Here is a 72,089-nt window from a genome sequence, read left to right on the forward strand (position 1 = left end):
CCACCATCGGATATTACTATGTTAGCTTTAGTGACCATTGCTACAAGTTGGTCTTCTACCATGTTAGCTTGAGCTTTCAGTTGTTTCTTCCTGTGTCAACATTCCTTTATGTAGTGTCCAGGCTTATAGCAGAAGTGACACTTGCCCTTTTTTCTTTCCCTTTTTCTTAAACTCTATATATTTTTTGGGGGGAATAGATTTAGAGTTTTGAGATTTTGGCTTGTCATCTTCTACTATATTTGCTTTGGAATAATTTTTCGAAGTACGTTCTTTCTTGTCTCGGTTTATGGACTCTTCCTCTACACGAAGATGTCGTTGAAGCCCTTCAAGAGTGTACTTCCTTTCATCATGTTTTAGTTTCTTTTTATAATCAAACCATGATGAGGGTAATTTTGTAATTACTGCATCGACCAGGAATTCTTCAGGAAGATCTATCCCACCAATCTTCAATTCATTAACCAAGTTCTGTAGTTCGGTAACTTGGGAGAGAATTGGCTGATCATTTTTAAACTTGAAGTGGACATAATTGTCGATCAGAAATTTTTGAGTACTAATCTCTTCAGTTTTATATTTTTAATCCAATTTTGCCCACAGATATTTAGTAGAGGATATTTTATGGTAGAAATTATAAATAGAATTAGAGAGGGCGTTTAGGATATAACCTTTGCATAGAAAATCATCCTCCTTCCTTTTCTTCCGTTCTTCCTTCACTTGACTGAGTCATCTTCTTTTGGCTTAGGTAGAGAAGATAGATCATCATCGAGAATATAGGATAACTTGAGAGTAGTCAGAAAGAAAAACATCTTCTTCTACCATCTTGAGAAGAATTGATCGTCGAAACGATCCAGTCATACAAAGTCTTAGTTCATAACTTGAATGGAATGAATTGCCTCCATTGTGAAAAGATGAAAATCTATCTTGAATATTAGAAATAAAAGAGTTTCTTATACACAATGAAGGATAGAAGAAAACGATAACAAAATGATCAGATCTATCGGGTTCAAGGCTTGACTTGAACAGTCAATTTCTCAAGAAAAATTTTCAGCCCTTTTTCTAGAATTTCCAGCAAGTGCAAATGAAGGAAATCTACAAATTGTCTTCAGGATACAATGAACTCTCAATCCGATTTTCAATACAAAAATTTGTACATTTTAAGTATTGAACAAATCTCTAGTTTTGACACCGATATGCCTTAAGATGTTCAGAAAAAATTTAGTAAGAGATTAGATCGAGAGTAATTGCACAGAAGATGATATAATGTTAAAGATTAAGAGTATATCTTCTGGATTATAGTATCTAGGATTTATATCAACTGAAAGGTTATGGATTTCTTCCTGAAGAGGTGCTTAAGAGCCTCTTCAAGAAATCCATACCCATTCACAACAAATAATTGCCTTTCCATGAAAGGACATGACTCTATGTCCTATGGCAGTTATTTCTGTACCTATTCAGGCAGGAGCAGTTATCCAACAAGAAAAACTAAATCCACATAAGCGACACATGGCATAGGTGCCACATGTACAATCATGTCACAATTACTCTTAATCAACAAAGGTCATAAATCATTAGGATAACCCCTCGTTCAATTCCAGTTGTACCATGGCCAAAAAAATTTGAACCATGAGCCAAAAATACTAAGGCTCTTTTTACTCCTTGCGATGATGCGAATGTGTGAAGTGCTAAGTGCACCTAATAAAGCACCAAAAAGTACCCAAGCAGCCCACACCACGCACCCGTGTGCACGTGCGAGGAGATTTGAACCTTGGTTGTATAAGTAAAAGCCCATTTTCTTACTGACTGGCTATACACACTATTTATGGAAAGTTTAAATAATTAATATATTTATTTACTTTCTAAAAATAACTTTTATTTTTTGAAATTTATTTTTGTTCTAAAAAACACAACAATCCCCCACAATTTCAAAAATAAAATCAGATTCTAGAACGAATGACATATCAGTATAAATAGGTGCAGAAGTAAATGTATCTTTTGGATTTGAACCTTTACTTTAGTGTATACGTATCAAAGTTATGCCAGGTACTTAGTGACCCATTAGTCTTGAACTAAGGACCTTATATGACTCACCGGACACATAACACACATCTATTCATATATAACTAGAGATCTAAAAATTCACACATTTTTGGCCTTATGTATATCCTTATTTTATGAGTATTTTAGAGACGATCCCAATCTCTTTAAAAGCGGCCTCACTTCTCTACTCATATAGGTAGATCTATCAAAGATGATTCTACTTCATCTCAGCAAAGTCTACTTATAGATCTATTAAGAGTTAGTAATCAACCTCTTATGAAATGCAGAAACTAAATACTAGACTTTTTAGGAATGAGACTCAAATTTTCTTTTTCTAGTGTATATTTCCATCACATACTTGACTTGTTTGTCCCTTTAAACCTAGTCTATATTTCAAAACACAGGTAGGCTTGCCATCAAGAGTGAAAATTACATCTTTATGGATCTTAGTCCCATTCCTTTAGTGGTTCTTCTTATTTGATCTCTTGATAAATCTTTTGTCAAGGGATCTGTTAAGTTCAGGATAGATTTAATATATTCCACTGTGATTACTCTATCTTTAAATAATCCTTTAACAAAGTTATGCCTTAGGTCTACATTTCTAGACTTACCATTATAAGTCTTACTCACAGTATGACAAAGAGTAGCCTGACTATCACAAAAGATAGATATGGCAGGAGTAGGTTTTAACTAATATGGGATTTTCAACAGTATCTTAGCCATTCACCTTCTTTACAAGCAGCACAAAGTGCAATAAACTCACTTTCCATTGTATAGTGAGACATACACGTTTGTTTCTTAGATGCCCATGATATTGCTCATTCTCTAAGGGTGAATATCCAGCCACTTGTAGATTTAGATTTTATGCTATCTGCATTCCAGCTTGCATCATTGTACCCTTCAAGTACAGCGGGATATGATTTATAATGCAGTCGATAGTCTATGGTTCCTCTTAGATACTTTAAAACTCTTGAAATTGCATTCTAGTGTACTTGTCCTGGATTACTGGTATACCTACTTAGCATTCCTAATGTGAATGTTATATCGGGTCTAGTGAAATTCATTATATACATTAAACTCCCAATAACACTTGCTTATTCTTGTTGTGCTTTACATGTTTAGCCCTCCCTTCCTTCTAAAATCACTCCTTGCTTTCTTCCTTTCCTCTCTTCTCAACGATTGGACTCAAGGTAACTAGGACCGAGTCAAGTTTAGATTAAAATCTTTACGCTCCTAACCATACAATCACTTTGGTAAGACGTGTCCAAACCCAAGACAAATTATAGTACTTAATTAAATAAGATTATACAAGATTCTAATCATTTGATTTGTAAAACACTAGACTAAAACTTCAACCCACAACACCGACTCACACCCGAAGGAGGAACAAACAAAGAAGGTGAGGTTTTTCCTTTAAGCTTACAGTAATTTAAGTTAATGCAAATTATCTTGCCCTTTACATGCTTTCATGATATTATGATTCTTTTTATACAATTGTTTAATTTACCATTAACAATTATTTATCCATTGGAGTATGTTATGATGATAATTATGGGTGATCCTTATTATTTTTATGTGAGGCGACGGATACAAGCCTTGCCCTTGCCTTTACCAATTATGTTGAATTAGCCCTTGCTACTCTTCTCTTATTTGGGTTGGCCATTGCCACTCTCCTCTTTGTTCAACTACTCTTCTCTTATTTTGGTTGGCCATTGCCACTCTCCTCTTTATTGAGTTGGCCATTGCCACTCTCCTCTTTATTGAGTTAGTTATTGCCACTCTCCTCTTTGTTGAGTTTGCCATTGCTACTCTACTCTTTGTTGAGTTAGTCATTGCCACTCCCATCTTTGTTGAGTTAGCCATTACTACTCTCCTCCTTATTTTATTAGTCATGTCTTATTTAACTTTATGGCTTAAGCATGTGCCTTAGAATTCCAAAACCTTTGTAACTTGAATTATCTCTCTATCAATGCAAGTGATGTGTTAGAGGTACCACAACTAGTGACTCAGTATTTATCATGAACGTAATGCATTACAGGTAGCGGCCCTCTTAGTCAGTACGTAATTTAGTGGGTTGGTTGGCGTGGTGTACAGTTGATGTAAGTAAATCGTCATATCTGTTACATCACTTCTTGGGATTAGCTGTCGCAAATACTCACTCCATAAACACATTATGTTATGTAAATTTCTCAATCGCGTTGTTGTGTCGCCTTGAGATGATCGCATAAATTCATGTTTATGTTGGACATGCCGATGAATCTTCGTAGTTATTAGATGTGGGTCGAGTCAAGTTTTTTATGAATTATATTCCACATTTTGATGATCACTACGTATGATAAGCCGCACATACTTTGCTAGGCATGCATTAATGTAGATTGGTTGTGCATACTGATACATCTCGTAGTTGTGGAGAAGTGACACATCAGAACCCTTACATTACTTTTATGAATCTCTTAAATTATTATTAATCTTAAAGGATAACCATTACTATGCATAGGGCATAGACTCTTTCCAACCACACAAATAATATAGGTGATGTACAAATTGAAGACCTAGAGGACCATCTTCCATGAAAGATTATATTGAATGAATAAGAAGATAGTTTTATGATTTAGTTTTATACTTCTACCGCGAACTCATTAAATGTAATAAACTCCCATTGAGAGGGTATTTGAGTATTTATTAAATCCTTTTGCTATGATGAAATAATCAATATAATCGATTTTATTCTTATGAATGTTACCTTCATGAATGTATCAGGATGTGATCTAAATGAAAAATAATAATAATAATAATAAGGTGAGATTTTTAAAGCATCCAATTTATACATTATTAACACCCGGTTTTCTCGAGCACGAGTATAAACTCTAGACGTAAAAATTTGAGATGTTACAGCATACCTCGGTTAAAAAATTCTTATCTTGCATAGTCCAGTGACTAGGTGTGATACCTGTGGCAAGATAATTAGTAATGTCAGCATACCAAGGTGATTAGGAGACCTTAAAAAGTTGTTAATAAAGGAACATGCCATTGATAGGTTTCGTCTCCATGGAATATGATAAAATAAGCCTAAAGAGATGGTCAGCCACTACGTTCTCTACTAATTTCTTATCGCATATTTCTATATCAAATTCCTGGAGAAGAAGGATCCATCTTAACAAATGAGGCTTAACACCCTTCTTAGAAAGAAGGTACTTCAGTGTCGCATGGTTAGTGAACACAATGATTTTGGATCCTATTAAGTATGTAACATCTCAGAAAAATCCGTACAAAGACCCGAGTTCCACCTCAGGCAGAAATCACTTAGGACCAAATTCTTTAGAAATTAGATGAAATTAACTAAGTGCCAAACTAGATTAGCTGTGAAATTAGCTTGAACCACTTTAAATACGAACTGCAAGGCCCAAAACTTCTAGAATCATTAACGCTACATTACCCTGAAATCTAGGATCAATCTCTAAACTTGGTTGCTTTGGGAGCACAGCGAAACTCCGTATCGGACTGGACCACGCGTCGAAAGTTCAATTACTACAAAACCAGACGGTTAGGACCGCCTTACTAGACTTGACAACCATCTCAGAAATCAAATCTAGATAGTATCCAGAAGTGTACAACTTAAGCTCGAAGTGAAGTGTGTGAGAAACGCGAATACCTTTGGGAAATGAACTCAGATTTAAGTGAATTGGGCCGATCGCTTGCAGGCCAAATTTAAGCTTTCAGACCGTCAAAATCTAACCCAAATACACCCTCGGATCAGGAAAATTTCTCAGCACAGGTCCATGTACTTGTGGCCCTGATCGAGCGACGATGACCCTTGAACTGAAACTGGTCTGCCACGGCCGATCCACCAATCCGATCGGACTGAAAACTTAGCCTGACCTAGATCCAATGTCAGGGATCTTAAGTCCGATCGCATGTAAAAAAGGGGCCTCCAAAACAGCTCCATTGAACTGAAATGGCTACTATTCGGCTATAACCCAAGTATACCATGGCCCTGGGGCCATTCCCATTAGTTTAGGGCCTATATAAGCTCTCTCTCTCTCTCTCATTCCATATGAATTTGGAAAACCCTAAAAGAGAGAAGAGAGAAAAGAGAAGGAAAGAGAGAAAAAGTGAGAGAGAGAGTTGGCGTTTGTTCTTGGGATTCAACCCGCCACTCCACGTGCTTAACTACCACTTCTATATCGCTATTTTGGCGATTCTGATTCCGATCTTAGGTAAGAAAACCTAACCCTTATCTATTTTAGGCTTTCAAATAGTGTAAGTGAGGAAATAACTAACCTATTTCATGCTATAGGTGGCTGTCATGCCCAGACAAAGACTTGGCATACAAATTGAGTTCAATACTCGTTTATTGGCGAAAGGTGCGGACTACAGATGTTTAGGTTATGGTTTTCAAGGCCTTCAATGTCAGTTAATGATTTATGACTAACTTGATTGCTATGACATATGCTTAGGTTCGATGTTTCCCGTATATTACATTTGTATGTAAACTATGTTGATTTTAATGCATTCCAAGTGTTTGATATAATGTTTGAATCAATATGGAATTATGATTTGTGCTTGCCATAAATATTAGTCCCTAATGCATGATCATGGGACACGTGGCAACTCCTTTGTAAAAGGATTCGCTACTATATGTATTTTTTAAGTAGCTTATTATATGTATGTAATATGTGTAGTCTAAGTGTTTGATAAAAATGCTTCAGTGAGAAAATGCTTGATGTAATGTATTTGATGAGGGCGTCGAGATAGGATTCTAAATCCCCTTATCTATAGTTACAGTTTCCTTTATGTAATCTATCTTGCAACTACGTGATCTATGTATGGAATGCCTATGTATGTTAACATATGTACCACGTGTTTGTCGAAATGCTTAAATGAGATGGATACTAAAATTGGTTGTCACATGCTGTCTTTGACTATCACATGTGAATGTCATTGCTTGAAGTGTGATTGGGGCTACGATGTAGTCCAGGTAATCGGTAATGGTTCACAGTCGGTGGCTGAACTGTTTTAGCCACGATGGATATGTTCAATGAATCCAATTCGTACAGTGATTATCGACAGTGGTTAGGCCACGAGGAGTGCATATGCACTCCATGTCGACTAATTTAACATTTGCTCGTACTAGTCGAGCTTGTCAAGTAACCCGATTGGCCTAATGTATGTTCACCATGTATGTACGCTACTATTTAAATCTAAGGTACCAAACTCACCAGTGAAAAACCCATTTAACCTTAGTACCCCGATCCGCTAAGACTCATGAGCCGGGCATGGTGGTATGGGACACCGTGGTCGAGTTTTCGGCCTACACTGGGGCGACGAGCCTCCCCGTAGTGTCCAGTGAGCAACCTAAACTCGTGAGCCAAATACGGTGGTATGGGACACTGTATTCGAGCTGTCGGCCTATGATCAGGTGATGAGCCCGTAGTGACCTCAACTATACACTAGAACTACGTTAAGGCGATGAGCCTTTCCATAGTAATCTGGAGTATAAACTAGGCCTGCGCCGATGGTGACGAGCCTCTCCGTAGTGACCTAGAACTGCAATCGTATGCGATTAACTAGGATTGACGACCCTAGATGGATCATTGTTTGGGTGAATGATATAAAGGGAGGTGCCTTAGCTTCCTAATCCTGCTGTATGAATATGCCTAATTAAGAACTTGGCTAATAACACATATGCACCGCATTGCATGTGCCTTTGGCATTGGAGTTGAGCAAAGCGGGAGTGTTGCATGCCACAATTGTGAGATGTTATCACAAGAGGGAGTGCATGCGAGGGCATACATCATTATCACATTTTATACTTACATTAACAAGAGTACTTAGGACATGATTATTGTATTGTTTTATCATTACTGCTTGACTGAATTGATAACATGTTAACCTTTGCTTTATAGCTCCACTGAGTTGATCACTCACTCCCACATTCTGAGATGGTGTTTGAACACCAACCAGACTCTGTTGTAGTTGCAGATGATGACGATACTTACAAAGCAGAGCCGGACTTCTACGACGATAAGGAGGAGTTCTCCTATATGCAGCTATAAGTCAGGTCTATGTAGACCGTGTTCTGATCGACAGGGTTGCAGGGATGCTGTCTAGACGTCATTGCACTTGTCATTTTATATTTTGGAGCACAATGTATATTCATTTTGTCCATTTGGAGAGTATACATGTATATATTTAGCCTGGTAACATGTTCACACTTTAGAGACTTACAATAGTTTATACATTTTATATAACTATCACAGTCTTCTGCTTATGAAATTTAACTGTCTCTGAAGTATAATATGTTGTTTGGTATAATCCCACTCATTTTTAAGGCACTAATACGGACAACATTTAATCATCATTTTCTATGTTGCATAAGTGATGTGTTAGAACTCGGGAGTTGGGCTCCTGCTCGACCCCCGATTTTCAGGGCGTTATAAGTTAGTATTAAAGCATGATTTGGATTAAACTAGACCTGTGTTATGGTCTCACGACACACAGTGACGTACTTTGACTTAGGAGGGTGCAATGAACGTATGAACAGTCCTATAATTTCCAAGTTTCGTCTGTCGACGAAACTGATCATTCATAGATGAAACTGACCGTTGAAATTGGGGCCCGTACGCATCTATGATCATGCGTGGTGACCCCAGATCATTCCTAGACAGTCGATTGATGGGTTTAGATGAGACTCCAACCCATTCCACACACAACACACCCGAAAATCATGAATATACGCGAATCAGGACCTAAAATGACTCAAACGGAGTCGGGGGACCACATAGTGCAAATCGGGGGGGGGGGGGCGAAGTGGACCCCGCACATTTCCAGCACTCCGGGGGGATACCATCGCCCATGGGGTGAGCCCTCACTTGAAGGTCCAGGGACTGGTGATGGCATCGCCGGATCGGCGACGCCTCGCCGCAGGGATTGTCCGGGCCTGTCCGGCCGACACTTATGTAAGGTTGTGGGGCCCACAAAATCACATGGGACCCCTTTATTTCATCCTATTTGCTTCATTTCTTTCCCACACCATGTTCCAAGCTCTCGAAATCCCTTAAAACCTCACAGTTTCCTCTCAAATCCCCTTCCATTCTTCAATTTTCTTCACTTCCTTCACCACATACTTCTTTTCCATCATCCTCCTCCAAATCATATCTCCTACTACTCCCATTTTCTCTTGTCCCTACACATTTGAGCTTAAATTCCATAGCTTTATGTCTCATATTCAAAAAAATATCCCAATCCACCTTCCTTCTAAGTTTATTTGGCTCCCAAGGCTCTTTTCGAGCTTATAACGGCTATTTTCTCCATCGCCACGCTTCTTTCTCTCATGGAGAAGAAGAGAGCTTCCATAGATGAAGCTGGGCCTAGCCGCCCTACTCGTTCTAGGAGGCCGAAAGGCACCGCCGCAGGTACAAGCATCGATCGTGAGATAAGGACAAAGCGGGACCTCGATCCCCAGGCTCTCCTCGAGAGAGCTCTAATGGCGGATCTATCCCATGGGAGATTTGAGGGCCGTAGGGTCCTTTTTGAATCACACGTGGATGAGAAACTCTTTAGGGAATATTTGGTGATGGACCGCCTGGTGGATGCCGGGTGGGGTCCCGTATTTGAAGGCAAGTCTCATGCGAATGTGGGCACTGTCCGAGCCTTCTTTGCCCATATTCGAGAGCCAACACTGGAGCCTTTGCAATTCAAAATTCCCTTGGGAAGGCAGGAAGCCACAGTTGATGTTGGCTTAATAGCCCGACTCATGGGGATGCCGCTTAGCAAAGTCCATGCTAATGAGAAGAGTCTTAGGAGTGCACGTGAAAGGGATCACCACACGCGATTCCTTTATGGCCAATTGGCCTACTGGAATCCAAACAATAGCCTCCTGGCATCCAATATGACCGACGAATTTTGACTGCTCCACCACATCTTTACACACAATGTGTACCCCAGGTGGAGCAATCGCAGCGAGTGCACGAGCCTGATGGTAGACTTTCTATATCGAGCTGGACAGAGAGAGAGAAGCTGTGCGTGCCTACGTATGTACTGCTACAGATAGTGCAAACTGTGAGCTCTTCTAGGATGTCTATTTCACTCCCCTTCAGCTGACTTATATACAAGCTTGCACATGAATTCGCCTACAGACTTGGCACAAAACTTCCTGTGCTGATCTATTTCATCAACGATACCACTCTCAATAACATGGAGATTGGGCCACGACAGCGTCAGACCTGACTCGACGAGAGTGAGGATGAGATGGAAAGCGAAGAAGAGGAGAGTGATGAAGAAGGCGGAGATGAGATAAGGGAGGAAGGAGAGCAGGAAGAGGAAGAGGAGGCTCAGGACATTGATGAGGGCTCTCATCCTGCTACAGAGGAGCACTCTGGTGATCGGGCTGCTTTAGAAGCCCGTTTAGCTCAGATCGAGGAGGGCCAGGCCACCTGCGATAGGAGGTCAAACAAACCCGAGCCAAGGTTGAGGAGCATCAAGCCTTCGCAAAGAGAAAATTCAACAAAGTGTCTCGTACCTTGAGGGCTATCTTGTGTTGTCTGCAGGGCAAGGGTGCGCCACCACCGTCGCCTGATTCGGATGACTAGACATACATGTAGTTATCTTTTAGTTTGTTTTGTTGCTTATTTTTTTTGTTTCTATGTATAGCCTTGATAGGCTTAGTAATGTGGTAGGTTGGTTTGTAGTTTTAGTGTATGGAACCCTGCTTAGAATAGCTCACATACGTTTCTTGTCATGATTCATGTAAAACTGTATCTCATGTATTGTGGTAAATTTTGTTAAATGAAATACATGTGACTTCTTTCATTATGGACTGTGAAGAATGCTTGAAGAATTGAGTGTTATATGTTAAATCTCATGGGTTGCATCCTATGTTGTATTTAGGGAATGCCACCTAAGGCCACAAGGAGCATGGCACGTTTCACACTTGGCGATTCGATTGACGGGGCACCTTCCCTAAGCAATAACCAGACGGACCCCAGTTTGGGACCGACTCATGACACTATGCCTGATTCTTAGCTGGCCACTGACCCCATTAATGGGCCGACACCTGTCGCACCATCGGTTCTTAAGCAGAATCATGCATCCACCTCGACGCCTCACATACCACAGTCCACTCCACCTTTTGATAGGCTGGAGCAGATGATGTTGTTGATGTAACAGCAGCAGATACAGTAGCAACAGCAGTAGCAGTAGTTTTTGGCTACCATCGCAGGGGTCTTTGCCTAAAGTATGGGTGTGGCTCCACCTGCACCACCTGTGCACCCTGCTGGGAACGCGAGTGCCAGCGGCACATTTGAGCGATTCCAGCGCTTGCAGCCTCCTACTTTCCTGGGTACTCACAGACCTGAGGAGGCTGAGTATTGGCTTGAGCACGTCTCTAAGATGCTAAAGCCACTGCACTACACTAAAGCAGAGTAGGTAGAGTTGGTCACCTTTATGTTCTAGAAGGAGGCCAATTTGTGGTGGGACAGTGTCCTGTGAACTATTGCTATCGGCTATGTGTGGACGTGGGAGGCCTTTGAGACGCGCTTCCACGGGAAGTATTTCCCTCTCACGTACCATCATGAGAAGGAGGGAGAGTTCCTTCGCCTCCGTCAGGGAGGGATGACAGTGGCAGAGTATGAGAATAGATTTACGGAGTTGGCTAGGTATGCTCCGTTGATCCTAGCTGATGAGCCGATGAAGATGCAAAGATTTTCTTAGGGTCTGTGAGACTAAAAGTGTTCGAGGTGGGAGACGACATTATGGTCCATTTGCATAAAGAGAGATTTCCCACTTGGACGTACAACAAGTTGAAGAATAAGAAGATTCACTACCAAAAAAATGAGCAAAAGCTACGGACTATAGAGGTCTATGGCTACGGCTTTAATCTGTAGCTAATTAGCTACATATTAAATCTGTAGCTAAAACAGACTTTATCTGTAGCTAAAACATACCTCCCTATAAGACCTTATGAGAGACTGACGATGCTTAAGGGGCTCCATGGGGTCCATTGCAATATATTTATTTTATCTAAACGGTCCATCAATTTTGAAATATTATTTCAGTGCATGAGCCCAATAATTAGAAAGATCAAAAGTCTAAGTGGACCACACCATGAGAAAGAATGAAAAATAAATTTATATCGTTAATATGTGGTGTGGTCCACCTAAATCTTAGATCTGACTCATTTGTTGGATAAACCCTAAAAATGAGCCATTAAAATGAATGGACGGAGTGGATAATTAACATACAGAACGGTGGGCCCCACAAGTCCTAAAATAAATCACCCCTAAAATCCCGTCCGCACACCTCTCCCGCGCACCTCTCCCACGCACCCTATTTCACAAAAGCAAATCCCTCTCTCTCTCTCTTGCCCGCCCGTGACTCACCCTCCCTCGTCCTCTCTCTCTCTCTCTCTCGCACTCAGCCCTCTCTCGATCTCTCGCGCTCCCTCACCCTCTCTCTCTATCTCTCAACCCCATTTCCCTCTCTGTTTCCCAACCTCTCTGTCTCTCTCGCTAGGGTTTTCAAAACCCCCTTTCTCTACAAGAAGGAGAAGAAGGAGAAGGAGAAGAAGAATGGTTAGTCCCTCTCTCTCTCTCTTATTTCCCTTTCCCTTTTGCAGATAATCGCAAAATCCCTAAATCCAACTTTCTTAGCTGCATCCGAAGCCGATTCGATCGATACTTCGTTCATCTCAACAATCACAGAAGGAAATCAAGAAACTAATGTCTCTAAAGTATGTTTCAGAACCCAATTCTCCGAAATCTATGTTGAAATCCATGCAATCTCTCACGTTTGTATGTCCCGTCTACAGAGTGGTCCAAAACCCTCATTGTCATCTCCGTCGGACGCGTTTGACCCCACTGATGCATTAGAATCCTTCCCTACACCGTCAATTACTGATGGGAATCAAGGATCTAGCGTGCATCTACACACACATCCACCTGATGCATGGCGTGGACTTCCACATCGTGAAGTTGTCATGCGTGTCCACATATAGAGATGCATGTGGAAAGGTGCACGTGGGCTTATCGGAACTCCTGTATGGTGTATTTGTTTATATATTAGTCTTTATTTTACAGGTTATCTTCAGATCTGTATACTATTGATGATTCTCTCCCATTTATTCTCAACATTCTCTTAGCAAATTTCTTTATTCTTATCGGCATTGCAATAGTTTTGTCATATGGACAGGTAAAACTAGAAGGCTTTTTGTTGTATCAATCCAGATATCTGATTGGACTATTTTAGTTTTGTATGATCATATTTCTTAACACTACCTAGATAAAGTTTTTTGTTCAGACATTTAATTGATATGTGCAGATTCTGTTCTTGCTTCTATTATTACCGTTTTGGTATATCTACAAAAAATTGCAGGTATGTGTCTAATACAATTTCTTTCTGCTAATATTTATTCATTAATGATGAGCATACTTAGGATGACGATAGTAAAAACCCAAATTATTTATTTTCAAGTTAATCTGTATGGTTTTATGGTTATGTCCATTTTCCTAGTTTATTTCTAAGAAAGTAGGCGAAACTAGTATTTTTAAGAAAGCAGAATAGCAGTAGGCAAAAGAGAGCGTGCATGTAGGTAATTTTCAAGAACCGAGCTGAAAATCATATAATTCTGTAGAGTTTTTATTTGCATATTCATATGTCTATGGGTATGATGAAGAAGGGGCACGTCATACTGGTTTTGGTCCCCAGACGAGTCACGTTCTGAAATGCTACTTAAATCCATGCCCAATGGGGTACATGGAGCCCACGAATAAATGATAATAAACATCTAGTCATTGTTTTTGCTGAAAATACTAATCATTTTCACAAATTATTGTGGTAATGAAATAAGCACACTGCTGATTTTGAATTTGGAGCATCACCACCAAGAAGCTAAACTGTTGTTTGGAATAATTCTGAGATATATTCAAGGTTTTTCTTTGTTTGAGCCTGCTTAAACTTGAAGTTCTTCATTTTCTAGCCATTTTGGAGCTATCTTGATGTTTCATTTTGGATACATTTTTAGTTTTCTGCTAAATCAGTTGACATAAGTGGAGAATCTTTATTCCACTTCATTCTTGTGTTTGGAAGGTGTATTTTTTTTTTTTTTTTGCGGTAAATCCTAGATACAATAGAGCATTATGTTATAGTATTTCTAGAATTGAGTTCACTCAATCATTTCATGTAGAGAGAGTGGGTCCCACTAGTGTATCTTGTACATCTGTATGACATATCTTGTATGCTTATGCACATATCTTGTCTGGCTGGGTATTTATACACATATACAATGCATATTGAGTTGTATATGTTGTATGAAGAGATGAATGAAAAGATCGAATTGGTTTTCAGCTCATTGAATTTATGTTTTCATAACTTACAATATTTGTGTGAGGTATTATCTGATGCTGACTGAACAAAGTGACCATATTGTTTGGCACAATAGCGATATAGGTGCACCTTTCTGTAATTTAGATTACTCATCTGGTTTGCCATCATGCAAGCTAATGTACAAAAATCTCCTTTTCCTTGTAATTCTAAACTTTTTTCCCATTGATGGGCTGCAAAGACAGTTTACCTATGGCTCACTTTCAATGGGGAAACAATTCCACTGATCATATAGGAAAGTTTTTCCAATTGGGGAGATTTTTTGGGGCACACCCCATTCACAATATGTTCCACAAGATGAAATGGCCTGAGTCATGGAAAGTTGGGCCCACCTGCACTGTTTCTTGCTGACAAAAGAAACTGCCATTTAACACAGTCAAGCTTTCTATCGTAATCATCATCATAACCTTTTTCCTAGCTATTTGTGGTCCCCTTTACAGTTCTTACATCACCAATTGTTCCTAAGGCCCTGTCCTTGGGCCATATCATTGAGGTTCATATAGTTCTTCTTCTTATTTTATACTCATTGTCAGATATTTCTCATATTATTTATGTGAAGTATATCATTTCATGATTTAGATAATGCTGCTTGTTTATTTAGTGTCCAATTTGAAAGAGTTGTTGTTTTGCCTTCTATTTTTCAAGGTTTGCAAAGTGGCCCCCATAGAAATCCTCTCCCACATGCACTTTACAAGCAAAATATGTGCCAATATGGCATGTGTCCAGGATATCTGATAGGAGCATAGGATGGGCTGCACCGTGCAGATGATGGTGACCATCTAATTTTGCTCTTGCAATTTGAAGCACTCACTATATCATTTTTATCCATCCATTAAGATAACCACCATTTGGTTAGTTAGGATTGATTTATCATTTTGATTTCCAACATGCACCTTTCAAGATGTGCCTTACAATTTGAATGGTCTAAAAAGTTGTACTTGTGTGCCCCGTGAGGAGTAACTGCCAATTTCAGAATGGTAACAACTCTTCCAACAGAACATGGAAAAGTTATATGACAATCTTGATTATACAAATAACTTAACCGATTGTGCTTTGAGCATAAAACAGAATTTCACCAACCACAAGAAATTAGTCATTTGATTTTGCCTTGGAATTTGAACCATTCACTGTTAACCATCCATTTGATAACCATCAATCAAATGATGATTATCTTTGATTTATTAATGTGAATTTTGAAATGATAAATAGCCATGCATGAGTGCCACATTTGAGGAAGATGACTCACAAACTACCATTTTCAAGATGTTTGTGAGCTCTGACTTGTATGATGACTCCTTTGATAGTTAACTACAATTTTAAGAAAATGGTGGTAACTCTTCCAACATACACATGTCAAGGTTATATGACAATCCAGGCTGTCCAATTGCTTGCCCAATTGTGTTCGGAGCATAAAGTTACACAGGTAACCACATATCCGGGCCATCCTAATTGCTGGCCCAACTGGTATTTCAATTTGGCACTTTGGAATTTGAGCCAATCGCTATTTGACTTTAACCGTCAAATGGATGGTTAGGATTGGTTGATTAGTGAGAATTTCGTAATCAGCAGGTATTATTCTCAATCTTAGTTATCACTATTTAAAAGCCTATAATTGACTTCTTCTTCATCTTTTAAAAGCCTATAGTTAACACATGAATTATCCATGAATTTCTGAGGTGGGGTTGGGGCATGTCAACTATTGCTTTCACTAATTGTAATAGAAAACATACTCAAGCTCAAGCTGGGGGAGATTGTTACCACAATTCCAACTATTGGTAAGTACAATTTAGAAGGCATATTTAAGTTTTATTTATTTATTTTTAAATTTCCTTTAGAAATGCTAATTGCATTAATAGAGGATTGAGTTATCCAAGGGGTATTACAGTTATCTATAATAATAATTTTTTTATTGTAGTGCATTCACAATAGTTATCATTGTGGTTACAGTTATTCATTGTATGTGTTTCAAGGCCCATTTGCATATTGGAAGCATACAATGAAAGATAAGGAAAACCCTCGAGTTCTCTTCTTTGAATCATGAAAAGGTATTTATGTAGAATCTCATTTATTGGCAATATTAGGCATGCTCATGAGCAGGACATGCATAATTTTGTAAAAATTGATGGAACAGACCCAAATGTGTGTCGGAGCTATTCGGATGTTAAGCGGGGGTCCCTGGAAGGTGGGAACCGCTGTTATGACCATGATGAAGCTACCCATTTCCTATAGACAGCATTGGAGTGGCCTGGCCATTTAGACAAGCCGTGTTTATATCTGTATTTGTTTGAAATTGATGGAGCACACCCGGATGTGCGTCGGAGCTATCCGGATGAGCGGGGGTCCCTGGAAGGTGGGAACCGCTGTTATGACCATGATGAAGTTGTCCATTTCCTATGGATAGCATTGGAGTGGCCTGACCATTTGGACAGGCCGTGTTTATGTATTTGGTCACGATTAATGGAGTAGACACGGATGTGCGTCGGAGCTATCCGGATGAGTGGGGGTCCCTGGAAGATGGGAACCGCTGTTATGACCATGATGAAGCTGTCCATTTCCTATGGACAGCATTGGAAGGGCCTGGCCAATTGGAGCAGGCCGTGTTTATATCCGTATTTGCAAGGACCATACCCTTATCCTATAACCTATACCTATTCTCAAATCTCAAAACCTATAACTACAACCTAAACCTATAACCTAAACTCAATTCCCTAAACTTTAACCTACAACCAAACCTAAACCTATACTTATAACCTAAACCTATTCTCAAATCCCAAAACCTATAACCTAAACCTATAACCAATAACATGAACCTATAACCTAAACTCAATTCCCTAAACCTTAACCTATAACCTAACCTAAACATATACATATAAGCTAAACCTATACTTATAAGCTAAACAGATAACCTACAACATTAACCTTAACCTATACCCTAAACCTATACATATAACCTAAACCTAAACTTCTAACCTTAACCTAAATCTATTCTTAAATCCCAAAAACTATACTTATAACCAAAACCTAAACCTTAACTTAAAACCTTAACCAGTAACCTATAACCTAAACCTATACTTATAACCAAACATATACTTACAACCTTAACCTAAACTTCTAACCTTAACCAAAACCTATACCTATAACCTTAACCTAAACCAAAACCTATGACCTAAAAGCTTAACCTATAACCTAAACCTCAACCTTAACCTAAACCTAAACCTAAACCTTAACCTAAACCTCTAACCTTAACCTAAAACCTAAAACCTAAACCAAAACCTAAATCCTAAATGTATTCTCAAATCCCTAATCCTAAACCTACATTAAATCCTAATCTCAACACTCTAACCTAAACCAAAACATGAAAACATAAACCAAAACCCGATCCCGAACCCGAACCCGATTTCCTAAACCTAAACCTTAACCTATTCTCAATTCCCTAAACCTATAGCTTATAACCTAAACCTAAACCTTAACCTAAACCTAAACCAAAACCTTAACCTATACGTAAAACCTTAACCTAAACCAAAACCTATGACCTAAAACCTTAACCTATAACCTAAACCTAAACCTAAACCTAAACCTATAACCTTAACCTAAAACCTAAAACCTAAACCTAAACCTAAAACCTAAATGTATTATCAAATCCCTAAACCTAAACCTACACCAAATCCTAAGCTCAACTCCCTAACTTAAACCTAAACCTAAACTTGAAAACCCAAACATAAACCCGATCCCGAACCCGAACCAATTTCTTAAACTTAAACCTTAACCTATTCTCAATTCCCTAAACCTATAGCTTATAACCTAAACCTAAACCTTAACCAAAACCTAAACCAAAACCTAAAACTTAACCTAAACCAAAATATTTGACCTAAAACCTCAACCTATAACCTAATCCTCAACCTTAACCTAAACCTAAACCTAAACCTCGACCGTAACCTTAACCTAAACCTATAACCTTAACACATAATCTAAAACCTAAACCTAAAACCTAAATGTATTCTCAAATCCCTACACCTAATCCTAATCTCAACTCCCTAACCTAAACCTATACCTAAACTTGAAAACCCAAACATAAACCCGATCCCGAACCCGAACCCAATTTCCTAAACCTAAACCTTAACCTATTCTCAATTCCCTAAACCTATATCTTATAACCTAAACCTAAACCTAAACCTTAACCTAAACCTAAACCTAAACCTATAACCTTAACCTAAACCAAAACTTATGACTTAAAAACTTAACCTATAACCTAAACCTCAACCTTAACCTAAACCTAAACCTTAACTTAAAACCTAAAACCTAAACCTAAACCTAAAACCTAAATGTATTCTCAAATCCCTAAACCTAAACCTACATCTAATCTCAACTCTCTAACCTAAACCTATACCTAAACTTGAAAGCCCAAACATAAACCCGATCTCGAACTCGAACCCGATTTCCAAAACCTAAACCTTAACCTATTCTCAATTCCCTAAACCTATATCTTATAACCTAAACATAAACCTAAGCCATAACCTAAACCTAAACCTAAACCAATAACCTTAACCTAAACCAAAACCTATGACCTAAAACCTTAACCTATAACCTAAACCTCAACCTTAACCTAAACCTAAACCTTAACCTAAACCTATAACCTTAACCTAAAACCTAAAACCTAAACCTAAACCTAAAACCTAAATGTATTCTCAAATACCTAAATCTAAACCTACACCTAATCCTAATCTCAACTCCCTAACCTAAAACTATACCTAAACTTGAAAACTGAAACATAAACCCGATCCCGAACCCGAACCTGATTTCCTAAACCTAAACCTTAACCTATTCTCAATTCCCTATACCTATATCTTATAACCTAAACCTTAACTTAAACCTTAACCTAAACTTAAACCTAAACCTATAAACTTAACCTAAACCAAAACCTATGACCTAAAACCTTAACCTATAACCTAAACTTCAACCTTAACCTAAACCAAAACCTTAACCTAAACCTATAACCTTAACCTAAAACCTAAAACCTAAACCTAAACTTAAAACCTAAATGTATTCTCAAATCCCTAAACCTAAACGTACATCCAATCCTAATCTCAACTCTCTAACCTAAACCTAAACCTAAACTTGAAAACACAAACCTAAACCCGATCCCGAACCCGAACCCGATTTCCTAAATCTAAACCTTAACCTATTCTCAATTACCTAAACCTATAGCTTATAACCTAAACTAAAACTTTAACCTAAACCTAAACCTAAACCTTAACTTATACGTATAACCTTAACCTAAACCAAAACCTATGACATAAAACCTTAACCTATAACCTAAACCTAAAACTATAACCTTTACCTAAAGCTTAAAACCTAAACCTAAACCTAAAACATAAATGTATTCTCAAATCCCTAAACCTAAACCTACATCAAATCCTAATCTCAACTCTCTAACCTAAACCTAAACCTAAACTTGAAAACCCAAACCTAAACCCGATCCCAAACCCGAACCCGATTTCCTAAACCTAAACCTTAACCTATTCTCAATTCCCTAAACCTATAGCATATAACCAAAGCCTAAGCCTTAACCTAAACCTAAACATAAACCTTAACCTATAGCTATAACCTTAACCTAAACCAAAACCTATGACCTAAAACCTTGACCTATAACCTAAACCTAAACCTAAACCTAAACCTCTAACCTTAACCTAAAACCTAAAACCTAAACCTAAACCTAATACCTAAATGTATTCTCAAATCCCTAAACCCAAACCTACACCTAATTCGAATCTCAACTCCATAACCTAAACCTAAACCTAAACTTAAAAACCCAAAAATAAACCAGATACCGAACCCGAACCCGATTTCCTAAAGCTAAACCTTAACCAATTCTCAATTCCCTAAACCTATAGCTTATAACCTAAACATAAACCTTAACCTAAACCTAAACCTTAACCTAAACCAAAACCTTTGACCTAAAACCTTAACCTATAACCTAAACCTCAACCTTAACCTAAACCTAAACCTAAACCTCGACCTTAACCTTAACCTAAACCTATAACCTTACATATAACCTCAAACCTAACCCTAAAACCTAAATGTATTCTCAAATCCTTAAACCTAAACCTACACCTAATCCTAATCTCAACTCCCTAACCTAAACCTATACCTAAACTTGAAAACCCAAACCTAAACCCGATCCCGAACCCAAACCCGATTTCCTAAACCAAAACCTTAACCTATTCTCAATTCCCTAAACCTATAGCTTATAACCTAAACCTAAACCTTAACCTAAACCTTAACTTAAACCAAAACCTTTGACCTAAAACCTTAACCTATAACCTAAACCTCAACCTTAACCAAAACCTAAACCTAAACCTCGACCTTAACCTTAACCTAAAACTATAACCTTAACATATCACCTAAAACCTAAATGTATTCTCAAATCCCTAAACGTAAACCTTCACCTCATCCTAAGCTCAACTCCCTAACCACAACCTATACCTAAACTTGAAAACCCAAACATAAACCTGATCCCGAACCCGAACCCATTTTCTTAAACCTAAACCTTAACTTATTCTCAATTCCCTAAACAGATATCTTATAACCTAAACCTAAACCTAAACCTTAACCTAAACCTAAACCTAAACATATAACCTTAACCTAAACCAAAACCTATGACCTAAAACCTTAACCTATAACCTAAACCTCATCCTTTACCTAAACCTAAACCTTAACCTAAAACCTAAAACAAAAACCTAAACATAAAACCTAAATGTATTCTCAAATCCCTAAACCTAAACCTACATCTAATCCTAATCTCAACTCCCTAACCTAAACCTACACATAAACTTGAAAACCCAAAAATAAACCCGATCCCAAACCCAAACCCGATTTCCTAAACCCAACTTTAACCAATTCCCAATTCCCTAAACCAATATCTTATAACCTAAACCTAAACCTAAACCTAAACCTAAACCAATAACCATAACCAAAACCAAAACCAATGACCTCAAAACTTAACCTATAACCTAAACCTCAACCTTAACCTAAACCTAAACCTTAACCTAAACCTCTAACCTTAACCTAAAACCCAAAACTTAAACCTAAACCTAAAACTTAAATGTATTCTCAAATCCCTAAACCAAAACCTACAGCTAATCCTAATCTCAACTCCCTAACCTAAACCTATACCTAAACTTGAAAACCCAAACATAAACCTGATCCCGAACCCAAACCCGATTTCCTAAACCTAAACCTAAACCTATTCTCAATTCCCTAAACCTATATCTTATAAACTAAACCTTAACTTAAACCTTAACCTAAACCTTAACCTAAACCAAAACCGATGACCTAAAACCTTAACCTATAACCTAAACCTCAACCTTAACCTAAACATTAACCTTAACCTAAACCTATAACCTTAACTCAACACCAAAAACCTAAACCTAAACCTAAAACCTAAATGTATTCTCAAATCCCTAAACCTAAACCTACATCTAATCCTAATCTCAACTCTCTAACCTAAACATAAACCTAAACTTGAAAACCCAAACCTAAACCCGATCTCGAACCTGACCCCCATTTCCTAAACCTAAACCTTAACATATTCTCAATTCCCTAAACCTATAGCTTATAACCTAAACCTAAACTTTAACCTAAACTGAAACCTAAACCTTAACTTATAACTATAACCTTAACCTAAACCAAAACCTATGACCCAAAACCTTAACCTATAACCTAAACCTAAACCTAAACCTAAACCTCAACCTAAACCTATAACATTTACCTAAAACTTAAAACCTAAACCTAAACCTAAAACCTAAATGTATTCTTAAATCCCTAAACCTAAACCTACATCAAATCCTAATCTCAACTCTTTAACCTAATTCTAAACCTAAACTTGAAAGACCAAACCTAAACCCGATCCGGAACCCAAACCTGATTTCCTAAACCTAAACCTTAACCTATTCTCAATTCCCTAAACCTATAGCTTATAACCTAAACCTAAACCTCAACCTAAACCTAAACCTAAACCTTAACCTATACCTATAACCTTAACCTAAACCAAAACCTATGACCTAAAACCTTAACATATAACATAAACCTCAACCTTAACCTAAACCTACAACCTTAACCTAAAACCCAAAACCTATACGTAAACCTAAAACCTATATGTAATCTCAATTCTCTAAACCTAAAACTACACCTAATCCTAATCTCAAATCCCTAACCTAAACCAATAAATAAACTTGAAAACCCAAACATAAACCCGATCCCGAACCCTAACCCGATTTCCTAAACCAAAACCTTAACCTATTCTCAATTCCCGAAACCTATAGCTTATAACCTAAACCTAAACTTTAACCTAAACCTAAACCTAAACCTTAACTTATACCTATAACCTGAACCTAAACCAAAACCTATGACCTAAAACCTTAACCTATAACCTAAACCTAAACCTTAACCTAAACCTATAACCTTTACCTAAAACTTAAAACCTTAACCTAAACCTAAAACCTAAATGTATTGTCAAATCACTAAACCTAAACCTACATCAAATCCTAATCTCAACTCTCTAACCTAAACCTAAACCTAAACTTGAGGACACAAAGCTAAACCCAATCCCACACCCGAACCCGATTTCCTAAACCTAAACCTTAACCTATTCTGAATTCCCCAAACCTATAGCTTATAACCTAAACCTAAACCTTAACCTAAACCTATAACCTTCACCTAAACCAAAACATTCGACCTAAAACCTTAGTCTATAACCTAAACCTCAACCCTAACCTAAACCTACACCTAAACCTCGACCTTAACCTTAACCTTAACCTAAACCAATAACCTTAACCTATAACCTAAAACCAAAACCTAAAACCTAAATGTATTCTCAAATCCCTAAACCTAAACCTACACCTAATCCTAATCTCAACTCCCTAACCCAAACCTATACCTAAACTTGAAAACCCAAACACAAACCCAATACCGAACCCGAACTCGATTTCCTAAACTTAAACCTTAACCTATTCTCAATTCCCTAAACCTATATCTTATAACCTAAACCTAAACCTAAACCTAAACCTAAACCTATAACCTTAACCTCAACCAAAACCTATGACCTAAAACCTTAACCTATAACCTAAACCTCAACCTTAACCTAAACCTAAACCATAACCTAAACCTATAACCTTAACCTAAAACCTAAAACCTAAACCTAAACCTAAAACCTAAATGTATTCTCAAATCCCTAAACCTAAATCTACATCAAATCCTAATCTCAACTCTCTAACCTAAACCTAAACCTAAACTTGAAAACCCAAACCTAAACTCGATCCCAAACCTGAACCCGATTTCTTAAACCTAAACCTTAACCTATTCTCAATTCCCTAAACCTATAGCTTATAACCTAATCCTAAACCTTAACCTAAACCTAAACCTAAACCTTAACCTTAACCTAAACCTATAACCTTAACCTAAACCAAAACCTTTGACCTAAAACCTTAACCTATAACCTAAACCTCAACTTTAACCTAAACATAAACCTTAACCTAAACCTATATCCTTAACCTAAAACCTAAAACCTAAACCTAAACCTAAAACCTAAATGTATTCTCAAATCCCTAAACCTAAACCTACATCTAATCCTAATCTCAACTCTCTAACCTAAACCTAAACCTACAGCTAATCCTAATCTCAACTCCCGATCCTGAACACGAACCCGATTTCCTAAACCTAAACCTTAACTTATTCTCAATTCCCTAAACCTATAGCTTATAACCTAAACCTAAACTTTAACCTAAACCTAAACCTAAACCTTAACTTATACCTATAACCTTAACCTAAACCAAAACCAATGACCTAAAACCTTAAACTATAAGCTAAACATTGACCTTAACCTAAACCTATAACCTTTACCTAAAACTTAAAACCTAAACGTAAACCTAAAACCTAAATGTAGTGTCAAATTCCTAAACCTAAACCTACATCAAATCCTAATCGCAACTCTCTAACCTAAACCAAAACCTAAACATGAAAACCCAAACCTAAACCTGATCCCAAACCCGAACCCGATTTCCTAAACCTAAACCTTAACATATTTTCAATTGCCTAAACAAATAGCTTACCTAAACCTAAACCTTAACCTAAACCTAAACATAAACCTAAACCTTAACCTAAACCTATAACCTTAACCTAAACCAGAACCTTTGACCTGAAACATTAACCTATAACCTAACCCTCAACCTTAACCTAAACCTAAACCTAAACCTCCACCTTAACCTTAACCTAAACTTATAACCTTAACCGATAACCTAAAACTTAAACCTAAAATCTAAAAGTATTCTCAAATTCCTAAAACTAAACCTACACCTAATCCTAATCTCAACTCCCTAACCTAAACCTATACCTAAACTTGAAAACCCAAACATAAACCCGATCCCGAACCTGAACCCAATTTTTTAAACCTAAACCTTAACCTATTCTCAATTCCCTAAACCTATATCTTATAACCTTAACCTAAACCAAAGCCTAAACCTATAACCTTAACCTACACCAAAACATATGACCGAAAACCTTAACCTATAACCTAAAACTCAACCTTAACCTAAACCTAAACCATAACATAAACCTATAACCTTAACCTAAAACCTAAAACCTAAACCTAAACCTAAAACCTAAGTGTATTCTCAAATCCTTAAACCTAAACCTACAACAAATCCTAATCTCAACTCTCTAACCTAAACCTAAACCTAAACTTGAAAACCCAAACCTAAACCCGATCCCAAACCCGAACCCGATTTCCTAAACCTAAACCTTAATCGATTCTCAATTCCCTAAACCTATAGCTTATAACCTAATCCTAAACCTAAACCTAAACCTAAACCTAAACCTTAACCTAAACTTATAACCTTAACCTAAACCAAAACCTTTGACCTAAAGCCTTAACATATAACCTAAACCTCAACCTTAACCTAAACATAAACCTAAACCTCGACCTTCACCTTAACCTAAAGCTATAACCATAACATATAACCTAAAACCTAAACCTAAAACCTAAATGTATTCGCAAATCCCTAAACCTAAACCTACACCTAATCCTAATCTCAACTCCCTAACCTAAACCTATACCTAAACATGAAAACCCAAACACAAACCCAATACCGAACCCGAACCCGATTTCCTAATCCTAAACCTTAGCCTATTCTCAATTCTGTAAACCTATATCTTATAACCTAAACCTAAACCTAAACCTATAACCTTAACCTCAACCAAAACCTATGACCTAAGACCTTAACCTATAACCTAAACCTCAACCTTAACCTAAACCTAAACCTTAACCTAAACCTATAACCTTAACCTAAAACCGAAAACCTAAACCTAAACCTAAAACCTAAATGTATTCTCAAATCCCTAAACCTAAACCTACATCAAATCCTAATCTCAACTCTCTAACCTAAACCTAACCCTAAACTTGAAAACCCAAACCTAAACTCGATCCCAAACCCGAACCCCATTTCCTAAACCTAAGCCTTAACCTATTCTCAATTCCCTAAACCTATAGCTTATAACCTAATCCTAAACCTTAACTTAAATCTAAACCTAAACCTTAACCTTAACCTAAACCTATAACCTTAACCTAAACCAAAACCTTTGACCTAAAACCTAAACCTCAACCTTAACCTAAACCTAAACCTAAACCTCGACCTTAACCTTAACCTAAACCTATAACCTTAACATATAAACTAAAAGCTAAACCTAAAACCTAAATGTATTCTCAAATCCCTAAACCTAAACCTACACCTAATCCTAATCTCAACTCCCTAACCTAAACCTATACATAAACTTGAAAACCCAAACACAAACCCAACCCCGAACTCGAACCCGATTTCTTAAACCTAAACCTTAACCTATTCTCAATTCCCTAAACCTATATCTTATAACCTAAACCTAAACCTAAACCTTAACCTAAACCTAAACCTAAACCTATAACCTTAACCTAAACCAAAACCTAAACCTAAACCTATAACCTTAACCTAAACCAAAACCTATGACCTAAAACCTTAACCTATAACCTAAACATAAACCTTAACCTAAACCAATAATCTTAACCTAAAAACTAAAACCTAAACCTAAACCTAAAACCTAAATGTATTCTCAATTCCCTAAACCTAAACTTACATCTAATCCTAATTTCAACTCTCTAACCTAAACCTAAACCTAAACTTGAAAACCCAAGCATAAACCCGATCCCGAACCCGAACCCGAACCCGATTTCCTAAAACTAAACCTTAACCTATTCTCAATTCCCTAAACCTATAGGTTATAACCTAAACCTAAACCTAAAAGTTAACCTAAACCTAAACCTAAACCAATAACCTTAACCAAAACCTAAACCAAAACCTATGACCTAAAACCTTAACTTATAACCTAAACCTCAACCTTAACCTAAACCTAAACCTTAACCTAAACCTAACCCTCAACCTAAAACCTAAAACCTAAAACTAAAACTAAAACCTAAGTGTATTTTCAAATCCCTAAACCTAAACCTACACTTAATCCTAATCTCAACTCCCTAACCTAAACCTTTACCTAAACATGAAAACCCAAAGATAAACCCGATCCCGAACCTAAACCCGATTTCTAAACCTAAACCTTAACCTATTATCAATTCCCTAAACCTATATCTTATAACCTAAACCTTAACTTAAACCTAAACCTAAACCTATAACCTTAACCTAACCGAAACCTATGACCTAAAACCTTAACCTATAACCTAAACCTCAACCTTAACCTAAACCTAAACCTTAACCTAAACCTATAACCTTAACCTAAAACCTAAAACCTAAATCTAAACCTAAAACCTAAATGTATTCTCAAATCCCTAAACCTAAACCTAGATCTAATCCTAATCTCAACTCTCTAACCTAAACCTAAACCTAAACTTGAAAACCCAAACCTAAACCAGAACCCTAACCCGAACCCGATTTCCTAAACCTAAACCTTAACCTATTCTCAATTCCCAAGACCTATAGCTTTTAACCTAAACCTAAACTTTAACCTAAACCTAAACCTAAACCTTAACTTATACCTATAACCTTCACCAAAACCAAAACCTATGACTTAAAACCTTAACCTATAAGCTAAACCTAAACCTTACCCAAAACCTATAACCTTTACCTAAAACTTAAAATCTAAACCTAAACCTAAAACCTAAATTTATTGTCAAATTCCTAAACCTAAACATACATTACATCCTAATCTCAACTCTCTAACCTAAACATAAACCTAAACTTGAAAACCAAAACCTAAACCCGATCCCAAACCCGAACTCGATTTTCTAAACCAATACCTGAACCTATTCTCAGTTCCCTGAACCTATAGCTTTTAACCTAAACCTAAACCTTAACCTAAACCTAAACCTAAACCTTAACCTATACCTATAACCTTAACCTAAACCTTAACCTAAAACCTAAAACCTAAAACTAAACCTAAAACTCAAATGTATTCTCAATTCCCTAAACCTAAACCTACATTTAATCCCAATCTCAACTCCCTAACCTAAACCTTTAGCTAAACATGAAAACCCAAACATAAACCCGATCCCGAACCCGAACCCGATTTCCTAAACCTAAACCTTAACCTATTCTCAATTCCCTAAACCTATATCTTATAACCTAAACCTTAACTTAAACCTTAACCTAAACCTAAACCTAAACCTATAACCTTAACCTAAACCAAAACCTATGACCTAAAACCTTAACCTATAACCTAAACCTCAACCTTAACCTAAACCTAAACCTTAACCTAAACCTATAACCTTAACCTAAAACCTAAAACCTAAACCTAAACCTAAAACCTAAATGTATTCTCAAATCCCAAAACCTAAACCTACATCTAATCCTAAACTCAACTCTCTAACCTAAACCTAAACCTAAACATGAAAACCCAAACCTAAACCTGAACCCGAACCCGAACCCGATTTCCTAAACCTAAACCTTAACCTTAACCTATTCTCAATTCTCAAAACCTATAGCTTAAAACCTAAACCTAAACTTTAACCTAAACCTAAACCTAAACCTTAACTTATACCGATAACCTTAACCTAAACCAAAACCTATGACTTAAAACCTTAACCTATAAGCTAAACCTAAACCTTACCCAAAACCTATAACCTTTACCTAAAACTTAAAATCTAAACCTAAACCTAAAACCTAAATGTATTGTCAAATTCCTAAACCTAAACCTACATCAAATCCTAATCTCAACTCTCTAACCTAAACCTAAACCTAAACTTGAAAACCCAAACCTAAACCCGATCCCAAACCCGAACCCGATTTCCTAAACCAATACCTGAACCATTTCTCAGTTCCCTGAACCTATAGCTTATAACCTAAACTTAAACCTTAACCTAAACCTAAACCTAAACCTTAACCTATACCTATAACCTTAACCTATAACCTAAAAATAAACCTAAACCTAAACCTATAACCTTAACCTAAAACCTAAAAGCTAAACCTAAACCTAGAACCTAAATGTATTCTCAAATCCCTAGACCTAAACCAACATCTAATCCTAATCTCAACTCTCTAACCTAAACCTAAAACTAAACTTGAAAACCCAAACATAAACCCGATTCCGAACCCGAACTCGATTTCCTAAACATAAATCTTACCCTAATCTCAATTCCCTAAACATATATCTTATAACCTAACCCGAAACCTAAACCTTAACCTAAGCCTAAACCTATAATCTTAAACTAAACCAAAACCTATGACCTAAAACCTTAACCTATAACCTAAACCTCAACCTTAACCTAAACCTAAACCTAAACCTTAACCTAAACCTAAAACCTTAACCTAAAACCTAAAACCCAAACCTAAACCTAACACCAAAATATATTCTCAAATTCCTAAACCTAAACCCACATATAATCCTAATTTCAACTCTCTAACCTAAACCTAAACCTAAACTTAAAAACCCAAACCAAAACCCGATCCTGAACCTGAACCCGATTTCCTAAACCTAACCCACTACCTATTCTCAATTCCCTAAACATATAGAACCTAAACCTAGACCTTAACCTATACCTATAACCTTAACCTAAACCAAAACCTATGACTTGAAACCTTAACCTATAAGCTAAACCTAAACCTTACCCAAAACCCATAACCTTTACCTAAAACTTAAAATCTAAACCTAAACCTAAAACCTAAATGTATTGTCAAATTCCTAAACCTAAACCTACATCAAATCCTAATCTCAACTCTCTAACCTAAACCTAAACCTAAACTTGAAAACCCAAACCTAAACCCGATCCCAAACCCGAACCCGATTTCCTAAACCAATACCTGAACCTATTCTCAGTTCCCTGAACCTATAGCTAATAACCTAAACTTAAACCTTAACCTAAACCTAAACCTAAACCTTAACCTATACCTATAGCCATAACCTAAACCAAAAGCTATGACCTAAAACCTTAACCTATAACCTAAAAATAAACCTAAACCTAAACCTATAACCTTAACCTAAAACCTAAAAGCTAAACCTAAACCTAAAACCTAAAACTTAAATGTATTCTAAAATCCCTAAACCTAAACCTACACCTAATCCTCACCTCAACTCCCTAACCTAAACTTAAACCTAAACGTGAAATCCCAAACATAAACCCGATCCCGAACCCGAACCCGATTTCCTAAACCTAAAACTTAACCTATTCTCAATTCCTTAAACCTAAAGCTTATAACCTCAACCTATTCGCTATTCCCTAAACCTATAGCTTATAACCTAAACCTAAACCAAAACCTAAACCAAAACCTTTGACTTAAAACCTTAACATATATCCTAAACCTCAACCTTAACCGAAACCTAAACCTAAACCTCGATCTTAACCATAACCTAAACCTATAACCTTAACATATAACCTAAAACCTAAACCTAAAACCTAAATGTATTCTCAAATCCCTAAACCTAAACCTACACCTAATCCTAATCCCAACTCCCTAACCAAAACCTAAACTTGAAAACCCAAACACAAACCCGATCCCGAACCCGAACTTGAATTTCTAAACCGAAACCTTAACCTATTCTCAATTCCTTAAACCTATATCTTATAACCTAAACGTAAACCTAAACCTTAACCTAAACCAAAATCTAAACCTATAACCATAACCTATACTAAAACCTATGACTTAAAACCTTAACCTATAACCAAAACCTCAACCTTAACCTAAACCTAAACCTAAACCTTAACCTAAAACCTATAACCTTAACCTAAACCTTAAACCTAAATGTATTCTCAAATCCCTAAACCTAAACCTGCATCTAATCCTAATCTCAACACTCTAACCTAAACCTATACCTAAACTTGAAAACCCAAATATAAACCTAATCCAGAACCCGAACACGATTTCCTAAACCTAAACCTTAACCTATTCTCAATTCCCTAAACCTATATCTTATAATCTAAACCTAAACCTTAACCTTAACTTAAACCAATACCTAAACCAATAACCTTAACCTAAACCAAAACCTATGACCTAAAACCTTAACCTATAACCTAAACCCCAACCTTAACCTTAACGTAAAGCATAAAACCAAAATCTAAACCTAAAACCTAAATGTATTCTCAAATCCCTAAACCTAAACCTACACTTAATCCTAATCTCAACTCCCTAACCTAAACCTATACCAAAACTTGAAAACCCAAACATAAACCCGATCCCGAACCCGAACCCGATTTTCTAAACCTAAACCTTAACCTATTCTCAATTCCCTAAACCTATATCTTATAACCTAAACCTTAACTTAAACCTTAACCTAAACCTAAACCTAAACCTATAACCTTAACCTAAACCAAAACATATGACCTAAAACCATAACCTATAACCTAAACCTCAACCTTAACCTAAACCTAAGCCTTAACATAAACCTATAACCTTAACCTAAAACCAAAAACCTAAACCTAAACCTAAAACCTAAATGTATTCTCAAATCCCTAAGCCTAAATCTACATCTAATCCTAATCTCAACTCTCTAACCTAAACCTAAACCTAAACTTCAAAACCCAAACCTAAACCCGATCCTAAACCGAAACCCGATTTCCTAAACCTAAACCTTAACTTATTCTCAGTTCCCTAAACCTATAGCTTATAACCTAAACCTAAACTTTAACCTAAACGTAAACCTAAATCTTAACTTATACCTATAACCTTAACCTAAACAAAAACCTATGACCTAAAACCTTAAAATATAAGCTAAACCTAGACCTTAACCTAAACCTATAACCTTTACCTAAAACTTAAAACCTAAACCTAAACCTAAGCTTAAACCTAAAACCTAAATGTAGTGTCAAATTCCTAAACCTAAACATACATTAAATCCTAATCTCAACTCTCTAACCTAAATATAAACCTAAACTTGAAAACCCAACCTAAACCCGATCCCAAACCTGAACCCGATTTTCTAAACCAATACCTGAACCTATTCTCATTTCCCTGAACCTATAGCTTATAACCTAAACCTAAACCTTAACCTAAACCTTAACCTATACCTATAACCTTAACCTAAACCTTCACCTAAAACCTAAAACCTAAAACTAAACCAAAAACCCAAATGTATTCTCAAATCCCTAAACCTAAATATACACTTAAGCCTAATCTCAACTCCCTGACCTAAACCTATACCTAAACATGAAAACCCAACTTAAACCCGATCCCGAACCTGAACTCGATATCCTAAACCTAAACCTTAACCTATTCTTAATTCCCTAAACCTATATCTTATAACCTAAACCTTAACTTAAACCTTAACCTAAACCTAAACCTAAACCTATAACCATAACCTAAACCAAAACCCATGACCTAAAACCTTAACCTATAACCTAAACCTCAACCTTAACCTAAACCTAAACCTTACCCTAAACCTATAACCTTAACCTAAAACCTAAAACCTAAATGTATTCTCAAATCCCTAAACCTAAACCTACATCTAATCCTAATCTCAACTCTAACCTAAACCTAAACCTATACCTAAACTTGAAAACCCAAACCTAAACCAGAACCCGAACCCGAACCCGAATTCCTAAACCTAAACCTTAACCTTAACCTATTCTCAATTCCCAAAACCTATAGCTTAAAACCTAAACCTAAACTTTAACCTAAACCTAAACCTAAACCTTAACTTATACCGATAACCTTAACCTAAACCAAAGCCTATGACTTAAAACCTTAACCTATAAGCTAAACTTAAACCTTAGCCAAAACCTATAACCTTTACCTAAAACTTAAAATCTAAACCTAAACCCAAAACCTAAATGTGTTGTCAAATTCCTAAACCTAAACCTACATCAAATCCTAATCTCAACTCTCTAACCTAAACCTAACCTAAACTTGAAAACCCAAACCTAAACCCGATCCCAAACCCAAACCCGATTTCCTAAACCAATACCTGTACTAATTCTCAGTTCCCAGAACCTATAGCTTATAACCTAAACCTTAACCTATACCCATAACCTTAACCTAAACCAAAACCTATGACCTAAAACCTTAACCTATAACCTAAAAATAAACCTTAACTTAAAACGTAAAACCTAAACCTAAACCTAAAACCTAAATGTAATCTCAAATCCCTAAACCTAAACCTACACCTAATCCTAACCTCAACTCCCAAACCTAAACCTAAACCTAAACGTGAAATCCCAAACATAAACCCGATCCTGAACCCGAACCCGATTTCCTAAACCAAAAACTTAACCTATTCTCAATTCCCTAAACCTAAAGCTTATAACCTCAACCTATTCGCTATTCCCTAAACCTATAGCTTATAACCTAAACCTAAACCTTAACCTAAACCTTAACCTAAACCAAAACCTTTGACCTAAAACCTTAACCTATATCCTAAACCTCAACCTTAACCGAAACCTAAACCTAAACCTCGACCTTAACCATAACCTAAACCTATAACCTTAACATATAACCTAAAACCTAAACCTAAAACCTAAATGTACTCTCAAATCCCTAAACCTAAACCTACAACTCATCCTAATCTCAACTCCCTAACCTAAACCTAAACCTAAACTTGAAAACCCAAACATAAACCCGATCCCGAACCCGAACCTGATTTCCTAAACCTAAACCTTAACCTATCTCAATTCCCTAAACCTATATCTTATAATATAAACCTAAACCTAAACCATAACCTAAACCAAAATCTAAACCTATAACCATAACCTAAACCAAAACCTATGACTTAAAACCTTAACCTATAACCTAAACCTCAACCTTAACCTAAACCTAAACCTTAACCTAAAACCTATAACCTTAACCTAAACCTTAAACCTAAATGTATTCTCAAATCCCTAAACCTAAACCTGCATCTAATCCTAATCTCAACACTCTAACCTAAACCTATACTTAAACTTGAAAACCCAAATATAAACCTAATCCCGAACCCGAACACGATTTCCTAAACCTAAACCTTAACCTATTCTCAATTCCCTAAACCTATATCTTATAACCTAAACCTAAACCTTAACCTTAACCTAAACCTATACCTAAACCAATAACCTTAACCTAAACCAAAACCTATGACCTAAAACCTTAACCTACAACCTAAACCTCAGCCTTAACCTTAACCTAAAACATAAAACTAAAATCTAAACCTAAAACCTAAATGTATTCTCAAATCCCTAAACCTAAATCTACACTTAATCCTAATCTCAACTCCCTAACCTAAACCTATACCAAAACTTGAAAACCCAAACATAAACCCGATCCCGAACTCGAACCCGATTTTCTAAACCTAAACTTTAACCTATTCACAATTCCCTAAACCTATATCTTATATCCTAAACCTTAACCTAAACCTTAACTTAAACCTTAACCTAAACTGAAACCTAAACCTATAACCTTAACGTAAACCAAAACCTATGACCTAAAACCTTAACCTATAACCTAAACCTCAACCTTAACCTAAACCTAAACCTTAACCTAAACCTATAACCTTAACCTAAAACCTAAAACCTAAACCTAAACCTAAAACCTAAATGTATTCTCAAATCCCTAAACCTAAACCTACATCTAATCCTAATCACAACTCTCTAACCTAAACCTAAACCTAAACTTCAAAACCCAAACCTAAACCCGATCCTGAACCCGAACCCGATTTCCTAAACCTAAACCTTAACTTATTCTCAATTCCCTAAACCTATAGCTTATAACCTAAACCTAAACTTTAACCTAAACCTAAACCTAAACTTTAATTTAAACCTATAACCTTAACCTAAACCAAACCCTGTGACCTAAAACCTTAAACTATAAGCTAAACCTAGACCTTAACCTAAACCTATAACCTTCACCTAAAACTTAAAACCTAAACCTAAACCTAATATCTAAATATAGTGTCAAATTCCTAAACCTAAACCTACATCAAATCATAATCCCAACTCTGTAACCTAAACCTAAACCTAAACATGAAAACCCCAACCTAAACCTGATCCGAAACCCGAACCCGATTTCCTAAACCTAAACCTTAACCTATTCTCAATTCCCTAAACTTATAGCTTACCTAAAGCTAAACCTTAACCTAAACCTAAACCTTAACCTAATCCTATAACCTTAACATAAACCAGAACCTTTGACCTGAAACCTTAACCTATAACCTAAACCTCAACCTTAACCTAAACCTAAACCTAAACCTCCACCTTAATCTTAACCTAAACCTATAACCTTAACCTATAACCTAAAACCTAAACCTAAAATCTAAATGTATTCCCAAATCCCAAAAACTAAACCTACACCTAATCCTAATCTCAACTCCCTAACCTAAACCTATACCTAAACTTGAAAACCCAAACATAAACCCGATCCCGAACTCAAACCCGATTTCCTAAACCTAAACCTTAACCTATTCTCAATTCCCTAAACCTATATCTTATAACCTTAACCTAAACCTAAGCTTAAACCTATAACCTTAACCTAAACTTAAACCTATGACCGAAAACCTTAACCTATAACCTAAACCTCAACCTTAACCTAAACCTAAACCTTAACCTAAACCTATAACCTTAACCTAAAACCTAAAACCTAAACCTAAACCAAAAACCTAAGTGTATTCTCAAATCCCTAAACCTAAACCTACATCAAATCCTAATCTCAACTCTCTAACCAAAACCTAAACCTAAACTTGAAAACCCAAACCTAAACCCGATCCCAAACCCGAACACGATTTCCTAAACCTAAACCTTAACCTATTCTCAATTCCCTAAACCTATAGCTTATAACCTAATCCTAAACCCAAACATAAACCTAAACCTAAACCTTAACCTAAACTTATAACCTTAACCTAAACCAAAACCTTTGACCTAAAACCTTAACATATAACCTAAACCTCAACCTTAACCTAAACCTCAACCTAAACCTCGACCTTAACCTTAACCTAAACCTATAACCTTAACATATAACCTAAAACCTAAACCTAAAACTTAAATGTATTCTCAAATCCCTAAACCTAAACCTACACCAAATCCTAATCTCAACTCCCTAACCTAAACCTATACCTAAACTTGAAAACCCAAACACAAACCCAATACCGAACCCAAACCTGATTTCCTAAACCTAAACATTAACCTATTCTCAATTCCCTAAACCTATATCTTATAACCTAAACCTAAACCTAAACCTAAACCTAAACCTATAACCTTAGCCTCAACCAAAACCTATGACCTAAAGCCTTAACCTATAACCTAAACCTCAACCTTAACCGAAACCTAACCCTTAACCTAAACCTATAACCTTAACCTAAAACCTAAAACCTAAACCTAAACCTAAAACCTAAATGTATTCTCAAATCCCTAAACCTAAACCTACATCAAATCCTAATCTCAACTCTCTAACCTAAACCTAAACCTAAACTTGAAAACCCAAACCTAAACTCAATCCCAAACCCGAACCTGATTTCCTAAACCTAAACCTTAACCTATTCTCAATTCCTTACACCTATAGCTTATAACCTAATCCTAAACGTTAACCTAAACCTAAACCTAAACCTTAACCTTAACCGAAACCTATAACCTTAATCTAAACCAAAACCTTTGACCTAAAACCTTAACCTATAACCTAAACCGCAACCTTAACCGAAACCTAAACCTAAACCTCGACCTTAACCTTAACCTAAACCTATAACCTTAACATATAACCTAAAACCTAAACCTAAAACCTAAATGTATTCTCAAATCCCTAAACGTAAACCTACACATAATCCTAATCTGAACTCCCTAACCTAAACCTATACATAAACTTGAAAACCCAAACACAAACCCGATCCCGAACCCGAACCCGATTTCCTAAACATAAACTTTAACCTAATCTCAATTCCCTAAACCTATATCTTATAACCTAAACCTAAACCTAAACCTTAACCTAAACCTAAACCTAAACCTATAACCTTAACCTAAACCAAAACCTATGACCTAAAACCTAAACCTATAACCTAAACATAAACCTTAACCTAAACCAATAACCTTAACCTAAAACCTAAAACGTAAATCTAAACCTAAAACCTAGATGTATTCTCAAATCCCGAAACCAAAACTTACATCTAATCCTAATCTCAACTCTCCAACCAAACCTAAACCAAAACTTGAAAACCTAAACCTAAACCTGATCGCGAACCCGAACCCGATTTCCTAAAACTAAACCTTAACCTATTCTCAATTCCCTAAACCTATACGTTATAACCTAAACCTAAACCTAAACCTTAACCTAAACCTAAACCTAAACCTATAACCTTAACCTAAACCTAAACCAAAACCTATGACCTAAAACCTTAACCTATAACCTAAACCTCAACCTTAACCTAAACCTAAACCATAACCTAAACCAAAAACCTAAAAGTAAACCTAAAACCCAAATGTATTCTCAAATCCCTAAACCTAAACCTACACTTAATCCTAATCTCAACTCCTTAACCTAAACCTTTACCATAACATGAAAACCCAAACTTAAACCCGATCCCGAACCTGAACCCAATTTCCTAAACCTAAACTTAACCTATTATCAATTCCCTAAACCTAAATCTTATAACCTAAACCTTAACTTAAACCTTAACCTAAACCTAAACCTAAACTTATAACCTTAACCTAACCGAAACCTGTGACCTAAAACCTAAACCTATAACCTAAACATAAACCTTAACCTAAACCAATAACCTTAACCTAAAACCTAAAACGTAAACCTAAACCTAAAACCTAAATGTATTCTCAAATCCCTAAACCAAAACTTACATCTAATCCTAATCTCAACTCTCTAACCAAACCTAAACCAAAACTTGAAAACCCAAACCTAAACCTGATCGCGAACCTGAACCCGATTTCCTAAAAGTAAACCTTAACCTATTCTCAATTCCCTAAACCTATAGGTTATAACCTAAACCTAAACCTTAACCTAAACCTAAACCTAAACCTATAACCTTAACCTAAACCTAAACCAAAACCTATGACCTAAAACCTTAACCTATAACCTAAACCTCAACCTTAACCTAAACCTAAACCATAACCTAAACCTAAAACCTAAAACTAAACCTAAAACCCAAACGTATTCTCAAATCCGTAAACCTAAACCTACACTTAATCCTAATCTCAACTCCTTAACCTAAACCTTTACCATAACATGAAAACCCAAACTTAAACCCGATCCCGAACCTGAACCCGATTTCCTAAACCTAAACCTTAACCTATTATCAATTCCCTAAACCTAAATCTTATAACCTAAACCTTAACTTAAACCTTAACCTAAACCTAAACCTAAACCTATAACCTTAACCTAACCGAAACCTATGACCTAAAACCTTAACCTATAACCTAAACCTCAACCTTAACCTAAACCTAAACCTTAACCTAAACCTATAACCTTAACCTAAAACCTAAAACCTAAATCTAAACCTAAAACCTAAATGTATTCTCAAATCCCTAAAGCTAAACCTAGATCTAGTCCTAATCTCAACTCTCTAACCTAAACCTAAACCTAAACTTGAAAACCCAAACCTAAACCCGAACCCGAACCCGAACCCGATTTCCTAAACCCAAACCTTAACCTATTCTCAATTCCCAAAACCTAACTTAAACCTAAACCTAAACCAAACTAAACCTAAACCAAACTACCTAAAAACCTTAACCTAAACCAAAACCCTTTACCTAAAACCTTAACCTAAACCAAACCTAACCTTTAACCTAAAAAACCTATAACCTTAACCTAAAAAACCCCAAATAACCTAAAAACCTAAACCTAAAACCTAAATTACTAAACCCAAACCTAAACCTACACCAATCCAATCAAATTTCCCTAAACCTAAACCTTACCTAAACCTAAACCCTATAGCTGATAATCTAAACCTAAACCTTAACCATTTCACAGAAACCCTTCTAAACCTAAACTTTAACCTATACATATAACCTTAACCTAAACCAAAACCTATGACCTAAAACCTTAACCTATAACCTAAACCTAACCTTTCCCTAAACCTATAACCTAAAACCTAAACCTAAAACCTAAAACCTAAAACCTAAAACCTAAATGTATTCTCAAATCCCTAAACCTTAAACCTACACCTAATCCTAATCTCAACTCCTAACCTAAACCTAAACCTAAACTTGAAAACTCAAACCTAAACCCAATCCCGAACCCAACCCGATTTTCTAAACTTAAACCTTAACCTATTCTCAATTCCCTAAACCTATAGCTTATAACCTAAACCTAAACCTAAACCTAATTAAACCTAAACCTAAACCTAAACCTTAAACCTAAAACCTTAACCTAAACCAAAACCTATAACCTAAAAAACCTTAACCTATAACCTAAACCTAACCAACTAACTTAAACCTAAACCTCGACCTTAACCTTAACCTAAACCTATAACCTTAACCTAAAACCTAAACCTAAACCTAAAACCTAAATGTATTCTCAAATCCCTAAACCTAAACCTACACCTAATCCTAATCTCAACTCCCTAACCTAAACCTAAACCTAAACTTGAAAACCCAAACCTAAACCCGATCCCGACCCGAACCCGATTTCCTAAACCTAAACCTTAACCTACTCTCAATTCCTTAAACATACAACTTATAACCTAAACCTAAACCATAACCTAAACGTAAACCTAAACCTTAACCTAAACTTATAACCTTAACCTAAACCAAAACCTTTGACCTAAAACCTTAACATATAACCTAAACCTCAACCTTAACCTAAACCTCAACCTAAACCTCGACCTTAACCTTAACCTAAACCTATAACCTTAACATATAACCTAAAACCTAAACCTAAAACCTAAATGTATTCTCAAATCCCTAAACCTAAACCTACACCAAATCCTAATCTCAACTCCCTAACCTAAACCTATACCTAAACTTGAAAACCCAAACACAAACCCAATACCGAACCCAAACCTGATTTCCTAAACCTAAACATTAACCTATTCTCAATTCCCTAAACCTATATCTTATAACCTAAACCTAAACCTAAACCTAAACCTAAACCTATAACCTTAGCCTCAACCAAAACCTATGACCTAAAGCCTTAACCTATAACCTAAACCTCAACCTTAACCGAAACCTAACCCTTAACCTACACCTATAACCTTAACCTAAAACCTAAAACCTAAACCTAAACCAAAAACCTAAGTGTATTCTCAAATCCCTAAACCTAAACCTACATCAAACCCTAATCTCAACTCTCTAACCTAAACCTAAACCTAAACTTGAAAACCCAAACCTAAACCCGATCCCAAACCAGAACACGATTTCCTAAACCTAAACCTTAACCTATTCTCAATTCCCTAAACCTATAGCTTATAACCTAATCCTAAACCCAAACATAAACCTAAACCTAAACCTTAACCTAAACTTATAACCTTAACCTAAACCAAAACCTTTGACCAAAAACCTTAACATATAACCTAAACCTCAACCTTAACCTAAACCTCAACCTAAACCTCGACCTTAATCTTAACCTAAACCTATAACCTTAACATATAACCTAAAAACCAAACCTAAAACCAAAATGTATTCTCAAATCCCTAAACCTAAACCTACACCAAATCCTAATCTCAACTCCCTAACCTAAACCTAAACCTAAACTTGAAAACCCAAACTTAAACCCGATCCCGAACCAGAACCCGATTTCCTAAACCTAAACCTTAACCAATTCTTAATTCCCTAAACCTCTAGCTTATAACTTAAACCTAAACCTTAACCTAAACCTAAACTAACACCTATAACTTTAACCTAAACTTAAACCTATGACCTAAAACCTTAACCTATAACCTAAACCTCAACCTTAACCTTAACATAAACCTAAACCTTAACCTAAACCTATAACCATAACCTAAAACCTAAAACCTAAACGTAAACCTAACACCTAAATGTATTCTCAAATCCCTAAACCTAAACCCACATCTAATCCTAATTTCAACTCTCTAACCTAAACCTAAACCCAAACTTGAAAACCCAAACCTAAACCCGATCCCGAACCCGAACCCGATTTCCAAAACCTAAACCTTAACCTATTCTCTATTCCCTAAACGTATAGCTTATAACCTAAACCCAAACCTTAACATCAACCTAAACCTAAACCTTAACCTATACCTTTAGCCTTAACCTAAACCAAAACCTATGACATAAAACCTTAACCTATAACTTAAACCTAAACCTAAACCTAAACCTCAACCTAAACCTATAACCTTAACCTAAAACCGAAAACCTAAACCTAAACCTAAAACCTAAAAGTATTCTCAAATCCCTAAACATATACCTACACCTAATCCTAATCTCAACTCCCTAACCTAAACCTAAACCTAAACTTGAAAACCCAAATATAAACCCGATCCCGAACCCGAACCTGATTTCCTAAACCTAAACCTAAACCTATTCTCAATTCCCTAAACCTATATCTCATAACCTAAACCTAAACTTAAACCTTAACCTAAACCTAAACCTAAACCTATAACCTTATCCTAAACCAAAACCTATGACCTAAAACCTTAACCTATAACCTAGACGTCAACCTTAACCTAAATGTAAACGTAAACATTAACCTAAACAAATAACCTTAACCTAAAACCTAAAACCTAAATCTAAACCTAAAACTTAAATGTATTCTCAAATCCCTAAACCTAAACCTAGATCTAATCCTAATCTCAACTCTCTAACCTAAACCTAAACCTAAACTTGAAAACCCAAACCTAAACCCGAACCCGAACCCGATTTTCTAAACCTAAACCTTAACCTATTCTCAATTCCCAAAACCTATAGCTTATAACGTAAACCTAAACTTTAACCTAAACCTTAACTTATACCTATAACCTTAACCAAAACCAAAACCTATGACTTGAAACCTTAACCTATAAGCTAAACCTAAACCTTACCCAAAACCCATAACCTTTACCTAAAACTTAAAATCTAAACTTAAACCTAAAACCTAAATGTATTGTCAAATTCCTAAACCTAAACATACATTAAATCCTAATCTCAACCTTAACCTAAACCTAAACCTAAACCTCTAACCATAACCTAAACCAGAACCTTTGACCTGAAACCTTAACCTATAACCTAAACCTCAACCTTAACCTAAACCTAAACCTAAACCTCGACCTTAACCATAACCTAAACCTATAACCTTAACCTATAACCTAAAACCTTAACCTAAAATCTAAATGTATTCTCAAATCCCTAAAACTAAACCTACACCTAATCCTAATCTCAACTCCCTAACCTAAACCTATACCTAAACTTGAAAACCCAAACATAAACCCGATCCCGAACCCGAACCCGATTTCCTAAACCTAAACCTTAACCTATTCTCAATTCCCTAAACCTATATCTTATAACCTTAACCTAAACCTAAGCCTAAAGCTATAACCTTAACCTAAACCTAAACCTATGACCGAAAACCTTAACCTATAACCTAAACCTCAACCTTAACCTAAACCTAAACCTTAACCTAAACCTATAACCTTAACCTAAAACCTAAAACCTAAACCCAAACCTAAACCTAAAACCTAAGTGTATTCTCAAATCCCTAAACCTAAACCTACATCAAATCCTAATCTCAACTCTCTAACCTAAACCTAAACCTAAACTTGAAAACCCAAACCTAAACCCGAACCCGATTTCCTAAACCTAAACCTTAACCTATTCTCAATTCCCTAAACCTATAGCTTATAACCTAAACCTAAACCTTAACCTAAACCTAAACCTAAACCTTAACCTAAACCTATAACCTTAACCTAAACCAAAACCTATGACCTAAAACCTTAACCTATAACCTAAACCTCAACCTTAAACTTAACCTAAACCTCGACCTTAACCTTAACCTAAACCTATAACCTTAACATATATCCTAAAACCTAAATGTATTCTCAAATCGCTAAACCTAACCCTACACCTAATTCTAATCTCAACTCCCTAACCTAAACCTATGCCTTAACTTGAAAAACCTAAACATAAGCCCGATCCCGAAGCCAAACCTGATTTCCTAAACCTAAACCTTAACCTATTCTCAATTCCCTAAACCTATATCTTATAACCTAAACTTAAACCTAAACCTTAACCTAAACCTATAACCTTAACCTAAACCAAAACCTATGACCTAAAACCTTAACCTATAACCTATACCTAAACCTTAACCTAAACCTATAACCTTAACCTAAAACCTAAAACCTAAACCTAAACCTATAAACTAAAACCTAAACCTAAACCTAAAACCTAAACCTACACCTAGTTCTAATCTCAACTCCCTAACCTAAACCTAAACCTAAATTTGAAAACCCAAACCTAAACCCGAACCCGAACCCGAACCCGATTTCCTAAACCTAAACCTTAACCTATTCTCAATTCCCTAAACCTATATCTTATAACCTTAACCTAAACCTAAGCCTAAACCTATAACCTTAACCTAAACCTAAACTTATGACCGAAAACTTTAACCTATAACCTAAACCTCAACCTTAACCTAAACCTAAACCTTAACCGAAACCTATAACCTTAACCTAAAACCTAAAACCTAAACCTAAACCTAAACCTAAAACCTAAGTGTATTCTCAAATCCCTAAACCTAAACCTACATCAAATCCTAATCTCAACTCTCTAACCTAAACCTAAACCTAAACTTGAAAACCTAAACCTAAACCCAATCCCAAACCCGAACCTGATTTCCTAAACCTAAACCTTAACCTCTTCTCAATTCCCTAAACCTATAGCTTATAACCTAATCCTAAACCTGAACCTAAACCTAAACCTTAACCTAAACTTATAACCTTTACTTAAACCAAACCTTTGACCTAAAACCTTAACATATAACCTAAACCTCAACCTTAACCTAAAGTTAAACCTAAACCTCGACCTTAACCTTAACCTAAACCTATAACCTTAACATATATCCTAAAACCTAAATGTATTCTCAAATCGCTAAACCTAACCCTACACCTAATCCTAATCTCAACTCCCTAACCTAAACCTATGCCTTAACTTGAAAACCTAAACATAAGCCTGATCCCGAAGCCAAACCCGATTTCCCAAACCTAAACCTTAACCTATTCTCAATTCCCTAAACCTATATCTTATAACCTAAACTTAAACCTAAACCTTAACCTAAACCTATAACCTTAACCTAAACCAAAACCTATGACCTAAAACCTTAACCTATAACCTATACCTAAACCTTAACCTAAACCTATAACCTTAACCTAAAACCTTAACCTAAAACCTAAAACCTAAACCTAAACCTAAAACCTAAATGTATTCTTAAATCACTAAACCTAAACCTACATCTAATCCTAATCTCAACTCTCTAACCTAAACCTAAACCTAAATTTGAAAACCCAAACCTAAACCCGATCCCGAACCCGAACCCGATTTTCTAAACCTAAACCTTAACCTATTCTCAATTCCCTAAACCTATAGCTTATAACCTAAACCTAAACCTTAACTTATACCTATAACCTTGACCTAAACCAAAACCTATGACCTAAAACCTTTACCTATAACCTAAACCTAAACCTAAACCTTAACCTAAACCTATAAACTTTACCTAAAACCTAAAACCTAATCCTAAACCTAAAACCTAAATGTATTCTCAAATCCCTAAACCTAAACCTACATCAAATCCTAATCTCAACTCTCTAACCTAAACCTAAACCAACACTTGAAAACCCAAACCTAAACCCGATCCCAAACCCAAACCCAATTTCCTAAACCTAAACCTTAACCTATTCTCAATTCCCTAAACCTATAGCTTGTAACCTAAACCTAAACCTTAACCTAAACCTAAACCTAAACCTTAACCTAAACCTATAATCTTAACCTAAACAAAAATGTTTGACCTAAAACCTTAACTTGTAACCTAAACCTCAACCTAAACCTAAACCTTGACCCTAACCTTAACTTAAACCTATAAACTTAACCTATAACTTAAAACCTAAACCTAAAACCTAAATGCATTCTAGAATCCCTAAACCTAAACCTACACCTAATCCTAATCTAAACTCCCTTACCTAAACCTAAACCTACACCTAATCCTAATCTCAACTCCTTAACCTAAACCTATACGACTTCTTAAACTTAAACCTTAACCTATTCTCAATTCCCTAAACCTATATCTTATAACCTAAACCTTAACGTATTCTCAATTCCCTAAACCTATAACCTTAACCTAAACCAAAACCTATGACCTAAAACCTTAACCTATAACCTAAACCTCAACCTTAACCTAAACCTGAAGCTTAACCTAAACCTATAACCTTAACCTAAAACCTAAAACCTAAAACCTAAATGTATTCTCAAATCCCTAAACCTAAACCTACATCTAATCCTAATCTCAACTCTCTAACCTAAACCTAAACCTAAACTTGAAAACCCAAACCTAAACCCGATCCCGAACCCGAACCCGATTTCCTAAACCTAAACCTTAACATATTCTCAATTCCCTAAACCTATAGCTTATAGCCTAAACCTAAACCTTAACCTAAACCTAAACCTAAACCTAAACCTTAACTTATACCTATAAACTTAACCTAAACCAAAACCTATATCAGTAGTGTCTTAATGCTTGGTCTTACCCCATTTTCATCTACATATCATTCCTAGGGCAACTAATAGAAAATTCGAATGGTTCTATACCGGCAAAGTAAGTATACATTAAGTTTCTTTCTGTCCTATGCAGGGCTTTGATAAACTGAAAGAGACAGTTGAGAAGTGGGAGGGCATAACAAAGGCATCGACACGACTTAATATAAAGCTTTTTGCTGACAAAGATACGTATGAAGCCATGCATGAACCTTGCAAAGTTGCAGAACAAGACTGCTCACCAGCTGGCCATGGAAGTCATCCTCAACTGAAATGAAAGTGTTTCTCTTGCCTTTCTTCAATCTGAGGCAGCTCATATGAGGCCAGAGAATGGTTCTTGGTTCACCATTGCTGAATGGTCTTGTAACTCTTCACCATTAGTAATTGCTTCAATCTGAGGCAGCTCATATGTGATTGTAATTGAATGAATGAAGGATTATACAAGTGGTAATTAAATGAATGAATGATTATGCAGGTGGTAATTGAATGAATGAATGATTGAAATTGAATGAATGAATGATTATGAAGGTGGTAATTGAATAAATGAATGATTATGCAGGTGGTAATTGAATGAATGAATGAATGAATGATTATAATTTTTTTAATGTAGGCTATAGCTACGGATATTAACCGTAGCTGTTATAAAATTCGAAATATTGCTACGGATCCAACACTACTTTTAGCTACCAATAATATCCGTAGCTATAGGTTTTTTTGGCTACAGAAAAATTTGCTACGGATTATATCCGTAGCTATTTTAACCTATTGCTACGGATTAGATCCGTAGCCATAGGTTTTAGACCTATTGTTTCGGGACCTACGACGACGATCGTGCCACGAACGTGCTACGGATTTAATCTGTAGCAATAGGTCTATGGCTACGGATTAAATCCGTAGCCTTTACCCATTTTTTTGGTAGTGTATGCGAGCACCCATGGGTCAGAGGCCCCGACCAGATCTACCGAGCCGACCGTTCCTCGGTAAGAGACCATGTGCAGATTCGCCTCCTAAACTTGCAGCTGCACCAACCCCGACGAGACGACCTGATATATGGTGCACCTACTGCCAGAGGTCAGGCCATACTGACACGTATTGTTTCACCATGATGAGAGACAACAACTTTACGTCCCCTCAGAGGATCAACCGTCAGATGCCACCACCTCTCTCGACTCCACCCCTGTGGTCAGCACCACCACATCTATCTTTTCGACTGCTTGCACCTTGATTTAGGCCACCTCAAGGGCCCATGGTACTGCAACCGAACCGTTCTCAGCAGGCTCATGTGCTCTCACTTGCAGCTGAGGCATCCGAGACAGCAACTACAGTACCACTGGCTTTTGAAGTCACTGCGCATATTCAAGGTACACCAGTCTTCTTATTAGTGGACACTGGGTCCACTATCTTTATAATATCGTGCGCAGTAGTCAAGCGACTGGGGTTGGAAACTAGTCCTATGGTTGGGGTGAGAATCCTTACCGCCACAGGGACTTTCTCAGATGCTACCAGGATGTGTAAGGGTTGTTCAATAGACTTAGGGAGCAGAACAGTGCGCATTGACCTGATTATCACTCTGTTACACCATTATGATGCCATTCTTGGTATGGATTGGCTCACGGAGGTGAAGGCAGAGATCAACTGTGATACTAGAGTGGTGATAGCCCATGGACCAGAGGGCACGACCTTTACATTCCCAGTGTAGGTCAGTTGGCCCTATCGCATTAGTTGTTACTCTTCATTACTAAAGGATGTTAATGGTCCAGCACTTGAGGACACCCCTGTAGTCCAAGAGTTCTCAGACGTATTCATAAAGATACCTGGATTACCCCCTCAGCGCGAGATTGATTTTACCATCGATTTAGTACCTAGTGCGACACCTATATCTCTTTTGACTTATCGCATGCCTCCATGTGAGATGGAGGAGCTGAGGAAACAGACCGATGATCTGTTGGATGCGGGCTTCATATGATCGAGTGTGTCTCCTTGGGGAGCACTTGTGTTGTTTGTAAAGAAGAAGGATGGATCTCTTCGATTGTGTATCGATTATCGCAGGTTAAACATAGTGACGGTGAGGAACACGTACCCTTTGCCCAGGATTGATGATCTGTTCGATCAATTGAGGGGAACACAGTATTTTTTGAAGGTTGATATGCAGTCAGGGTATCACCAGTTGAGCGTCAGGCATGAGGACGTGTAGAAAATAGCTTTTAGGATCAGTTTTAGGCACTACGAGTTCCTGGTGATGTCGTTTCGACTCACGAATGCATCGGCAGTGTTCATGGATCTGATGAACAGGTGTTTCGACTATACTTATATCAATTCATCATCGTATTTATAGATGACATCCTGATATACTCCAAGAGTTGGGAGGAGCACGCAAAACACCTGCGTGCAATCTTCGATACTCTCAGGAAGCACCAATTGTTTGCACATTACAAGAAGTGTGACTTTTGGAAAGAAGAAGTCAAGTTCCTGGGACATGTGGTGTCTAAGGAAGGGATAGCTGTGGACCTTGCTAAGGTAGCCGCAGTTCAGGACTGGGAGTAGCCCGGTTTAGTTACTGAGGTGAGGAGTTTTCTGGGCCCGGCAGGTTACTACCATCGATTCATTCGAGACTTTTCTAAGATAGCCAGACCATTGTCTCAGCTGACTCGGAAGGATCTCAAGTTTACTTGGAACGAGAAGGCAGAAGCGGCTTTCCAGGAACTAAGGACAAGTTGACGTCCGCCCCTGTGCTAGTATTGCCCGAGTAAGGGGTCAAGTATACGATATACATTGACGCTTCTCATGTTGGTTTAGGTTGTGTTTTGATGCAGAAGGATAAGATTATTGTCTATACATCGCAACAGTTGAGGAAACATGAGGAAAACTACCCTATACATGACCTAGAGTTAGCGTCATCTTTAAACTGAAGCTTTGGAGACATTACCTCTATGGAGAGGAGTTCGAGCTCTTTTGCGACCACAAGAGCCTTAGGTACATATTCACTTAGAGGGATTTGAATATGAGGCAACGACGATGGATGGAGACCCTGAAAGACTTCAAGTTCGAGGTCTCTTACCACCTTGGCAAGGCTAACCTTGTGGCAGACGTGTTGAGTCGTAAGAAGATGATAGCATTTGCGGCTCCATTGATGATAGCAGAGTGGGACATGGTAGAGTTTGTGCAAGACTTTGAGTAGAAACTTAAGGTCGAGGAGCCGTTCGAGAGCATCGCACACATACGTGTACAACCTCTGATTGATGACCGAATCATCATGGCTCAGGGAGAAGATGAAGGGTAGTTAGAGTTGAGGAAACGAGTTAGTGATGATGCAGACTCTGAGTGAAGAGTTGGTATGGATGGGGGCTTACATTATCGTGGCCGCCTATGTATGCCAAATCTTCATGACTTGAGAAAGGAAGTTCTCGAAGCTACTCACAATTCGTAGATGGCGATGCATCCTGGTAGTATGAAGATGTATAGAGATATGAAAAGGTCCTATTGGTGGGACAACATGAAGGTCCACATAGCAGATTATGTGTCCCATTGTCTCACATGCTAGCAGGTCAAGGCAGAGCATCGCCGACCTCCTAGATTACTTCAGCCCATGCCCATAGCAGAATGAAAATGAGACTTCATCACTATGGATTTCATCCCTGGGCTACCAAAGAAGAGGAATAGTCATGATTCCATTTGGGTGATTGTGGATCAGTTGACAAAATCGGCCCATTTCCTCCCTATTAGAGTTTCGAACTCGGTAGACGACTTGGCCAAATTGTACATCAGGGAGATAGTGCGTCTGTATGGAGTTCCTATGGATATTGTGTCGGACCGAGAAACGTGATTCACATCTATCTTCTAGACCTATATCCAGGAAGCAATGGGTGTGAAGTTGAAGTTCAGTACCGAATTCCACCCGCAGACTGACGGGCAGACGGAACGGGTGAATCAGGTGTTGGAAGATATGATGCGAGCTTATGTACTAGATTTCAAGGACAGTTGGGATGACTACTTTCCTTATGCAGAGTTCGCCTATAACAATAGCTTCTAGGCGAGTATTGGTATGGCCCCCTATGAGGTATTGTATGGGAGTCCATGTAGAGCACCGAATTACTGGGCAGAGGTTGGCGAGAGAAGTTTAGTTGGTCCAAAGTTAGTACAGGCGACCTCAGAGAAGATCGACATTATCAGGTGTCGACTTCTTGCAGCGCAAAGCAGACATAAGAGTTACGCTGATACGAGGCGGCGACAGTTAGAGTTCGAGGTCAGGGACCATGTGTTTCTGAAAGTTTCCCCCATGAAGGGAGTCCTTTGGTTTGGAAAGAAAGGGAATCTCACGTCGAGAGTCATTGGCCCATTTCAGATACTAGATCAAGTAGGTGTGGTTGGGTACTGCCTTATTTTGCCCACACCACTCGTAGGCGTGCATAACATATTTCATGTATCTATGCTGAAGAAATATGTTTCTGACCCTTCCCACATTATCAAATGGGAGTAGGTATAGTTGAGTGAGGACTCTACTTATATACTGCGACCAATGCGTATCTTGGACAGGAAGGAGCAGGTGTTGTGCAGTAAGGTTATTCCACTAGTGAAGGTATTATGGATGCACCACACTGAGGAAGAGGCTACTTGAGAAACAGAAGTCGAGGTTCGCAAGAACTACCCCCAAATTCTCAAAGAGTACGAAAAGGTACTAATTTCGAGGATGAAATTTTTCTTTAAGGGGAGTAGATTATAACGTCTCGAAAAAATCCGCATAAAGATGCAAGTACCACCTCAGGGAGAAATCACTCAAGACCAAATCTTTTAGAAATTAGACGAAATTAACTAAGTGTTAAACTAGATTAGCTGTGAAATTAGCTTGAACTACTTTAAATATGAACTGCAAGGCCCAAAACTTATAGAATCATTAACGCTATATTACCCTAAAATCTAAGATCAATCTCTAAACCCGGTTGCTCTCGGGAGCACACCGAAACTCCGTATCGGACCTGGACCGCGCTTCGAAAGTTCGATTACTACGAAGCCATATGGTTAAGACCGCCTTACTGGACTTAATAATCATCTCAGAAATCAAATCCAGATAGTATCCAGAAACACACAACTTAAGCCCGGAGCGAAGTGTGTGAGAAACGCGAATACCTTTGAGATATGAACTCAGATTTAAGTGAATTGGGCCGCTCGCTTGCAGGCTAAATTTAAGTTTTTCGACCATCAGAATCTGACCCAAATACACCCTTGGATCAGGGAAATTTCCCAGTACAGGTCCATGTACTCGTGGCCTTAATCGAGCGACGATGACCGTTGAACTGAAACTGGTTCGCCACGGTCGATCCACAAATCTGATCGGACTGAAAACTTAGCCTGACCTAGATCTAATGTCAGGGAACTTAAGTCCAACCACATGTAGAAAAGGGACCTCCAGAACAGCTTCGTTGGACTGAAACGGCCACTATTTGGCTATAACCCAAGTATACCATGACCATGGGGCCATTCCCATCAGTTCTGGGCAAGCCCCTTAAACTCGCTCTCTCTCTCTCTCTCTCATTCCATACGAATTTGGAAAACCCTAAGAAAGAGGAGATAAAAGAGAAGGAAAGAGAGAGAAAGTGAGAGAGAGAGTTGGTGTTTGTTCCTGGGATTCAACCCCGCCACTCCACGTGCTTAACTACCACTTCTATATCACTATTCCAGCGATTCTGATTCTGTTCTTAGGTAAGAAAACCTAACCCTAATCTATTTTAGAGTTTTAAATAGTGTAAGTGATGAAATAGGTAACTTATTTCATGCTATAGGTGGCCTTCGTGCCATAGATAAAGACTTGGCATATAAACTGAGTTCAATACTCGTTTATCGATGAAAGGTGCGGACTATAGACGTTTAGGTTATGGTTTTCAAGGCCTTCAATGTTAGTTAATAATTTATGACTGACTTGATTGCTATCATATATGCTTAGGTTCGATGTTTCCCGTATATTACATATGTATGTAAACTATGATGATTTTAATGCATTCCAAGTGTTTGATATAATGTTTGAATGAATATGGAATTATGATTTGTGCTTGCCATGAATATTAGTTGCTAATGCATGATCATGGGATATGTGGCAACTCCTTTGTGAAAGGATTCGCTATTATATGTATTTTTTAACTAACTGATTATATGTATGTAATATGTGTAGTCTAAGTGTTTGATAAAAATGCTTGAGTGAGAAAATGCTTAATGTAATGTATTTGATTAGGGCGTTGAGATAGGATTCTAAATCCCCTTATCTATAATTACAGTTTCCTTTATGTAATCTATCTTGCTACCACGTGATCTATGTATGGAATGCCTATGTATGTTAACATGTGTACTACGTGTTTATTGAAATGCTTAAACGAGATGGATACTGAAATTGGTTATCACATGCTGTCTTTGACTATCACATGTGAATGCCATTGCTTGAAGTATGATTGGGGCCATGATGTAGTCCAGGCAATCGGTAATGGTTCACGGTCGGTGGCTGAACTGTTTTAGCCACGACGGATGCGTTCGATGAATCTGAGTTGTACGTCATTTGACAACAGTGTTTAGGCCATGTGGAATACTTATGCATTCCATGTCGGTTAAGTCTACATACACTCATACTAGTCGAGCTTGTCAAGTAACCCGATTAGCCCAATGTATGTTCACCATGTATGAACGCTACTGTTTGAATCTAAGGTACCAAACTTACCAATGAAAAGCCCATTTAACTTTGGTACCTCGATCCGTTAAGACTCATGATCCAGGAATGGTGGTATGGGACACCGTGGTCGGGTTGTCAGCCTACGCTGGGGCTACGAGCCTCCCCGCAGTGTTTAGTGAGCAACCCAAACTCGTGAGCTGAATACAGTGGTATGGGAAATTGTATTCGAGTTGTCTGCCTACGATCAAGTGATGAGCCTGTAGTTACCTCGAGTATACAATAGAACTACGTTAAGGTGACGAGCCTTTCCATAGTAGCTTGGAGTATAAACTAGGCCTGCGCCGATGGTGACGATCCTCTCCGTAGTGACCTAGAACTGTATCATATGCGATTAACTAGGATTGATGACCCTAGATGGATCATTGTTTGGGTGAATGATATAAAGGGAGGTGCCTTAGCTTTCCAATTCTACTGTATGAATGTGCTTAATTAAGAACTTGGCTAATCACATACATGTACCACATTGCATGTGCCTTTGGCATTGGAGTTGAGCAAAGCGGGAGTATTGCATGCCGCAATCGTGCGATGTAGTTGCAAGAGGGAGTGCATGCGAGGGCATACATCATTATCATATTTTATACTTGCATTAATAAGAGTACTTAGGACATGATTGTTGTATTGTTTTATCATTACTGCTTGACTAAATTGATAATATGTTAACCTTTGCTTTATAGCTCCATTGAGTTGATCACTCACTCCCACATTCTGGGACGGTGTTTGAACACCAACCAGACTCTGTTGTAGTTGCAGATGATGGTGATGCTTATAAAGCAGAGCCGGACTTCTATGACGATGAGGAGGAGTTCTCCTATATGCAGCTATCAGGCGAGTCTATGTAGATCGTGTTCTATTCGACGAGGTTGCAGGGATACTATCTAGATGCCATTACAATTCTCATTTTACATTTTGGAGCACCCATGTATATTCATTTTATCCATTTGGGGAGTATACATGTATATATTTAGCCTGGTAACATGTTCACACTTTGGAGACTAACAACATTTTATATAACTATAACAGTCTTTCGCTTGCAAAATTTAACTGTTTCTAAGGTATGTATGTTATTTGGTATAATGCCACTCATGTTTAAGGCACTAATATAGACAACATTTAATCATCATTTTCTATGTTACATAGGTGATGTGTTGGAACTCGGGAGTTGGGCTCCTACTCGACCCCCGATTTTCAGGGCGTTATAAAGTAGGACCTAAATTTGTTCAAAGTGAATACTACGACTAGGAGTTTCTTTTCCATTATGGAATAGTTCACTTGAGTAGAGTTTAAAGCTCTACTTGCATAGTAAATAACGTAAGGCCTCTTCTCTTTTCTCTAGCCTAACACCACCTTAATAACATAATCACTTGTATCACACATAATCTAAAAAGGTAAACTCTAGTCGAGTGGTTATATAATAGGAGTGTGAGTCAACATGACCTTAAGCTTAGTAAAAGCTTTTTGTCATTCCTCCCTCCACTCAAAGGGAGTATCCATTTAAAAAAGATTATGCAAAGGATAAGAGATAAAACTAAAGTCCTTTATGAACCTTTGGAAAAAGTTGGCTTGTCCTAAAAAAGGTCCCACCTCATGTATGCTTGTGGCTGAAGGTAGGCTCAAGATTAAATTGATTTTCACTTTGTCTACCTCAATTCCATTGGACGAGATAATATGTCCAAGGACTATTCCTTTCTTAACCATGAAATGACATTTACACCAATTTAGCACGAGTTTCTTTTCTTCACATCTTTTTAACATAATTTTAAGATTATCAAGGCATAAGTTGAAAGATGTACCAAAAATAAAGAAATCGTTCATCAAAACTACTAAGAATTGTCCCACCATGTCAGAGAAAATACTTAACATGCATCACTATAATGTGGCGAGAGTATTACATAGTCCGAATGACATACTTCGCTATGCGAAAGTGCCAAAAGGACATGTAAATGTGGTCTTCTATTGGTCTTTAAGGGCTATCTCAATTTGGTTGTAGCCCGAATATCCATCAAGGAAATAGTAATAAGAATGACCGGTTATACTTTCAAAATTTTGATCAACAAAAGGTAAAGGAAAATGGTTAATTCTTATGACGGCATTTAACTTTCAGTAGTCAATGTGCAGTCTCCAACCGGTAATGACTCTGATTGGCACGAGTTCATTATTCGCATTAGCTATGAGCTTAGTGGTCATGTATACTATCAATGGATGTATCCATTTGAAAGGTACACTATTAGCTTAATAAGAATAAATCGGCTTAACATCTATAGTTGTATGTATATATAATGCATCATTATCTTTATCAGGTTTATGAAGACATTCAAGGCCTATGTCTGTAACAAGATGCAACTTAAGGGTTGCATTGCAAAATAGTACATCCAAGAGGAGATAGTTATATATTGTAACCAATATAGGGGAAAATAAAAAACAAGCCTCTTAAAAAAGTTGGAAAAATGGTTTGATGAAGTCATTCTAGAACTACAGAAGTTGCAAGATATTGTTGATGACGACCCTAATGATGACAATGTTGGTCCAATAGGTTTAGGTCATATTATTATCCTTGTGGGCAACGAAAATGAATGGGCTCGTACATGGGTATTGAAGAGTCATCCCAGCTACAATGCGTGGGAAGGGTATGTACAATTAGCTCATTTGTATCTATCTTCTTTACTTTATGTGATTTCAATATAACAATGGTATCAAATAATGCGCAAGAAGCATAAAGATTTCTTACAACGATGCTACAAGATGACCAACATGGTGTGTAGCAAGGATGAATTCATACCTTGGTTAAAGAGGCAACCATAGTTCAACAAATCCAACAATAAAGAATTTAAACATATAGTGAGAGGACCTCTAGCTTTTGCTATGCAATATAATAAGTATTGTATTAATGGTTTTTTCTTTGTCACTAAGAATTATGAGGAGAATAAAATGAACCAAAACAGTGGGGTTATGACCACCTTCCGATCTAATGCAAAGGATATGAATATAATGGATGAAAATCAACCTTACTACGAAGTCCTTCATAGAATTATCTAATCAGAGTACTGAATAGGGTACAAGCCCGTACTATTTAAGTGTAATTAGGTGAAGGTGACACATCATGGTGTTTCTTTTGATGTCGAAAGGAATTTGAGATTAGTAAATTTGTCCAGTCTTTACAGTTTAGACAAAGTGGGTGACGAGCCGTTCATTCTTGCGGATAATGTCATGCAAGTTTTCTACTCCAAATATCTAAAAAATATTGACTGACATGTGGTATTGGAGGTTTCAAAAAAGATTTTTATCGAAGAAGAGATGTGCCTTCTATCAGAATGATTCAAGTCTATAACTGATGCCGATGCTGGACCTGATCTCACCTCATTAGCAATGGTTGATGAGTTAATATTCAATGAAGCTGATGACATCAGTGTTGTAGTTGAGAAAATAAAGAAAAGGAAGCGATCAAGGATAATCTATTAAATTATTTGAATTTTCTAAGCATGTAATAAAATGATATTTATTGGAGCAAATCCAATCAAGGTATAGATAATATAGTGAATTGTTTGTAGTTTATCTATTATATAAATTATTTATTAACCATTAGTGTTTTTTTTTAGCGAATAAATAGGCACATGGATTCACAACTAGAGGCATTGGGTGTGTAGTTGCTTGGGAGTACAGGTGCGAGCAACACTAAAGGTAATAAGATAGTTCTCCTTAATTAGATGTGTAAATTTCAATTTTCTTATATATTGGTAGTAATCAATGATGTGTATATAACTATTATTCTTTTTTACGTAGTTGTGTCAACTTCTTCTTCTTTGTCTAGAAAGAGAGGTCCTACTAGGGGTGCTTCTTTACATAAGTAACTTGATTGGAAAAAAGTCCTAAAGATGAATAAATTTGGGCAACAAAATGAGGACTGTCCTGATCAGAAGCACTTTGCATTGCATATCATTGTTCTCACCTGTGCTCATATCCCGATCATATACTAGGACTTTCGCCAGGTGCCTCATGCACACATTTAAATGATTACAAAGACATTATCACGGTTTTATGAGTTTGAGGGTCAAAGTTGGGATGTGAGTCTTATATAAATAACACAACGCATCAATGAAATATGGAGGAATTACAAGAAAAGGTTGACTGCAAAATATATTAAAAACAAGGATCCTACAACTGTGAGAGATAGTCCTGCCCCCCACCCCCACCCCCAGGTATCCCTATGGAGGATTAAAGGGTCTTCATGGATTAACCCGGCATCGAGGAATTCAAGAGAGAAAGCACTAGGAATAAAGTCCATCAGGCCAATCTAAAAGGACCTACATGTCTTGGGAGGAACAACATGGTTGTTACTCCACATCAGATGAATGATGAATACTTCCCCATTCACTCCATGCTAGAATTAGGTTCAATGGCAGAGGCGCCACTTCGTCAACCTATGTGCCCTCCGCAGGTGTCTACCAAACAATGGGTAGAAGAATCCTTCTACCCTATGGAACAGGCTAAGGGAATCAGGGTGGCTGTAGCAAGGCAGCATATAGACGTCCTTAGACAATGTGCCACAGGTGTTCGACAATTGGCCTCAATGACCAATATTGTGGTTTCTCCGTACAATTTCCCTTCGAGGGTGGACCACCTCGGTGGGGAGAATGAGGCCTCTGCCCCTCTGCTTATAAGAGGCCCAGCTGAGGGGATCCAGCCTATTCACTACCTAACTCCATGCGGTGTCAAGGGGACAGGCTATTCTATCCTATTTTTGAGGATTCAAGGCGTTGGCTCGGAGTTGCAACAATTGTAGAAGGAAGGTGCTCTAGATGTGAATAGGGCAACTCGTGAACACCATCTCACCTCTGGCCATTCGTTGGGCCTTGATTTCGAGCAGCCCCTCCCCTCCTTCAAGCAGCGCAAGGGGATTTATTTGGAATAGGATCAACAAGTATCCCTAGATCCAGGTATTTCTCGTCCCTCTAACTGCTATTTGAAGTATGATTTGAATTCCGACTGCTCTATCTCTGATGGGAAAATCAAGACTAGAGGCTCTTTAGGTAGTGGACTAATCAGGTCCAAGTCGGTTGGCTGCCTCCCCAGCTCCAATGCAAACTTAGTTGCTGATGTAGGGGATAAGGCTATCAACTACTCATCTAACTCACCTGAAAGATCTCATAACATCCTCTCTACCCCCCTCCCCCGGCAGCCCCACCCTTGAGGTGGACTTATCACCTTATTTCAGCCACCAAGGGGCTATTAGCCCTTTCACTCCCTGAAGGCTAATCACAGTAACCGGATCATGCTGTTTGAGGCTAGGCAATTAGACAGGAAAGAACTTGAGGAATCAGAGGACAAGCAGAGCTCTAGTAATCTACAGGTTACAGAGAACAGACTGATGCAGGCCCCTCAACCTTCCCTCCAGTGCTCGAAGATCAAACGAAGGAAGCGGACAAAGGGGAACCAGAACAGTGTCATCATTAAGGGAGAGTGGATTTCCAAATTAAGATCTCTGAAGAGAAGGGCCAATTTGTTGAGAGTTACCCATGACAGATAAAATTCTGCTATGGAATGTCTGCGGTATCGGGAATGCTCCTACTGTTAGGTCCCTCAAGAGGTTGATTGGAATTCATAAGCTATGTGTAGTTACGGTCTTTAAGCCTATGATCAGAGACTCTAAAAGAGTTTCTGTGGGTTTTAAGTTGGGTTTCCATTCTTCCTAGTCCAATATGGAGGAGGGAGGGAAGATTTGGATTTTTGCTAACAATCAGCCTGACAGTTCGGTCATCTTCAAGTCCAGTCAAATGATCTCATTTTCGATGAGCGTTCCCTAATCTCAGTGTCAGGTTGTTATTTCTTTCATTTATGTCAGCTACTCTAGGCTTCAGTGTCGGGTCCTCTGGGAGGAGATAGTCACTATGTTCAGGAGGGTGCAAGCTTCTTGGGCTGTGGGTGGCGATTTCAATGCCATTATCGATTCCACGGAGAGAAGAAGTCACAAGAGGTTCAACAAAGTAAGTTCCAGGGAGTTTGCAGATGTAATCAACAAGGCTAGTTTAATTGATGTTAGGGTTAAGGGAAACAACTTTACATGGTGCAACAACCAGTTAGGGGCAGCAAGGGTGTGGGCCCGGTTAGACAGAATCCTGATGAACAATAACTGGAATTCCATTTTCCCTAACTGTCAGGTGGAGCACCTGTTTAGAACCAACTCGGACCATTCTCCGCTCCTCTTAGCCTTTCCAACCGGCCTTAGAAACTTGCCAAAACCTTTTCGTTTCCAGAGTATGTGGACTTGGCATGAAACATTTATGTAGGTCGTGGAAACTGCCTGGGGAGAGGTTAGCGAAATTGACCCAATGCAGAATCTCATCAGGAAGATGCATTCCGTTAAGAGGACTTTGAAGAGCTGGAACAGAGACACTTTCGACGACATTTTCGCTTAAATTAAGGCAGTGGAGCTAGCAGTCCAGTAGGCTAAAGACCATCTGCTGCTTCAGTAAGACTTAGTTGTTGACAGCACTGAGCCAGCATCCGTCTAACTGAAGCCAAGGCCAACCTAATTTAGTTGGAGCTATAGGAGGAATTATTCTAGAAGCAAAAGGCGCGCAATCGCTGGTTAAAGGAAGGTGATCAGAATACTAAATACTTCCATGCTTCAGCCTCCATCAAGAATAGGAGGGTGGGGATTAGCTCTATCAAGCTTGACTCGGGTCTAACAGTGGAATCCCAGGAGGATATTAAAGCAGAGGTAATTAGGTTTTTCCACAAGCAATTCTCAGCTGGTGCAGTCGACCTAGGTGTAGATCTCATAAATTGTATCCCGCAACTTGTGAAAGCCAAAGATAACTCCTTTTTGTTAGTTGTGCCAACTTTGAATGAAGTGAAGGAGACAATGTTGGGCCTCCCTCCTGAAGGGGCGTCAGGCCCTGATGGATTTTTCGGGGCATTCTTCATGACCTACTGGGATATTGTTCAGTCAGACATCCTTTAAGGCAGCCTCAACTTTCTTCCTCAGGTGTCCATTGCCTAGGGTGTTCACGATAACGCTGATTTGTTTGATCCCTAAAGGTCCCTTCCCCAAGACCTTCACAGACTTCCTTCTCATCAGTCTGTGTAATTGTATTTACAAAATTTTCACTAGAATAATTATGGGGAGGCTGGCTAGAGAGCTTCCGATTCTCATTTCTGGGGAACAAGGTGCCTTTGTTCAAAGCCGCTCCATCGCAGATAACATAGCCCTTGCCCAAGAGGCTGTTAGGGAAATTAATAGGAAAGTTTGGGGAGGTAACATTATCTTGAAGCTTGACATGGAGAAAGCATATGAAAGATTTGAATGGTCCTTCCTCAAGAGGGTCTTGTCCCAATCTCGTTTCTCCGGCCCTTAGGTGAAGTTGGTGGAATGCTGTTGGAGTAACTATTGGTTCTTAGTGCTTATCAACGGTGAGGCTGGAGGGTTCTTCAAATCTATGAGAGGGTTGCGGCAAGGGGACCCGCTTTCTCCGAGTTTGTTCATTCTTTCAGCGGAAGTGTTGAGTAGAGGCTTTAAAGTTTAGCTGGATAGGGGAAATTGCCTGTCTTTCCGTATGAGTAGGAGTTGGCCGAGGGTTTCTCATCTCCTTTACATAGATGATACACTATTGTTCCTCAACAGTGGCATCAAGTCGGTTCGGGCTGCGAAGAGTTTCCTAGGAATCTATCAACACACTTCAGGCCAGAAAATTAATTTTCACAAGAGCAGTTTCCTATGTTCAAACCTCATGTCAACAGCCAGGGCCGAGAGCATTCAAAGAGTGCTAGAGGTGCTAAATGTTGCTGCCAAGCTAGTCTATCTAGGTGTCCCCATTTCTGCAGGCAGAGTTAAAATTGTTGATTTATAGTTGATGGTTGATAAAGTCGACGATAGGATCAGAGGGTGGCTGGCTAAGTGTCTTTCCCAAGCCGGTAGGATCACTCTGATTAAGAACATGCTCAGCAGCATTCCGGTTCACACCTTAGCTGCCACAGCGATTCTAGCTACCACTTTGAAGGCTCTTGACAGTCGGTTTGTAGATTTCCTGTGGGGTTGGGCTGAGGGTAAGAAAAAGTACCATTGGATCAAATGGGAAGACATAACCATCCCCAAGATAAAAGGGGGGCTGGGGATTAGAAGGTTGAAGGAGGTGATGCTTACATTCCGCCTCAAGATGGCTTGGGGAGTGAGATTTAAGGAGCCCAAAAGTGTGTGGGCAGCATTCATGGCTATCAAGCACAGGCAGGTTTTTGGCTTGGATGGGCAGTCTAATAGTGTGGCAGGTACGTCCCATTGTGGAAGAGAATGTAGATGTTAATCCCTCATGTGGTCTCTAAGGTGTAGTGGCAAATCGGTGGTGGTGACCTCAGTTTCTAGCATGATAACTGGTCAGGTCTTGGCCCATTAGTTGACAAAGTTTCACAGCCCATTCCAGCAGGGTTGACTAACCTCAAGATCCATGATTGTCTGGGGCAGGCTGACCCTCTTCCCCCTTTGGCCCTTTATTCTTTTCTCCCCCAGGAGCTGATTGACTACATTTTTCATGGGGGTTCTACATGTCAGCGAGTTCGGACACCCCCTGTTGGCCATTGGAGCCATCCAACAGCTTTTTTATTAAGTATGCTTGGAACTCCTTCAGACAAACCAGACCATGGATGAGCTGGTACAAAAGAGTTTGGTCCCCCTTTCTGCCTCCTAAGGTCTCGTTGCTTCTTTGGAAGGTCATTAAAGGTGCTGTCCTGGTGGAGGATGCGATCCAAGCCAAGGGCATCCATTTGGCCTTTCGATGCGTATGTTGTGATGGGATCTCTTCAAAGGGGCATGTGTTAGAATCAACCGTGCACCTCTTCCTTCTCAGTCCGCGAGAGTGAGACTTGTGGAACCTCTTTGGTGCCATCTTCAGCTTAGGCGTGCTGGGGGGGGGGGGGTCCCTCGATTCTTCAAAGGCTGACGCAGTGGTGGGACAGCCCCTCTCCTAGGGGATGGGCTAGCTCTATTTGCAAGACGATCCTTGCTTTCATCATTTGGGAACTATGAAGAGGAAAAAATTAAGGGAAATTTGACAGTTTCAGCCCGTCTATCGATTCTCAGGTGTCCTGTATCAAAGGGTGGGTCTAGGTCATTTCAGAGAAGTGGGCCCTAGAGTCGGTTATGTCAGGGTCACATACCAGGGCCCTTACTCAGCTGGGCCTATAGTCTATCGGGCATGGCACCCCTAGTTTGAACTTTCAAGTAGTCAAATGAAGCAAGCTTCCCTCGGGTTGGGTGAAGTTGAATGTAGATGGTTTGGCCAAGGGTAACCCGGGCTTGGAGGGAGCTGGCGATATTTGTAGGGGTGGGAAAGGCGAATTCCTCTTCGGGTTCTATGAAGGGTATGGGGTTGCGTCCAACACTTGAGCTGAAATTAGGGTAATTCACGATGGTCTCCAACACTGTTTGAATAGGGGTCTCTGTAAAGTTATCATTGAATTAGACTCGTTGCTAGTGATTAACTTCCTATCCCATAAGACCCTTCCATGCTGGAACTGGAAATATTGGCTTGGTAGGATTTATGGGTTGAAGGAGTTTGACGAGGTGATTTTTCAGCACACTCTAAGAGAAGGGAATGAGCCGGCTGATAGGATGGCCAAGATGGGGAGGGCGACTCAAACCTCCACGTTATTCCGTGATATTGGCTCTATTCCCAGAGAAGCAAAGGTCCTCATTTTCCTGGATAGAATGGGTCTGGGCACGCCCAGGAGATAACTTCTCCATTTCTTTAGCGTCAGATGATAGGTTCCATGTAGGCCTTTCTTTACTCTTCCTTCGAAACCCGAATGTATAACACCTTTTACAGATGATTCATCTAGAATGTTTATCCAACCTTTATATATATATATATATATATATATATATATATATATATATATATATATATATATATATATATATATATATATAGGTATTATGTCACCCCCCAAACTTGGAAATTAGGCTTACAAAATTTTTGATTAACGAATCGAGTGTCGATAGCCTCCGTAGTACCCCATTGTCGGCTCCCGACACCCATATACCAGGTTCCGATCCTAGGATCCTACAAGGAGGATTTTCAACATGAATTTGATTCATAATAAGTATAACCCACAAACAATAACTAACAACATCATCACAAATCCACTAAGATCAAAAACTTTAATTACAATGTGTAAGGAAAATACAATATCAATAATCAAAAGCTCCAGAAGTCGACTATACGCTCCAAGCTCAATGCTGCTGCAGCGTCCTATCGTCACCTGCAGGCATTAATCGTGCATAAGCTTAGAGGGGGGTGAAAGTGTGAGAGCACGGTAGAAATGCAAGTATGCAATATTAGAGTAATGCGAAAATGCTGGTAAGTCCATGAATGCCATCAGCCGTACCAAGGCTATGCGATGCAAGGCATTAATGCTATCGGCAATGCCAAGGCCATACGATGCGAGGCATGAATGTTATCGGCTATACGAAGGCTATGCGATGCAAGGCCTATAGGGCCAATGTCATATGCAAGGTGCAACTCAAGCATATCAAATCTCATCTGAATCCTCATATCTCATATCAATACAGTTTATCTCTAGAATATATATATATATATATATATATATGACTGGGGTCTAGTACATTAAACACCATATCGCCTCCCATTAGACACGCAACCATGTAAGTAGAAGAGACCTCACTATCCACCTATCAATATTGTCTCGGCCTATCAATAGCAAACCATTTACATGATTGTCAAACTCAGCCTAGCATTATCCCCTAATCTCGAGCAGATAAGGCCACACCCCCTTCCAACCAACCACGACACAGTGGGAGACGTGGCCTCCTGGTATTCGGCCCTTATGTGCTTTTATATCCACTCGGTGTCGATATTGAAGTCATCCTCTAGTACTATCGGGTTTAGTTATTTTCACCTAGGGACATCTATAGTGCCCCGATGCTAGTAACAGTATTTTCGGTGTCCAATCCTGCGATCCACGATGTGCTTATGGAGGCTATGGCCCTGATGTCGCTAGGGCGTACAGAAATCATATCACACAAATGCGAGATGCATGAATCATACTATGTGCGCTCATGTTGGAAACTCCTCCTATCAAGGAGTTGCATAATAATCCGCCTAATGGCATGTGCTATGATCAATCACTCCTCATATCAAGCATACATATGATGCGCATGGGCATGGACCGTGAAGCTTTACTAAGCATGTTATATGATGATGATGTATTCTCCTCATATCAAGGATGGGCCTAGACGGCCTACTAATATCAAGAATGGGCGTAACGATCATGGGGGCCCAATGGTTTGGGTTAACCCACTAAGGGGAGGTGAGAATGGGCCTAATAATGGGCCCTAGGGAGAGTTAGAATGTGGACATTAAACTATAAATTGCTCTTACAATGTGGACATCAAACCATCATTGCTCCTAAGGCATGGTTAAAAAGGCCTAGCTAGATGTCCTAGAGGGGGGGTGAATAGGACAATGCCAAATAAAACTTATAACAGCAGAATTAAAAAGAATATGATAGCCAAAATAAATCACAATGCAAGAAAGTAAAATAACCTCAAAATTCAGATCTTGAGAGGTTGATACAAATGTTGTTCTAAGGACAACCTTACACCAAAAACCAGAGTTTATGGTAGGACAACCTTATTTCTAGAAAGATCTTTGTATCAAATCTCAAACCAAAGAGGAATACAGAAATAAATACAAACTGAATTGAAATAAATTGTAATCACAAATGTATTATTCTAGGGACAGCCATACACCATAAAAATGGCAGGGCAACCTTGCTGGAACAACTTTTAAAGGAAATTGAATATCAAGCTGATAAAGGAATAGTTGATGACTTTACCAGATTCACTTGGGTAGTCTTCTTAAGAGATAAATCTGAAACCTTTGAAGAAGTAAGAAAAGTTTTCAAAAGGATTCGAATTGAAAAATCTTCTCAAATCAGTAAAATTCTGAAACTGATCCCATTTGAAAATTATGACTTAAAAGAAATTTCGTTAGTTTCTCATACCATGCCCTAGGTGCTTGTTTGGATGCAACGAATGGTAAGTGATTATGGAATTAAACAGGATTCTATATTATTACATTGTGATAATTCCAGTGCGATAAATATTTCAAAAAATCCTATTCAGCATTCTCGTACTAAGCACATTGACATTAGATTTCATTATATAAGGGAATTAGTAGAAGAAAAAGTTATATCTTTAGAATATATTCCTACCGAAGATCAACGAGCTGACATTTTCACAAAACCTCTCGATAAAAGCAAGTTCAAAAAGATGAAATTTGATCTTGGCATGTGTATTTTAAAATGATTATTTATGCCTACTTGTTGAGAAGTGAGTTTACACAAAACAGATTTTTCAAAATCCAAACCCCAAATCTCAATGAAATCCAAAATTCAAAGCTTAAAGCTTGAAAAGTAAATAATCTAGACACAAATCTGTAAGAAAAATGTAATTTGGAACACTAACCTTGAAGAACATGAAAGATGGGTTCGACAAGTCGAAGCACGGCTCCTTAGAGAAGAAAAACGAAATGAGGAAGAAAGCAAAAATCCCCAAATTTTAAGTGATTCCCAAGATCTACAACTGGTCATAGATATCTACAACCGGTCGAAGGTCGACTGGTCGAGTATACTCACGACTGGTCAAAGAATGTCTAAAAATTTATATTTCTTGCAAATTATACAAAAATTAGAATTCAATCTAGCAAATATATACACTATAATACAAGTAGGCATAAATAATCATTTTAAAATACACATGCCAAGATCAAATTTCATCTTTTTGAACCTGCTTTAATCGAGAGGTTTTGTGAAAATGTCAGCTCGTTGATCTTCGGTAGGAATATATTCTAGAGATATAACTTTTTCTAGAAAGTTGTAAAATTGCTGTCAAACTTAAACTTCAAAAAGAAAAGTTTTCTAAACTCAAAAAATGTTTTGAATCACTTGTCTTAGAAAAATCACAAATTTTAGATTGTTTTGAAAAATCAAAATGCGATTTGGAATTCAAAAACTCCCTAATTATTGATTTAAAAGTGATGAAGGGATTTTTCTAGGATATTCCTTAAACAGTCGAGCTTACAGGGTTCTGAATAAAAGGACTGGTGTGATTCAAGAATCCATTAATGTTGTCATTGATGATCACTTAAACACGCCAATTTCTAATTCAGATAATAATGAAGTACTAATCATTGATAAACCCAATATTTCATCGAATCAGACTGATTCTGAGTTGAGGACTGTTAAAGATCATCCAACCACACAAATTCTTGGAAACCCTCTTACCGGTGTTCGCACCCGTAGACAACTTGAGGATATATATAATTATGTATGTTTTACATCCCAAATAGAACCATCTAACGTCAAAGAAGCTCTTGCTGATGAGAACTGGATTATTGCGATATAAGAAGAACTCAACCAATTCGTAAGAAATGATGTTTGATATCTCGTACCAAGACCTAAAGATAAACACATCATTGGAACAAAATGGATTTTCAAAAATAAGTCTGACGAGTGTGAAAATATAATTAGAAACAAGGCTAGACTAGTGGTACAAGGTTATACTCAAATTGAAGGGATTGATTTCGATGAAACTTTTGCACCAATAGCACGTCTTGAATCTATCAGACTATTTATATCCATTGCATGTTTTAGAAAGATAAAGATCTATTAGATGGATGTGAAAAGTGCTTTTCTAAATGGCGATTTACATGAAGAAGTCTATGTTGAACAACCAATGGGTTTTGAAGATTCTAAAAATCCGATTATGTATATCGGCTTAAAAGGCACTTTATGGACTAAAACAAGCACCAGGGCATGGTATGAGAAACTAACGAAATTTCTTTTAAGTCATAATTTTTAAATGGGATCTATCGATAAAACTCTGTTTGTTAAAAAACATAATGATCATATCTTAATGGTACAGATTTATGTTGATGATATCATTCATGGATCAACTTGTACTGACTTGACTACTGAGTTTGCAGTTGATGAAATCACAGTTTGAAATGAGCATGGTTGGGGAATTGACTTATTTCCTTGGATTGCAAGTAAAGCAACAACTTTGAAGGAATATTCATTTCTCAATCTAAGTATGCTTTGAATCTAATCAAGAGATTTGGATTTGAGAATGGCAAGAATTTCGATACTCCTATGAGTACTACCTGAAACTCTCAAAAGACTCTAATGGTAAAAATGTTGACTCAAAACTTTATCGGAGTATGATTGGTAGTTTGTTATATTTAACGGCTAGTAGACCCGATATTTCTCTAAGTGTTGGTATTTGCGCAAGATATCAATCGATCCAAAAGAATCTCACTTGATTCCTGTGTCAAGCGAATTATTACATATGTCGCAAGTTGTTAATCTCGGTCTCGGTATCCTCATGAGACCGGTGTCCAATTAGCTGGGTACTGCTGACTGGGCTAGTAATCTAGATGATAGAAAATCAACCGGTGGTGGTTGCTTTTACATTAGAAATTGTCTAGTTTCTGGTTTAGTAAGAAACAAAATTCTATATCACTTTCAACTGCTGAAGTATAGCAGCTGGTAATGCATGTACACAGCTTGTTTGAATGCAACGAATGCTAAGTGATTATGGAATTAAACAGGATTCTATGTAATTACATTGTGATAATTTCAGTGCGATAAATATTTTAAAAAATCCTATTCAGCATTCTCGTACTAAGCACATAAACATTAGATTTCATTATATAAGGGAATTAGTAGAACAAAAAGTTATATCTCTAGAATATATTCCTACCGAAGATCAACGAGCTGACATTTTCACAAAACCTCTCGATAAAAGCAGGTTCAAAAAGATGAAATTTGATCTTGGCATGTGCATTTTAAAATGATTATTTATGCCTACTTGTATTATAGTGTATATTTTTGCTAGATTGAATTCTAATTTTTGTATAATTTGCAAGAAATATGAATTTTTGGACATTCTTCGACCAGTCGTGTGTATACTCGACCAGTCGACCTTCGACCGGTCGTAGATATCCACGACCAGTCATAGATCTCATGAATCACTTAAAATTTGGGAAATTTTGCTTTCTTCCTCATTTCGTTTTTCTTCTCTAAGGAGCCGTGCTTCGACTTGTCGAACCCATCTTTCATGTTCTTCAAGGTTAGTGCTCCAAATCTCATTTTTCTTGCAGATTTGTGTCTAGATTGTTTACTTTTCAAGCTTTAAGCTTTGTATTTTGGATTTCATTGAGATTTAGGGTTTGGATATTAAAAAATCTGTTTTGTGTAAACCCACTTCTCAATCCTTTGCAACTTCTTATTTCCTTGATATCCTTGTTGCAAATGGCTTCTAGAGGTAGAAAAACTACTTCCCATGGTCCTTCTTCTTCCTCCAGATCGACCATTATCTCTAAACGTCATCTTCTTATTCCCAATGATGATCCATCATATGTTAGGGACATTAGATTACGTAATGTTATTGTTGAACATCCTGTTGATGTTAATCATATTGCACCTTTTGACATCCTTCCTATGCTTGATGCTGTATGTTGGGTTAACTTATTACATTGGGGTGGGCCTGCATACCGATCCATTGCCTAATCCATGTTTACATGTATTAGTGCTTTCTCACAGGATAATTTAACTTTTAAAATATCTACTAGAGAAGGGCCTTTTGACATTGATCATCATTTAATTTCAGCCCTTATGGACATTCCAGTGAATGATGAGGGTATTCCTATCCATAAATTAACTGATAAACCCTCAATGTCTGAAAAATGCATGCTCACTAGAGACTTGTGCAACATGGATGTTCAATGGACACAAAAAGGGAATGCGCTTTCCACAAGGTATTTGTTACCCAAGTACAGAATTCTCCACAAAATCTTTGTGTCTAATCTGTATCCTCGTTTGGGTAATAAAGCTGACTTGACTTTGTTTATGGTTCGTGTTATCCATGCTATTTCCAATGGTACTCAGATTTGTTTACCATCCTTAATCTGTCATTTCATTCTTCAGTTTAGACTCCATCCTGGTCATAGTGACATTCCTTTTGCCTATTTAATGACTATATTGGCTACACATATGTTAGTAGATATGTCAGTTGATGAGGCACCTATCCATCATCTGATTTTCAACAATACTAATATCAATAAGATGAAGCTGGATCTACTTCCTGAACAAGGTGGTGGTGGTGGTGGTGGTCATGAAGAAGCTGGTGATGACATTAATATAGATGATATTTTTAAGGAATTGGATTCTGACTTAACAAATGATCCAGATTTTGAACCATCTGATGTTGATGCTCGTCTAAGTGCATTAGAGGATAAAGTTGAGAATATAAATGTAAAGATGGAAAACATGTTTGTTGCTCATGATTTACAATTCAAGTACTTGCGTAAATATCTTAGGCAATTGAACAAAGGCATGCACCAACTTGATCCCTCTATTCCTGCTCCGTCATCTGGTTCTGGTTCTGACTAGTTTATATGAGACTTCTGGTCTGTAATAACTTTATAACTTAGCACTTGGTTGACTGATTTTGATTTGGATACTATCTATGTTTTATGTTGGATATTTATTCTACGTGAAGCTATGCTGAGTATCTCTATCTCTGTTTTACTATACTCTCATAACTCCTCATGTTTTCTCTCATATATCCCTTTATTTAGTTCTCCTTTATTGTTGTTTCCTTTGTCATATTGTGCCAAAAAGGGAGAGAATGGTTTGTTCTTAACGATGTGATTGTGAGAGGAGTAGCATTGGTTATGTTACTCAGGGGGAGTATGTTTGAACTAGTTGAATGAAATTGGTTGAATGTTGAATGTTGAATATTGAATATTGATTTGCAGGTAAGCCAGTTGATATGACTTGGTTCATAACTCTTTAACCAGTTGTTTTACTTTATGTTTATCTTGGTTATGTGTTTTGTCACTAATTTGACAAAGTGGGAGATTGTAAGTGCTATAGTTTATATCCCTGTCTGTTGTCAAATTTGTGGTGCCAAAATCACTGTTATATATAACTTGCATAAGTGAAGCTCTCTCAAGGATCAACATTCATGAACAAGCTAAGCTCACAACAAGCAAAGCTCACAAGTACAAGGATCAATCTTGAATGCAAGAACTACTCACAAGACAAGACTCAAGGTGCAAGACTTCAAGAAGAGTACAAGGCAGTTTGTAAAGAACTCAAGACACTTTCAAGATTGAGCTATATCAGTATTTCAAGATTGAGCTACATCAAGATTTCAAGATTGAACTACATCAAGACTTCAAGGCTCATACTTCAAGGTCACTAGTTCCTAATGTTTCAATGTCCTTACTTCATGGTTGAGGTTTGACTGACCTTAGGTTGACCTTAGAAGTAGGTCACTTTGGATACATAAATCGAATGTTTATTTTACATAAGTTTGGTCTGTTCTTCGACTAGTCCTAGGCCTTCTTCGACTCGTCCTAGAGATCTCAGCAGGGAAGAAAGCTACAACCCAAAAGAAAAAACTAAATTACAAATTTCGAGATAAAATTAACATAGTTAGCCTAATCCACTACATACCTCTTGACCCTCCTCACCACCTCTGCATCTTCGACTAGTCGAAAATCTTCAACTCAAAATCCAGCAATGTTTTTCAGGTTCTTCGACCAGTCGAAGGAGATCTTCGACCAGTCGAAGGTGACCTACGACCAGTCGAAGGAGACCTTCGACCAGTCGTAGAACGGTCAAAGCTTATCGCGCCTGATTTTTCAAATATGGATATAAATAGTCTGATAGATTCAAGACGTGCTACTAGTGCAAAAGTTTCATCGAAATCAATCCCTTCAATTTGAGTATAACCTTGTACCACTAGTCTAGCCTTGTTCCTAATTATATTTCCACACTCATCAGACTTATTTTTGAAAATTCATTTTGTTCCAATGATGTGTTTATCTTTAGGTCTTGGTACGAGATACCAAACATCATTTCTTACAAATTGGTTGATTTCTTTTTGCATCGCAACAATCCAGTTCTCATCAGCAAGAGCTTCTTTTACGTTAGATGGTTCTATTTGGGATGTAAAACATACATAATTACATATATCCTCAAGTTGTCTATGGGTGCGAGCACCGGTGAGAGGGTTTCCAAGAATTTGTGTGGTTGGATGATCTTTAACAGTCCTCAACTCAGAATCAGTTTGATTCGATGAAATATCAGGTTTATCAATGATTAGTACTTCATCATTATCTGAATTAGAAATTGGCGTGTTTAAGTGATCATTAATGACAACATTAATGGATTCTTGAATCACACCAGTCCTTTTGTTCAGAACCCTATAAGCTTAACTGTTTAATGAATAATCTAGAAAAATACCTTCATCACTCTTCGTATCGAATTTTCCCAAATTTTCACAATCACGTAAAATATAGCACTTCGACTGATCGAGGCGCGATAAGATTTGACCGTTCTACGACTGGTCGAAGGTCTCCTTCGACTAGTCGTAGGTCACCTTCGACTGGTCGAAGATCTCCTTCGACTGGTCGAAGAACCTAAAAAACATCGCTGGATTTTGAGTCGAAGATTTTTCGACTGGTCGAAGATTCAGTCGACATTGTTCCTTCGACTGGTCGAACAAATTCCTGGACTAGTCGAAGTCTAACAGATTTTATCCGAAATTTGTAACAAACTCACGACCGATCGAGGAATTTCTTAGACTGGTCGAAGCAACTCTAAGACTAATCGAAGAAGGCCTAAGACTAGTCGAAGAACAGACCAAACTTATGTAAAATAAACATTCGATTTACGTATCCAAAGTGACCTACTTCTAAGGTCAACCTAAGGTCAGTCAAACCTTAACCATGAAGTAAGGACATTGAAACATTAGGAACTAGTGACCTTGAAGTATGAGCCTTGAAGTCTTGATGTAGTTCAATCTTGAAATCTTGATGTAGCTCAATCTTGAAAGTGTCTTGAGTTCTTTACAAACTGCCTTGTACTCTTCTTGAAGTCTTGCAACTTGAGTCTTGTCTTGTGAGTAGTTCTTGCATTCAAGATTGATCCTTGTACTTGTGAGCTTTGCTTGGTGTGAGCTTAGCTTGATCATGAATGTCGATCCTTGAGAGAGCTTCACTTATGCAAGTTATATATAACAATGATTTTAGCACCACAAATTTGACAACAGACAGGAATATAAACTATAGCACTTACAATCTCCCCCTTTGTCAAATTAGTGACAAAACACATAACCAAGATAAACATAAAGTAAAACAACTGGTTAAAGAGTTATGAACGAAGTATATCAACTGGCTTACCTACAAATCAATATTCAATATTCAACATTCAACATTCAACAAGTTTCATTCAACTAGTTCAAACATACTCCCCCTGAGTAACATAACCAATGCTACTCCTCTCACAATCACATCGTTAAGAACAAACCATTCTCCCCCATTTTGGCACAATATGACAAAGGAAACAACAATAAAGGAGAACTAAATAAAGGGATATATGAGAGAAAACATGAGGAGTTATGAGAGTATAGTAAAACAGAGATAGAGATACTCAGCATAGCTTCACGTAGAATAAATATTCAGCATAAAACATAGATAGTATCCAAATCAAAATCAGTCAACCAAGTGTTAAGTTATAAAGTTATTACAGACTAGAAGTCTCATATAAACTAGTCAAAACCAGAACCAGATGATGGAGCAGGAATAGAGGGATCAAGTTGGTGCATGCCTTTGTTCAATTGCCTAAGATATTTGCGCATGTACTTGAATTATAAATCATGAGCAATAGACATGTTTTCCATCTTTACATTTATATTCTCAACTTTATCCTCTAATGCACTAAGACGAGCATCAACATCAGATTGGTCAAAATCTGGATCATTTGTTGAGTCAGAATCCAGTTCCTCAAAAA

General features: G+C 37.7%; 2 long non-coding RNA genes across 3 annotated transcripts; one reads left to right on the forward strand and one right to left on the reverse strand.

Annotated features, from left to right (window-relative positions):
* Positions 1-12,591: 12,591 nt before the first annotated feature.
* On the forward strand, positions 12,592-15,652 carry LOC131239813 (uncharacterized). 2 transcript variants are annotated; one of them, XR_009168397.1, is made up of 4 exons: positions 12,592-12,763; positions 12,842-13,043; positions 13,351-13,404; positions 15,058-15,652. It is a non-coding gene; the product is annotated as an uncharacterized LOC131239813 (long non-coding RNA). The 2 variants fall into 2 exon arrangements; XR_009168396.1 differs by having other exon boundaries at positions 13,351-15,652.
* Positions 15,653-23,089: 7,437 nt separating this feature from the next.
* On the reverse strand, positions 23,090-43,372 carry LOC131241513 (uncharacterized). Its single transcript, XR_009169080.1, has 3 exons — positions 43,313-43,372; positions 41,379-41,423; positions 23,090-23,159 (listed from the first exon to the last, which is right to left on the reverse strand). It is a non-coding gene; the product is annotated as an uncharacterized LOC131241513 (long non-coding RNA).
* Positions 43,373-72,089: the final 28,717 nt, after the last annotated feature.

Source organism: Magnolia sinica, chromosome 3, assembly GCF_029962835.1.
Source record: "Magnolia sinica isolate HGM2019 chromosome 3, MsV1, whole genome shotgun sequence".
Taxonomy (NCBI): domain Eukaryota; kingdom Viridiplantae; phylum Streptophyta; class Magnoliopsida; order Magnoliales; family Magnoliaceae; genus Magnolia; species Magnolia sinica.